At 49.2% G+C, this 72,089-nt stretch overlaps 2 protein-coding genes across 2 annotated transcripts in view; both read left to right on the top strand.

The window, feature by feature from the left end:
- The window catches only part of LOC140116833 (cystatin-A5-like), a 21,348-nt gene extending 11,218 nt beyond the window's left edge, over nucleotides 1–10,130 (top strand). The window contains exons 2-3 of the mRNA XM_072133269.1: nucleotides 9,422–9,514; nucleotides 9,821–10,130. Of these exons, the coding sequence (XP_071989370.1) occupies nucleotides 9,422–9,514; nucleotides 9,821–9,940 (213 nt within the window). The 3' untranslated portion in view covers nucleotides 9,941–10,130. The remainder of the gene's footprint in view (nucleotides 1–9,421; nucleotides 9,515–9,820) is intronic.
- A 33,066-nt stretch (nucleotides 10,131–43,196) lies between these two features.
- LOC140117113 (cystatin-A-like) lies at nucleotides 43,197–56,770 on the top strand. Its single transcript, XM_072133548.1, has 3 exons — nucleotides 43,197–43,508; nucleotides 45,876–45,968; nucleotides 56,642–56,770. Exons 1-3 carry the CDS (start codon nucleotides 43,377–43,379, stop codon nucleotides 56,768–56,770), a joined length of 354 nt encoding a protein of 117 aa, XP_071989649.1. The 5' UTR covers nucleotides 43,197–43,376.
- Nucleotides 56,771–72,089: the final 15,319 nt, after the last annotated feature.

The following is a 72,089-nucleotide window of genomic DNA, read 5'->3' as shown; positions in this document are numbered from 1 at the left end:
AGACTCACATTACACCAGCCCCCGATGTGTGAGAGGTGGGAACTCACATTACACCGGCCCCCAATGTGTGAGAGGCGGGGACACACATTACACCAGCCCCTGATGTGTGAGAGGCGGGGCTCACATTACACCAGCCCCTGATGTGTGAGAGGTGAGGACTCACATTACACCAGCCCCTGATGTGTGAGAGGTTGAGACTCACATTACACCAGCCCCCAATGTGTGAGAGGTGGGAACTCACATTACACCGGCCCCCAATGTGTGAGAGGCGGGGACACACATTACACCAGCCCCTGATGTGTGAGAGGAGGAGACTCACATTACACTAGCCCCTGATGTGTGAGAGGTGGGGACTCACATTACACCAGCCCCTAATGTGTGAAAGGTGGGGATTCACATTACACCAGCCCCCGATGTGTGAGAGGTCAGGACTCACATTACACCAGCCCCTAATGTGTGAGAAGTGGGGACTCACATTACACCAGCCCCCGATGTGTGAGAGGTGGGGACTCACATTACACCAGCCCCCGATGTGTGAGAGGCGGGGACTCACATTACACCAGCCCCCGATGTGGGAGAGGTGGGAACTCACGATACACCAACCCCCTAAGTGTGAGAGGTGGGAACTCACGTTACACCAGCCCCTGATGTGTAAGAGGGGGGGAACCACATTACACCAGCCCCTGATGTGTGAGAGGCGGGGACTCACATTACCCCAGCCCCTGATGTGTGAGAGGCGGGGACTCGCATTACACCGGCCCCTGATGTGTGAGAGGAGGAGACTCACATTACTCTAGCCCCTGATGTGTGAGAGGTCAGGACTCACATTACACCAGCCCCCTGATGTGTGAGAGGCGGGACTAACATTACACCAGCCCCCGATGTGTGAGAGGTCAAGACTCACATTACACCAGCCCCTAATGTGTGAGAGGTGGGGACTCACATTACACCAGCCCCCGATGTGTGAGTGCAGGGACTCACATTACACCAGCCCCCGATGTGTGAGATGCAAGTACTCACATTACACCATTCCCCGATGTGTGAGAGGCGGGGACTCACATTAAACCAGCCCCCGATGTGTGAGAGGCGGGGACTCACATTACACCAGCCCCCGATGTGTGAGAGGAAGGGACTCACATTACACCAGCCCCCGATGTGTGAGAGGCAGGGACTCACATTACACCAGCCCCCGATGTGTTAGAGGTGGGGACTCACATTACACCAGCCCCCGATGTGTGAGAGGTGGGAACTCACATTACACCAGCCCCCGATGTGTGAGAGGGGGAGACTCACATTACACTAGCCCTGATGTGTGAGAGGCGGGGACTCGCATTACACCAGCCCCCGATGTGTGAGAGGTGGGGACTCGCATTACACCAGCCACTGATGTGTGAGAGGCAGGGACTCCCATTACACCAGCCCCCGATGTGTGAGAGGTGGGGACTCACATTACACCAGCCCCCGATGTGTGAGAGGTGGGGACTCACATTAAACCAGCCCCCGATGTGTGGGAGGAGGGGTTTCACATTACACCAGCCCCCGATGTGTGAGAGGTGGGGACTCACATTATACCAGCCCCTGATGTGTGAGAGGTGGAGGCTCACTTTACACCCGCCCACCGATGTGTAAGAGGTGGGGACTCACATTACACCAGCCCCGGATGTGTGAGAGGCAGAGACTCACATTACACCAGCCCCCGATGTGTGAGAGGTGGGAACTCACATTACACCGGCCCCCAATGTGTGAGAGGCGGGGACACACATTACACCAGCCCCTGATGTGTGAGAGGCGGGGCTCACATTACACCAGCCCCTGATGTGTGAGAGGTGAGGACTCACATTACACCAGCCCCTGATGTGTGAGAGGTTGAGACTCACATTACACCAGCCCCCAATGTGTGAGAGGTGGGAACTCACATTACACCGGCCCCCAATGTGTGAGAGGCGGGGACACACATTACACCAGCCCCTGATGTGTGAGAGGAGGAGACTCACATTACACTAGCCCCTGATGTGTGAGAGGTGGGGACTCACATTACACCAGCCCCTAATGTGTGAAAGGTGGGGATTCACATTACACCAGCCCCCGATGTGTGAGAGGTCAGGACTCACATTACACCAGCCCCTAATGTGTGAGAAGTGGGGACTCACATTACACCAGCCCCCGATGTGTGAGAGGTGGGGACTCACATTACACCAGCCCCCGATGTGTGAGAGGCGGGGACTCACATTACACCAGCCCCCGATGTGGGAGAGGTGGGAACTCACGATACACCAACCCCCTAAGTGTGAGAGGTGGGAACTCACGTTACACCAGCCCCTGATGTGTAAGAGGGGGGGAACCACATTACACCAGCCCCTGATGTGTGAGAGGCGGGGACTCACATTACCCCAGCCCCTGATGTGTGAGAGGCGGGGACTCGCATTACACCGGCCCCTGATGTGTGAGAGGAGGAGACTCACATTACTCTAGCCCCTGATGTGTGAGAGGTCAGGACTCACATTACACCAGCCCCCTGATGTGTGAGAGGCGGGACTAACATTACACCAGCCCCCGATGTGTGAGAGGTCAAGACTCACATTACACCAGCCCCTAATGTGTGAGAGGTGGGGACTCACATTACACCAGCCCCCGATGTGTGAGTGCAGGGACTAACATTACACCAGCCCCCGATGTGTGAGATGCAAGTACTCACATTACACCATTCCCCGATGTGTGAGAGGCGGGGACTCACATTAAACCAGCCCCCGATGTGTGAGAGGCGGGGACTCACATTACACCAGCCCCCGATGTGTGAGAGGAAGGGACTCACATTACACCAGCCCCCGATGTGTGAGAGGCAGGGACTCACATTACACCAGCCCCCGATGTGTGAGAGGTGGGGACTCACATTACACCAGCCCCCGATGTGTGAGAGGTGGGAACTCACATTACACCAGCCCCCGATGTGTGAGAGGGGGAGACTCACATTACACTAGCCCTGATGTGTGAGAGGCGGGGACTCGCATTACACCAGCCCCCGATGTGTGAGAGGTGGGGACTCGCATTACACCAGCCACTGATGTGTGAGAGGCAGGGACTCCCATTACACCAGCCCCCGATGTGTGAGAGGTGGGGACTCACATTACACCAGCCCCCGATGTGTGAGAGGTGGGGACTCACATTAAACCAGCCCCCGATGTGTGGGAGGAGGGGTTTCACATTACACCAGCCCCCGATGTGTGAGAGGTGGGGACTCACATTATACCAGCCCCTGATGTGTGAGAGGTGGAGGCTCACTTTACACCCGCCCACCGATGTGTAAGAGGCGGGGACTCGCATTACACCAGCCCCCGATGTGTGAGAGGTGGGAACTCACATTACACCGGCCCCCAATGTGTGAGAGGCGGGGACACACATTACACCAGCCCCTGATGTGTGAGAGGCGGGGCTCACATTACACCAGCCCCTGATGTGTGAGAGGTGAGGACTCACATTACACCAGCCCCTGATTTGTGAGAGGTTGAGACTCACATTACACCAGCCCCCTGATGTGTGAGAGGCGGGACTAACATTACACCAGCCCCCGATGTGTGAGAGGTCAAGACTCACATTACACCAGCCCCTAATGTGTGAGAGGTGGGGACTCACATTACACCAGCCCCCGATGTGTGAGTGCAGGGACTCACATTACACCAGCCCCCGATGTGTGAGATGCAAGTACTCACATTACACCATTCCCCGATGTGTGAGAGGCGGGGACTCACATTAAACCAGCCCCCGATGTGTGAGAGGCGGGGACTCACATTACACCAGCCCCCGATGTGTGAGAGGAAGGGACTCACATTACACCAGCCCCCGATGTGTGAGAGGCAGGGACTCACATTACACCAGCCCCCGATGTGTGAGAGGTGGGGACTCACATTACACCAGCCCCCGATGTGTGAGAGGTGGGAACTCACATTACACCAGCCCCCGATGTGTGAGAGGGGGAGACTCACATTACACTAGCCCTGATGTGTGAGAGGCGGGGACTCGCATTACACCAGCCCCCGATGTGTGAGAGGTGGGGACTCGCATTACACCAGCCACTGATGTGTGAGAGGCAGGGACTCCCATTACACCAGCCCCCGATGTGTGAGAGGCAGGGACTCCCATTACACCAGCCCCCGATGTGTGAGAGGTGGGGACTCACATTACACCAGCCCCCGATGTGTGAGAGGTGGGGACTCACATTAAACCAGCCCCCGATGTGTGGGAGGAGGGGTTTCACATTACACCAGCCCCCGATGTGTGAGAGGTGGGGACTCACATTATACCAGCCCCTGATGTGTGAGAGGTGGAGGCTCACTTTACACCCGCCCACCGATGTGTAAGAGGTGGGGACTCACATTACACCAGCCCCGGATGTGTGAGAGGCAGAGACTCACATTACACCAGCCCCCGATGTGTGAGAGGTGGGAACTCACATTACACCGGCCCCCAATGTGTGAGAGGCGGGGACACACATTACACCAGCCCCTGATGTGTGAGAGGCGGGGCTCACATTACACCAGCCCCTGATGTGTGAGAGGTGAGGACTCACATTACACCAGCCCCTGATGTGTGAGAGGTTGAGGCTCACTTTACACCCGCCCCCCGATGTGTGAGAGGCAGGGACTCACATTACACCTGCCCCGGATGTGTGAGAGGCAGGGACTCACATTACACCAGCCCCCGATGTGTGAGAGGTGGGAACTCACATTACACCAGTCACTGATGTGTGAGAGGTGGAGACTCACATTACACCTGCCCCCGATGTGTGAGAGTTAGGGACTCACATTACAGCAGCCCACGATGTGTGAGAGGCGGGGACTCACATTACACCAGCCCCCAATGTGTGAGAGATGGGGACTCACATTACACCGGCCCCCAATGTGTGAGAGGCGGGGACTCACATTACACCAGCCATTGATGTGTGAGAGGTGGGGACTCACATTACACAAGCCCCCGATGTGTGAGAGGCGGGGCTCACATTACACCAGCCCCCGATTTGTGAGAGGCGGGGACTCACATTACCCCAGACCCCAATGTGTGAGAGGTGGGGACTCAGATTACACCAGCCCCTGATGAGTGAGAGGTGGGGACTCACATTACACCAGCCCTTGATGTGTGAGAGGCGGGGACTCAAATTACACCAGCCCCTGATGTGTAAGAGGCAGGGACTCCCATTACACCAGCCCCGATGTGTGAGAGGCAGGGATTCACATTACACCAGCCCCCGATGTGTGAGAGGTGGGGACTCACATTACACCAGCCCCCGATGTGTGAGAGGCGGGGACTCACATTACACCAGCCCCCGATGTGTGAGAGGCGGGGACTCACATTACACCAGCCCCTAATGTGTGAGAGGCGGGGACTCACATTACACCAGCCCCCAATGTGTGAGAGGCAGGACTCACATTACACCAGCCCCCAATGTGTGAGAGGCAGGACTCACATTACACCAGCCCCCGATTTGTGAGAGGCGGGGACTCACATTACCCCAGACCCCAATGTGTGAGAGGTGAGGACTCAGATTACACCAGCCCCCGATGAGTGAGAGGTGGGGACTCACATTACACCAGCCCCTGATGTGTAAGAGGCAGGGACTCCCATTACACCAGCCCCGATGTGTGAGAGGCAGGGACTCACATTACACGAGCCCCCGATGTGTGAGAGGTGGGGCTCACATTACACCAGCCCCCGATGTGTGAGAGGCAGGGACTCACATTACACCAGCCCCCGATGAGTGAGAGGTGGGGCTCACATTACACCAGCCCCCGATGTGTGAGAGGCAGGGACTCCCATTACACCAGCTCCCGATGTGTGAGAGGCGGGGCTCACATTACACCAGCCCCCGATGTGTGAGAGGAGGGGTTTCTCATTACACCAGCTCCCGATGTGTGAGAGGTGGGGACTCACATTACACTGGCCCCTGATGTGTGAGAGGTGGGGACTCACATTATACCAGCCCCTGATGTGTGAGAGGTGGAGGCTCACATTACACCCTCCCCCGATGTGTGAGAGGTGGGGACTCACATTACACCAGCCCCCGATGTGTGAGAGGCAGGGATTCACATTACACCAGCCCCCGATGTGTGAGAGGTGGGGACTCACATTACACCCGCCCCCGATGTGTGAGAGGCAGGGACTCATATTACACCAGCCCCCGATGTGTGAGAGGCGGAGACTCACATTACACCAGCCCCTGATGTGTGACAGTTGGGGACTCATATTACACCAGCCCCCGATGTGTGAGAGGTGGGGACTCACATTACACTAGCCCCCGATGTGTGAGAGGCAGGGCTCACATTACACCAGCCCCCGATTTGTGAGAGGCAGGGACTCACATTAGACCAGCCCCCGATGTGTGAGAGGTGGGGACTCACATTACACTAGCCCCCGATGTGTGAGAGGTGGGGCTCACATTACACCAGCCCCCGATGTGTGAGAGGTGGGGACTCACATTACACTAGCCCCCGATGTGTGAGATGCGGGGCTCACATTACACCAGCCCCCGATGTGTGAGAGGTGGGGACTCACATTACACTAGCCCCCGATGTGTGAGAGGCGGGGCTCACATTACACCAGCCCCCGATTTGTGAGAGGCGAGGACTCACATTACACCAGCCCCCGATGTGTGAGAGGCGGGGTCTTACATTACACCTGCCCCCAATGAGTGAAAGGTGGGGACTCACATTACCCCTGTCCCCAATGTGTGAGAGGTGGGGCTCACAATACACCAGCCCCCGATGAGTGAGAGGCGGGGACTCACATTACACCAGCCCCCGATGTGTTAAAGGCGGGGCTCACATTACACCAGCCCCCGATGTGTGAGAGGCGGGGCTCACATTACACCAGCCCCAATGTGTGAGAGGCGGGGACTCACTTTACTGCAGCCCCCAATGTGTGAGAGGTGGGGACTCATATTACACCAGCCCCCGATGAGTGAGAGGTGGGAACTCACGTTACACCAGCCCCCCGATGTGTGAGAGGTGGGAACTCACGTTACACCAGCCCCCCGATGTGTGAGAGGCGGGGACTCACATTACACCAGCCCCCGATGTGTGAGAGGTGGGAACTCACGTTACACCAGCCCCCGATGTGTGAGAGGTGGGGACTCACATTACACTAGCCCCCGATGTGTGAGAGGCAGGGCTCACATTACACCAGCCCCCGATGTGTGAAAGGCGGGGACTCACATTACACCAGCCCCCGATGTGTGAGAGGCGGGGACTCACATTACACCAGCCCCCGATGTGTGAGAGGTGGGGACACACATTACACCAGCCCCCGATGTGTGAGAGGTGGGAACTCACGTTACACCAGCCCCCGATGTGTGAGAGGCGGGGCTCACATTACACCAGCCCCCGATGTGTGAGAGGCGGGGACTCACATTACACCAGCCCCTGATGTGTGAGAGGCGGGGCTCACATTACACCAGCCCCCGATGTGTGAGATGCAGGTACTCACATTACACCATTCCCCGATGTGTGAGAGGCGGGGACTCACATTAAACCAGCCCCCGATGTGTGAGAGGTGGGAACTCACATTACACCAGCCCCCGATGTGTGAGAGGTGGGGACTCACGTTACACCAGCCCCCGATGTGTGAGAGGCAGGGACTCACATTACACCAGCCCCCGATGTGTGAGAGGCGGAGACTCACATTACACCAGCCCCCGATGTGTGAGATGCAGGACTTACATTACACCAGCCCCCGATGTGTGAGAGGTGGGAACTCACATTACCCCAGCCCCCGATGTGTGAGAGGTGGGAACTCACATTACACCAGCCCCCGACGTGTGAGAGGTGGGAACTCACATTACACCAGCCCCCGATGTGTGAGAGGCGGGGACTCACGTTACACCAGCCCCCCGATGTGTGAGAGGCGGGGACTCACATTACACCAGCCCCTGATGTGTGAGAGGCGGGGCTCACATTACACCAGCCCCCGATGTGTGAGAGGCGGGGACTCACTTTACTGCAGCCCCCAATATGTGAGAGGTGGGGACTCACATTACACCAGCCCCCGATGTGTGAGAGGTGGGAACTCACGTTACACCAGCCCCCGATGTGTGAGAGGCGGGGACTCACTTTACTGCAGCCCCCGATGAGTGAGAGGTGGGAACTCACGTTACACCAGCCCCCGATGTGTGAGAGGTGGGAACTCACGTTACACCAGCCCCCGATGTGTGAGAGGTGGGAACTCACGTTACACCAGCCCCCAATGTGAGAGACGGGGACTCACATTACACCAACCCCCAATGTGTGAGAGGCGGGGACTCACATTACACCAGCCCCTGATGTGTGAGAGGTGGGGACTCACATTACACCAGCCCCCGATGTGTGAGAGGTGGGAACTCACGTTACACCAGCCCCCGATGTGTGAGAGGCGGGGACTCACATTACATTAGCTCCCGATGTGTGAGAGGTGGGGACTCACATTACACCAGCCCCCGATGTGTGAGAGGCGGAGACTCACCTTACACCAGCCCCCGATGTGTGAGAGGCGGAGACTCACATTACACCCGCCCCCGATGTGTGAGAGGCAGGGACTCACATTACACCAGCCCCCGATGTGTGAGAGGCGGGACTCGCATTACACCAGCCCCCGATGTGTGAGAGGTGGGGACTCACATTACACTAGCCCCCGATGTGTGAGAGGTGGGGACTCACATTACACCAGCCCCCCGATGTGTGAGAGGCGGGGACTCACATTACACCAGCCCCCGATGTGTGAGAGGTGGGGACTCACATTACACCAGCCCCCGATGTGTGAGAGGTGGGGACTCACATTACACCAGCCCCCGATGTGTGAGAGGTGGGGACTCACATTACACCAGCCTCCGATGTGTGAGAGGTGGGAACTCACGTTACACCAGCCCCCGATGTGTGAGAGGCAGGGACTCACTTTCCAGCAGCCCCCTGATGTGTGAGAGGTGGGGACTCACATTACACCAGCCCCCGATGTGTGAGAGGCGGAGACTCACATTACACCAGCCCCTGATGTGTGAGAGGCAGGGACTCACTTTCCAGCAGCCCCCTGATGTGTGAGAGGCGGGGACTCACATTACACCAGCCCCCGATGTGTGAGAGTCGGGGACTCACATTATACCAGCCTCTTGGAGTAATAGACGACCATAATCAGTGTCTGGGCTGGAGAAGAGGGAACTTACAGAAAAATCTAAATGTAGTGTTGGTGCAGGTAAAGACTTCTCTTCCCTGTCCCACCTGGTCCTGCAGAGGTCCTGCCTTACATTAGAGGTCCTGCCCTGCAGCAGATGCCCCTCCAGGGGGTCCTTCACACATGGATGTCGGCCGGTTCTGGGCTTCTATTAGCTCATGGAGAAGCCTCATCCACATTGCAGGGGCTTTTATTTCTGTATCAAACTTTTTCTTATTGTTCTTTGTTTCATCAGGTAAGAGATGAATTTCAGGAAAAATCGAAGATGAAAGTCACCAAGTTTGTGGTCATCAAATACATCATTTCTGAACCAACTTACCTTGCCGCAGTAAGTTACAGACACTATAAACACGTATGAGGTTATTCTGTCCAATCACATGGTGGGGGGAGGGAGGGTCATACAATATTGAGAAGTGTCCACTAGGGGGAGCACTGTAATAACCCAATATGATGTATAGAGCCCCCCCCCCCCCCATCCACCCTGTCACCTGTCCCTCTGTGTCTCCTCCTGTCACCTGTCCCTCTGTGTCTCCTCCTGTCACCTGTCCCTCTGTGTCCCCTCCATCCACCCTGTCACCTGTCCCTCTGTGTCCCCTCCATCCAGCCTGTCACCTGTCCCTCTGTCTCTCCTCAGATCAATATTGGAGGGGATCAGTACTGTCACGTGAAGATATACAGGTCTCCTCCGGAAAAACCGCATGTCATCGATTTCCAGTGTGGGAAGAAAAGAAGTGATTTGCTTATTCCTTTCTGAATGGCGTCTCCAACACATTATACAATGTATCCAACACTAACTATACAGAGAAACTGATTGTATCCAACACATCATACAATGTATCCAACACTAACTACACATAGAAACTGATTGTATCCAACACTAACTACACATAGAAACTGATTGTATCCAACACTAACTACACATAGAAACTGATTGTATCCAACACATTATACAATGTATCCAACACTAACTACACATAGAAACTGATTGTATCCAACACTAACTACACATAGAAACTGATTGTATCCAACACTAACTACACATAGAAACTGATTGTATCCAACACATTATACAATGTATCCAACACTAACTACACATAGAAACTGATTGTATCCAACACATTATACAATGTATCCAACACTAACTACAAATAGAAACTGATTGTATCCAACACATCATACAATGTATCCAACACTAACTACAAATAGAAACTGATTGTATCCAACACATCATACAATGTATCCAACACTAACTATACATAGAAACTGATTGTATCCAACACATTATACAATGTATCCAACACTAACTATACATAGAAAACTGATTGTATCCAACACATTATATAATGTATCCAACACTAACTATACATAGAAAACTGATTGTATCCAACACTAACTACACATAGAAACTGATTGTATCCAACACATCATACAATGTATCCAACACTAACTACAAATAGAAACTGATTGTATCCAACACTAACTATATGTAGAATTATAATAATAATTCTTTATTTATATAGCGCACACAGATTACGCAGCGCTGCACCTGTCAAATTGGTCTAGAAAACTGATTGTACACATTACATAAGTGACGGAGGCTAAAAATACTCATATAAATATTTAAATAAAGTCAAAGAAAAAACACAAAATCATCTTCATATCTACAAAAATCAAGTAGTTTTTTTGGTTTGGATTGTAAACTAATTGGGGGGATTTGGTATGTAAGTGCCGATCTTCTTTTAGGGTCCTTTTGCAGCAAATTGTGCACCAAAGGGTTGGCCGTAAGTTGACATAGATTGACGCCGCGACCATTGCCTTTCTGAATGATCTATCGCTTTGTGCCAGATTTAAGATTAGCGACTTTATGTTTAGACGCACAATTTGTCTCAAAGCGGCTCCGGTGCTGCTGGAGGCAACAAGACAAAGCAGCAAGATGGTGACCAAGATGCATCATGCAAGATAGGACAACGTCGAGCATCTGACACATTCAAAACAGACGCACGACCATTAACAGCGAGCACAAATTTCCAGTTGGGGGACTCCGACTTTTTTACCACCCTCCTTAATGGTCAGAACAGGGAACATCCACCATCGCCTCATCCTCTAAGCTGTGACAAAAGTCCCATAACAACCAATGGAATTCCAGTAGGAGGGGCCAATGTCAGGAGGCTGTAATACGGGGAAGCCAGGGGGAGGGGCTTGCTGGTCCCCAATAACAGGAGGTCAAAGCAATTGGACTCCCCCGGAATTAGAAATGTATCCCCCATATGTAAAATGTCAAATATGACAAAAAAAGAAGCCCAGTGTCAGATGTTGTGCACAACGCCAGATGATTTCCATGATTCTCTGAAATAAGACATATTTTATTATATTATTTTTTGCTCTGATAAATGGCTCGGGGCTTATTTTCAGGGGATCTACATTTATTCTTAAACAAAAAAAGTAACATTTAATAATTCTCCAAACCCTCTCATCTCTGGTAACGGCAGTTTCCCTCTGGTCCATGTAGCTGCTCGTAACCATTGCATCTGTCAGCTCCTCCTTCCTCCTCCATGCAGGTTTCAGTTGAGGGGAGAAGACTTCAAAAAGCCAAATCTTCTGAACCAGAACCTAGAACCACAATTCTGGTATCATTTTCAAGAGAAAGTCTCACCTTTGTTTCTTTGTTGGTGCCACAGACACAGAGATACCCTCAGTTACAGGGAGCTGCATATGCAAATGACACTGATGATTTTACAGAGGGCGTCTTTGTGGCACAAGTCTTGTGTGTCATTAAGTGTGAGTTTCTTCTCCTCAAAATGACAGCAGAACTGTGTTTCTAGGTGCCATGGTTGTGAAGATGGAGGGGTTATTTTTGGAGTAGGTCTTTAATGTCAAAATAACAAAACAACACAACAACGATTAACAGTACTAACAATAACAGAGGTCACTTAAGACCTAATCATAAAGGTAACTGCACTATGCCAGAGTGGTCAGAGGTGGCCCCCACAATTATTGAATAAATACCAAAAACTAGACAAAAAAAGGGAAATCCATGCCAATAATGAACTCGTAAAATAGAGAAACTTTATTGATAACAAATTAATTCTTTAAAATATACAAAAAAATTCCAGGAGAGACAATGCATGAACGTCCCAGGTAAGGCACACAGCTGTATATGGAGTAGTGCAAAGGGAGCGCTGCCCCTAATGGCAGTAATGTGTACTGCACCACATAACAAAAACTCATGCCCAGACACAGAAGATAAGCAAATAATTACTACAAATAAACATGCAGTCATTTGAAAAAATATCAGACCCAAAAAAGGATGAAAGGATCTCCCTTTCACAGATTTTCATCCTTGTTTGGGTGTGATATTTTTTCAAATAACTGCATGTTTATTTGTAGTATTTATTTGCTTATCTTCTGTGTTTGGGCATGAGTTTTTGTTATGTGGTGCAGTACACATTACTGCCATTAGGAGCAGCGCTCCCTTTGCACTACTTTATATACAGCTGTGTATCTTTAATGTCACAGGAAAGCCAATTTTGAAAATATTCCATCTATCCAGAACACCGGAAAAGTCAGTTCTGTTCATGGTTTCTATAGAATTGGCCGTTAACAATAGACTAGTAAGGAGCCGACATTTGGACGAGAGGTCACGTCACCCCCAGCGAGCTGCAATATCTGTAGCATCTGTTCAGGGTAATAAAATGCTCCTCTATTGTTCTATTCAAGAGAAAAGGACAAATTGCTCTGATCATTGATCTGTGACGCTGAACTGGGCTACACAATATACAAGATCAGAGGAGGCTGAGGACGTACAGTACATGTACAGGGATCCAGGATACATCATTATTGCGATTATTATTAGTTGTCATTTTTATTTGTGATGTCCTGTGGTTCCTAAGATCCTGACACCCAAAGGATCATAAAAATGAAGCAGTTTTATGTACATGGAATATCCTGCCATCCCTAGATACAACCCGCCCTGCAAAAAACAAGCCACATACAGTTACATCAGCAGAAAATTGAAACGGAGGATAAGAGGAGAATCAATGAAAGAAATGTGAAAAATGTCTTGTTCCTTAAGACTCAGATGAAAGACTTTGGGGCACATTTACTTACCTGGTCCAGTCGCGTTCCCGCGGAGCGTTCTCCGACGCTGATTCGGGTTCTTCCGGGATTCACTAAGGTCGCGTGCCCGATGTCCACTAGGTGCCGCTATTGAGCCTCATCAGGAGGATGCAGAGGTGTTGTAGGGAGGTCATACAGGCATGTGGAGGCTACACACAATACTGAGCCTCATCAGGAGCATGCCAAGGTGTTGTAGAGAGGTCATACAGGCACCTGGGGGCCACACACAATACTGAGCCTCATCAGGAGCATGCCCAGGTGTTGTAGGGAGGTCATACAGGCACATGGAGGCCACACACAATACTGAGCCTCATCTGGAGCATGCCGAGGTGTTGTAGGGAGGTCATACAGGCACCTGGGGGCCACACACAATACTGAGCCTAATCAGGAGCATGCCGAAGTCTTGTAGGGTGGTCATACAGGCACATGGAGGCCACACACAATACTGAGCCTCATCAGGAGCATGCCGAGGTGTTGTAGGGAGGTCATACAGGTACGTAGTGGCCAGAGGCAATACTGAGCCTCACCAGGAGCATGCCGAGGCATTGTTAGGAGGTCATACAGGCACATGGAGGCCACAAAAAATACTGAACCTCATCAGGAGCATACCAAAGCATTGTTACGAGGTCATACACAGTACTGAGCCTCATTAGGAGCATGCTGAGGTGTTGTAGAGAGATCAAACAGGCACGTGGAGGCCACACACAATACTGAGCCTCATCAGGAGCATGCCGAGGTGTTGTAGAAAGGTCATACAGTCGTATGGAGGTGACACACAATACTGAACCTCATCAGGAGCATGCCAAGGTGTTATAGGGAGGTCATACAGGCACACGGAGCTCACACACAATACTGAGCTTCATCAGGAGCATGCCGAGGTGTTGTAGGGAGGTCATACAAGTACGTGGAGGCCACACACAATACTGTGCCTCACCATGAGCCTGCTGAAACATTGTAGGGAGGTCATACAGGCACATGGAGGCTACACACAATACTGAGTCTCATCGGGAGCATGGCGAGACATTGTAGGGAGGTCATACAAGCACATGGAGGCTACACACAATACTGAGCTTCATCAGGAGCATGCCGAGGTGTTGTAGGGAGGTCATACAAGTACGTGGAGGCCACACACAATACTGTGCCTCACCATGAGCCTGCTGAAACATTGTAGGGAGGTCATACAGGCACATGTAGGGCACACACAATACTGGGCCTCATCAGAAGCATGCCGAGGTGTTGTAGGGAGGTCATACAGGCACGTGGAGGATGAACACACAACTGAGCCTCATCAGGAGCATGCCCAGGCATTGTGGGGAGGCCGTACAGGCATGTGGAGGCCATACACAATACTGAGCCTCACCAGGAGCATGGCGAGACATTGTAGGGAGGTCATACAGGCACATGGAGGCTACACACAATACTGAGCTTCATCAGGAGCATGCCGAGGTGTTGTAGGGAGGTCATACAAGTACGTGGAGGCCACACACAATACTGTGCCTCACCATGAGCCTGCTGAAACATTGTAGGGAGGTCATACAGGCATGTGGAGGTCACACACAATACTGGGCCTCATCAGAAGCATGCCGAGGTGTTGTATGGAGGTCATACAGGCACGTGGAGGATGAACACACAACTGAGCCTCATCAGGAGCATGCCCAGGCATTGTGGGGAGGCCGTACAGGCATGTGGAGGCCATACACAATACTGAGCCTCACCAGGAGCATGGCGAGACATTGTAGGGAGGTCATACAAGCACATGGAGGCTACACACAATACTGAGTCTCATCAGGAGCATGCCCAGGCATTGTGGGGAGGTCATACAGGTACATGGAGGCCACACACAATACTGAGCCTCACCAGGAGCATGGCGAGACATTGTAGGGAGGTCATACAGGTACATGGAGGCTACACACAATACTGCTCCTCATCAGGAGCATGCTGAGGTGTTGTAGGGAGGTCATACAGGCATGTGGAGGCCATACACACAATACTGAATCGCATCAGGAGCATGCCCAGGCATTGTTGGGAAGTCTGCTTGTTTGAGACATTTGCACTGAAGTTGGTTACAGCCTAAAATTTGATTTCCAGTATTATTTCAAATCCAGACCTCCAAAGGATATTTATTCTGATTTTTTATTTATAATTTTTTTTTCATTCAAAAAGTTTATTGAACAATATTGTGATCTACAACCCCTTGATCTTGCCACAGAACCACAAACAATCCCATTTCTATTGGTAAAATCCTGCTAAGGGACCCTAGGCATAGAGTTGGGGATAGAAATGTGGTGCTTCTGGGGCTCTGTCGTGAGACCTCCAGGAGCCCTTTCTGGCAAAGGCCATCCCCTCGTCCTGGTGGAGTCAGAACCTCCATGAGAGGGCTCCATGAGGTCGGTAAGACGTCCATGACCTTCTGGTCTCTGAACTTTGCTACGCCAAATCACCAGGACATTAGGCTCAACTCTAACTGCTACAGTAGGAAAACATTGATCTCATGCAGATAGTAGAGAAATGTGTCATCTTATTACCACTAAATAAAAGAAGTTTACTGTTTTGATCACACTGACCCAAAGCATTCGACCTCAGAGGTAAAGTAATAAACACAAATCTAATAAAATAACTCTGCGTCTGTGTTTCCTTTTGGTAATGTCACCATATTTTTTCCAGCTTCTTATGACATTGTACAGAATGGCGACACTTGGAATTACAGTTTGTCCCAAAGAAAACAAACCCTTAATGTGAAAAATGAAATCATTGTGGCCCATATGAGGAGAGGGGAAAAAAAACAACACCACAAAATAATAGAAAAGGTCTGTGGGTAGAGATGAGTGGATCCAACGTTAGTGGTCATGTGCGTGACCCGGACATATTACCCAGCGATAGCTACACCCATGAATACATTGATGCTTGAGTACCTCGAGAAGTCTATAGAGAGTCCATTTATCTAACTAGAACAATATCTTAGAACGGCTGAGTGTCTCCAGGTGGGGACTTCCGATGATGCAGAAACTGGAAACCACTCGGAGGAGCACCAAAAGAGCAGCCCAAGCCCCACCCGGCACCAGACAGGGACACGAATGAACAACCAGATCCATACAAAGTAGAGGAGGACACTTTAGGAAATTTGGGGAAATCCACTGGAATATATACAAAGCTAATCAGGTTTCATCTTCTCCAATAGATGGCAGCCCGAGACCAAGATAAGGACCAGCCTGGACCATGGATCAGCATGTGACCCGATCATTACCAGCCTGGACCATGGAGCAGCATGTGACCCGATCATTACCAGCCTGGACCATGGAGCAGCATGTGACCTGATCATTACCAGCCTGGACCATGGAGCAGCATGTGACCTGATCATTACCAGCCTGGACCATGGAGCAGCATGTGACCCGATCATTACCAGCCTGGACCATGGAGCAGCATGTGACCCGATCATTACCAGCCTGGACCATGGAGCAGCATGTGACCTGATCATTACCAGCCTGGACCATGGAGCAGCATGTGACCCGATCATTACCAGCCTGGACCATGGAGCAGCATGTGACCCGATCATTACCAGCCTGGACCATGGAGCAGCATGTGACCCGATCATTACCAGCCTGGACCATGGAGCAGCATGTGACCCGATCATTACCAGCCTGGACCATGGAGCAGCATGTGACCTGATCATTACCAGCCTGGACCATGGAGCAGCATGTGACCTGATCATTACCAGCCTGGACCATGGAGCAGCATGTGACCCGATCATTACCAGCCTGGACCATGGAGCAGCATGTGACCCGATCATTACCAGCCTGGACCATGGAGCAGCATGTGACCTGATCATTACCAGCCAGGACCATGGAGCAGCATGTGACCTGATCAGTACCAGCCTGGACCATGGAGCAGCATGTGACCTGATCATTACCAGCCTGGACCATGGAGCAGCATGTGACCTGATCATTACCAGCCTGGACCATGGAGCAGCATGTGACCCGATCATTACCAGCCTGGACCATGGAGCAGCATGTGACCTGATCATTACTATCTGTAATCTGTTGTGGAAGTAGAATTGCTGCCAACAACTGGTTTCCATTTTTATAATCAGAATAACCGTGGGTTATGTGGCAGTGACGTGGTAGCCCTGTGGTTACCCAGACCGTGGTCCTTCCAGCAATGATTACTCACGACTCCTTAAATCTGATGTTACTCCAGAAACTGCCCGGAACTTAGTTTCATGGGGATATTTATCATACATGTATGCAGGCGTCTGATAGCGCAGTCACACACATGGGCTCCGTTTATTTCTACACCAGGTCCAAACATAGAATCAGATGCAAAATCAGAGCCCACAAGAAAAGGGCATAAAAGCTTTTCTTTTTTGTAAGTTTCACCACATTTGGCCATTTTTTTTCCATTTTCCCAGCACATTGCATGGAGTGTTAAATAGTGCCGATAAGAATTACAACGTGTCCCGCACAAAGTAAGACCTCATACAGCTCTGTACATGGAAAAATGAAAAAGGTGAAGAGCAAAGAAGGAAAATCTGTATCGGGAGGAAGGGGTTAAGCTTCAGATGTTAATTGGATCTTGTGTGCAAAATGTGTCCAGACAGAGGATGGGGTGCACTTTTTGGCATTTGGGGTGCACTTTTTTGGCACACAGGGTTATCCGCAGAATGTAAGCGACTAACAAAGAACGCGCCTCTTTGTGTGAACATTATTAAAGACCGGTGCATGATCACGGCTGCGACCGGAGTCTGACGCACCCGATACATAAATAAGGTGCACAAAGCAGTCGCCATAACGTAACATAAAGCAAATCCATCCGCCCCGTAGTGTCTGACATGTACTGTTCCCATCTATATAGATACATACAATGAAATGATACAGTTCTGGCTTATTGAAGGAATGAAAAAAAGAAACAGAAACACAAAGACAGAGAACGGCCGCGCCCTAAAAGGGTTAATAACGCCACAATCAGAACGGACATCGGCGTCAAAGGAGTGGAAAGTTCTGGGTGGAAGTTTCCTCTGATCCTGGGAGCGATGTATCACCTGGAGAACACGAGGCACCTAGTAATAGTCCATTGTGTGAAGCTGGAGGACGAGTCACCCGTTATCAGGGACCGTTCCGCTCTAGAACTTCACATTATAAGGACTGTGTGACTGGCGACTTATTACTAACCTATGAACTGCCGGCACCTGTGTAATCACCACCACCAGGGCGCGGATGGAAGTGCAGCCTGCGGGCCTGGAGATTGTGTCACTGTCGCCCCTATGTTCTAGGTTAGGCCTCATCCCCAGGTACAGGGTAACAGCTCAGTAACAAATCCTTGATGCCTGGTGTGTCCATTGCTGGAGACCAGGGGTCTGTCTCTATCCGTGGTCATGTGATGGATGAGCCACAGAGAGGCACGACAAGAACATCACAATTGCAAATCTGTTCTACGTTGTTTCATTTTTGCGCAAAAATTTGCGCCATTTTTTATCAATTGTGTTTTTTTTGTCTAATTTAATCGCAAAGGTGTTTCATGTCATGTTGCAAATGTTCCCAGGGCAACAAATGTATCATTGTCTGTGGCTGTGAGTTGAGTTTCTGCCTTTTATTAATCACTTTACTTTAGGTGCAGTGTTAGATTCGGGCTCTTACATGTTATCCTCCTACAAGCTCCTCTCTGCTTCTCTCCCGCACCCCAGCATGAGAATGACCCCCACTGCAGCACCCAGGTGTGTGACACCCTGCACCCAGTGACCTCCTCAGCAGGGGCTTCTCCTGGAGGGGATCCCCCAGTGCTGGTCTCCTGCTGCCCCCCTGTAATTCTACACAGTATCCCCCTCAGATACCAGTGGGGTCATCCTGCAACACGGGACACTTCTCTGTCCTGTCTGCAGCTCCCACTCACTTCTCTTCTATACTGCTACACAGGGGATACTTCTCTGTCCTGTCTGCAGCTCCCACTCACTTCTCTTCTATCCCCCTACACGGGGACACTTCTCTGTCCTGTCTGCAGCTCACACTCACTTCTCTTCTATCCTGCTACACGGGACACTTCTCTGTCCTGTCTGCAGCTCCCACTCACTTCTCTTCTATCCTGCTAAACTGGGGACACTTTTCTGTACTGTCTGCAGCTCCCACTCACTTCTCTTCTATCCTCCTACACGGGACAGTTCTCTGTCCTGTCTGCAGCTCCCACTCACTTCTCTTCTATCCTGCTAAACTGGGGACACTTTTCTGTACTGTCTGCAGCTCCCACTCACTTCTCTTCTATCCTGCTACACGGGGAAATGTATCTGTACTGTCTGCAGCTCCCACTCACTTCTCTTCTATCCTCCTACACGGGGACACTTCTCTGTCCTGTCTGCAGCTCCCACTCACTTCTCTTCTATCTTGCTTCACGGGACACTTCTCTGTAATGTTTGTAGCTCACATCTCTTCTACCCTGCTACACGAGGAAACTTCTCTTTCCTGTCTGCAGCTCACATATCTTCTATCCTGCTACACGAGAACACTTCTCTGTCCTGTCTGCAGCTCCCACTCACTTCTCTTCTATCCTGCTACACGGGGACACTTCTTTATAATATCCGCAGCTCCCACTCACTTCTCTTCTATCCTGCTGCACATGGCACTTCTCTGTATAATCTGCAGCTCCCTCACTTCTATTCTATCCTGCTACACGGGACACTTCTCTGTACTATCTGCATAATCCGACTCCCGTCTCTTCTATCCTGCTACACGGGGACACTTCTCTGTCCTGTCTGCAGGTCCCACTCACTTCTCTTATATCCTGCTACAAGGGGGACACTTCTCTGTACTGTCTGCAGCTCCCTCTGACTTCTATTCTATCCTGCTACATGGGGGGCACTTCTCTGTCCTGTCTGCAGCTCCCACTCACTTCTCTTCTATCCTGCTACACAGGACACTTCTATGTACTATCTGCAGCTCCCTCTCACTTCTCTTCTATCCTGCTTCATGGGGGACACTTCTCTGTACAGTCTGCAGCTCACATCTCTTCCTACCCCCTACACGGGACACTTCTCTGTCCTGTCTCTTTCCCACACACTTCTCTTCTATCCAAGTGATAAATCTGGCCCGTTGTCTATACCAATACACCATTTCAAAAACAAAATAAATAATAAATGTCCCCCCATGAGCTTAGAGAAGCCACTTCTTCTTCTAGCAAATCTATTATACTGTAGATTGATTGCCCTTTACATACCTGGAAATGTTACACCATTGAAATGACCCTACCATCAAAGGTTAATTGCCCTGATCCTGCCCTCCACATGTGGTCATCATGAACAGGTTGAAATCAGGGCACATTGTGCTGGTGTTTCCAGGGAAATGGTTGGGTAACAGACTCTGGACACTCAAGTACAGCTACATTGGCTAAATACAGCTACACTGGCTGCTAAGGTCTGTTTCCAAATTGGGAGTAAGGTAATAAACAGATAAGTGGACAAGAGATATCCCTTAAAGGAAATCTACCACCAGGATGAAGGGCTGTTAACCAAGCACTGATATACTGGTGTGCACCCCCTCTGGCAGGATCCGCTCTTCTTTTTGCTTCATGTGCACTTGTATTTATGAAAAAAAGGCTTTCAAAATTATGCAAATGACCCTGAGGGACTCCAGGCTCTACTAACAGCTATGGAGCCTGGAGCCTCACAGGCTAATTTGTGTAACTTTTAAACCTTTTTCTGTTGTAAAAAAGGGACATGAAAAGCTAAAAGAAGAGTGGACCGTGCCAGAGGGGTTACACTCCAGTATGTCAGCGCTAGGGTTACAATCCTTCATCCTGGTGGTAGATTTCCTTTAAAGGAATCTGTAACCACATGTTTACAAATACTGCTGAGGACATTGCTGGTTCCCATAGAGCCCTATTAACTAAATGTCGTCCTTCTTTTAGCTAAAAACTGTTTCCCTTACATCCCTATAAAATCAACATTATGTTTTCTTACCTGGCATCCTGGAAGATCCAGCGGCGAGTCAGAGGGGTGTGTCCTGCTCGGTCAAGTCAAGAGGCTCAGACAGGTGCTGGTAGTGGGAGATTCGATTATTAGGGGAACACACAGGGCAATCTGTCACAAAGACCGTGCATACCGAACAGTGTGTTGTTTGCCGGGTGCTCGGGTTCGGCATGTTGCGGATCGGGTTGACGGATTACTGGGAGGGGCTGGTGAGGAACCAGCGGTCATGGTCCACATTGGCACTAATGACAAAGTAACAGGTAGGTGGAAGGTCCTTAAAAATGATTTCAGAGATTTAGGCCATAAGCTCAGGGCAAGGACCTCAAAGGTAATTTTCTCCGAAATACTGCCTGTACCACGTGCCACACCAGAAAGGCAGCGGGAGATCAGGGAGGTAATCACAAAGGAAATAAAAGACGCTTCTACCAACGGCCCCATTCAAACGCCACTCACACAGATACTGCTTCAAGTGAACCCCCATCATCTGATACCAGCGAATGTGAAATCTCCCAAGATGAGGGTGCCAGACCAATAAACAGGAAAAGGGGAGCCAGACACCGAGACTGGTCACCCTCCTACAAGAGGGATAGACCCGCACGTGCCAAAAAAGATGCCAAAGGTAACTTACAAATCATAAACTTATCTTCTTACCAACTGTCTGAGGTTGAGATCAGGGTCTTGCAAAAAGGGCTGTCTTTCTCCCCTATGAACTTTTTAAACAAGTTTGAATTGATTAAAGACCTATATCTATTTTGTCGACAGGTAACATTTAAATTACTATATCATCAACCGTCCTTACTTGATTCACTACCTGATAACGATAGACGGGTTCTAAGGGACCTACTGGAATTGCTGGACGAGAACGAAGCACCAACAGGTAGGAAACCATTTCCCATGAAAGTTCCTTCCCAAAATACACCTAACTTTAAATTATTCCCAGCCATCCAAATTTTCTTTGACCGAGTGTCATTGGAAATAAAGAAGTTGAAAGTGGATAGGAACCGCATGGAGAACCTGTCAAAACAGGAACGTATGTCTTTGAGGGGTCTACAAAATCATAGGGACTTCCTAATCAAGGAAGCGGACAAGGGGGGTAACATTGTGATTTGGCCGATGGAATTATATGTTAAGGAAGCAAGACGTCAATTAAATAACAAAGAATTTTATACTCTGTTACCCTCTGATCCCACTCAGATTTTCAAGAATAAGGTTGATCGCACCTTGAAGGCAGCACTATGCTGTGGGATTATTACCAAGAAGGAGCACAGATTTCTAACCATGGAGAACCCAAAAATACTGACATTTTATCTCCTACCCAAGATCCATAAGTCCCTTGAAGAGCCACCAGGTAGGCCCTGTAGTGTCTGGGATTGGGGGACTCAATGAAAAACTCTGTGCTTATGTCGACTTCTTCTTACAGCCACTTGTTATTAAACTTCCCGCCTATGTACGCGATACTACGCACCTGATACAGCAGATCGAAGGAATAAATTTGCCGGAGGATGCAATGCTGGTTACAATGGACGTCGAATCGTTGTACACAATTATTGGTCATCAGGTGGGTCTTGAGGCTGTAGAGTTCTTCTTGAATAGGCAGATATCTCTGGATCGTCGACATGATTCGTTTATCTTGGACCTACTATCTCTCATTCTCTATCAAAATTTCTTCACATTTGATAGATCCTACTTCAAACAGGTGTCTGGGACGGCCATGGGTGCACGGTGCGCTCCCTTATATGCCAACCTTTTTCTTGGTTGGTGGGAGGAGTGCTTCGTGTACCAGTTGGCTGACTTTGATGCCAATGTCGTGGGATGGTATAGATACATCGACAATGTATTTATGATTTGGAAGGGAACATATGACCAATGTCTCACATTCATTCAGAACCTCAATAAAAATCCATGGAAAATCTTACTGTCTGCCTCCATTTCTGATACATCTGTGGAATTTCCGGATCTCAAAATCAACAAAGTAGGAACGCACTTGACTACCTCTCTCTATAGGAAACAAACTGCCACCAATAGCTTGCTATCCTTCACCAGTTTCCACCCGAAACATTTGAGACAGAGCATCCCAGTGGGACAATTCCTGCGACTTAGAAGAAATTGTAGTGACATCGCTGACTTTTGTAAACATGCGAAGGAACTTACTGGACGTTTCAGAGCACATGGATACCCGAAAAAGGTAATCTCGAAAGCCTTTATTAGGGCACGAGACAGTGACCGACAGACTCTGTTACAGCCTAAAATACGGGACAACGAGTCCAAGCCTTGTCTAACGACCACGTATAACAACCAATGGTCTGACATTTATCACATTCTCGATAACAACTGGGACATCCTCCTAAGTGACACCAGACTCCATGCACACATCTCCAACAAACCTCGGCTCATTGCCAAACGAGCCCGTAACCTTAAAGATGTACTCACATCTAGTCACTTTCTGAGACCCACAACACCCCTTGGGAGAGGCCTGCGATTAAAGGGGTCCTTCCCCTGTGGTGATTGTTCCATCTGCCCCCGGATGCTGGCCATAAACACCTACATACATCCCAACAATCAATCTGAATTTAAATTACATGATTACGTAAACTGTAAAACCAAGGATGTTATATATGAGTTGAAATGTTCTTGCCCAATGATTTATGTGGGACAGACAGGTCAAGAACTCAGAAGAAGAATACAACAACATCTATCTTCAATTACGATGGCGGCAAGTGACCTCGCTAAGGGGAAGACTCTATCCACGGTGGCGGCACACTTCCTACAGGTACATCGGGGTAACAATCACAGTCTCAAGGTTTGTGGGGTAGAGAGGGCACACTGGAACCCGAGGGGAGGCAGCCGCAAGAGCTTTTAAGACTGGAATCCAAATGGATTTATAAACTCGACTCCCTTGGCTCCGTTGGGTTTAAACGCAGACTTACTTTATACAGGTTTTTACAAGGACTAGGCCTTCGTTCTGATTTAATGCCAGAATTATTTTACTTTGCTTTTCTATTTTTTTTTTTTTTTACTTTTTGTTTTCTTCCACTATTTGTTCCTCCTTATTATTATTATTATTTTGGTTGCATTTGTGGACCCTTTCCTGACTGGTTCCTAACTATGTGACACCTGTGTATTTAACGGGCTGCATGGTTGGACCCTGGTCCTATATCACTGGTTGGTACTTATGCTGTGTGGTGTTTTTTTTTTTTTTTTCTTCACGATGGGATACGATCATATATATATTTTTTGTAAATCTAACACCTTTTTTCTTGCTCTCATTCACATTAGGTATTGCACCGTACTCCTGTATCTGTATTCTGGGTAACACCTTTTTTCTTGCTCTCATTCACATTAGGTATTGCACCGTACTCCTGTATCTGTATTCTGGGTAACACCTTTTTTCTTGCTCTCATTCACATTAGGTATTGCACCGTACTCCTGTATCTGTATTCTGGGTAACACCTTTTGATTCGCCTAATCTTCAGTCACCTCCTCTGGCATTGATCTAAGAAGAGAGAAAAAACCCTCAAAAAAACAAAACAACTTACCAGGATTTCAGTCTCCATGGACATACATTTTCGTGTTCAAGATGAATTTGGACTCCCTGTTTCAAAACTGAATAATACCTGATGATGGATCCAACATACCTCATCGATTCGAGCTCTGTTAGGTCCTTCTCAATCTGTTCTGGTTGATAATACGCCTTTATCGGACTATATTTTATCTCTACGTCTACTTTACATTTGTTCCTAATATTTAATTTCTATATAATGCTTTATATAATGTAATAATTACTCTTCCTGCCTGCCCCTGGCGTCCGACACGGATCCTTTCTCCGCTGCGGTCCATCACAATCACTTCTAATAATTGTTTTTGCACTTTTTATCTTTGCACTTTATACTGTACAGTCCTTAACCCCTATTATGCACTTAGGCGCTTTATACTATAATACTTACCTGTACAAACTCGTTATACACACTTAGAATGCATTTGACATTCTAGTAACTTAGCACTTGCACTTTTTCTTGCACAATCTGATACAACATTGTCCAAATATTTGCCTTATACTATTTTAATACTTGCGATATTCGCAGGCATATACCTGCGCATGCGCGATGATATGGAGTGAATGAGTTATACTATAAGTACGTGACAAGACCTCCGTGTCCGTCATGCCACTTGCGCATGCGCCATAACCTGCATAGACGGCACCTCTGTCAATGTTTTTATCTCTTCCAGTTTTGGTTGTACACGTGACATATACACTTCCGGTACATGGCACGCACGCCGCAACATTGAACCGCATGACGTGGCTGGTCCGTGCCGGACGTCCGGGGGCAACAGGACTATATAATGTCCTTTCCCACACACTCTGGTACCCCTGAGGAAGCCTGGGGATTTCTCCAGTTCCCGGTGCCCAGCTCCTGTACCTCTGATATACAGGTAATTATGATCTGACTTATCATACAGCTTACCTCATATCACACTTGTGGACTTATCACTTATTTTGATTTCATTTGTTCATTGCCGGCGAGGCTTTCTTACTATATTATAGCTAACATTAAATAGGCACGGGATTTACTGGTTTGTTCTTGCACAATCAGTGATTTTTAAATGTTTTTAAATGTATGTACTCTAATCTTCAATAAAATGTTTACAAATTGTTATACATTTTGGGCATCCCTATTCTTTTGTACAATTTAAAAGATCAGGGAGGTAAATAAGTGGCTCAAAAGTTGGTGTAGGAAGGAGGGGTTTGGGTTCATGGAGAACTGGACTGACTTTTCTGTCGGCTACAGGCTTTACAGTAGGGATGGGCTGCACCTCAATGGGGAGGGGGCCGCTGTTTTGGGGGAAAAATGGCCAGAAGGTTGGAGGACCTGGGGGAGGGCAACTACACATGTGCAGGGCAAATAGACAGTCTAGATAGAGAGCTGGGAAGAGTCGTAGTCCATGGGGGAGGAAGGGGGGCTGGAATGAGTTTGGGGAATAAGGACAAAAGGAATACGGACAGGGAAAACCATATAAAGTGCATGTACACAAATGCCAGAAGCCTCACAAACACCATGGAGGAACTGGAACTCTTAATGTTGGAGCACAAATATGATATAGTGGGTATCAGCGAGACATGGCTGGACAGTAGCTATGACTGGGCTGTTACTATAGAGGGTTATAGTCTTTTTAGAAGGGATCGTATAAATAGACAAGGGGGAGGGGTTTGTTTATATGTGAATTCTTGCCTCAAGCCCGTCCTGCGAGATGACATCAGTAACGCAAATGTGGAGTCCCTATGGGTGGAGATAAGAGGAGGGAAAAAGAATAATAAAATATTACTAGGGGTTTGTTATAAGGCTCCAAATATAATGGAGGCAGCCGAGGAAATGCTGATAAGTGAAATGGATGCGGCTTCAAAGCATGGTGAAGTACTTATCATGGGGGACTTCAATTACCCAGATATTGACTGGGGGGCAGAAACCTGCAGGTCCTTCAAAGGTAGCAGGTTCTTGTCAACAACAAAAGACAATTACCTGTCGCAACTAGTCCGGGAGCCAACAAGAGGGGGGGGGGGGCACTTCTGGACCTTATCCTAACCAACACACCTGATAGGGTATCAAAACTACAGGTTGGGGGGAACCTGGGGAATAGTGATCATAATATCATTGATTTTGTATTACGCTTTACTAAGAGCGTTAGTGAAGGGGTAACCAACACTCTAAACTTCAGGAGGGCAGCAACTAAGGGAAGACCTTAAAGGCATAGACTGGGATAATTTTCTCAAAGACAAACCCCCCCCCAAAAAATGGGACTTTTTCTCATATATTCTGAAAAAGTCCTGAGAAACACATACCTTATGGGAAAAAGTATAAAAGGAACAAGAAAAACCCTATGTGGCTAACTAGTCTTATAAGGAAAGCAATAAGCAAGAAAGATAAAGCGTTTAAGGTGCTAAAATGTGAAGGTAGCGATGAGGCATTACAGGATTATAGAGAGAAAAATAAATCCTGTAAAAAACAGATAAAGGCCGCAAAAATAGAGACTGAAAGAAATATTGCCAGGGAGAGCAAAAATAATCCCAAATTATTCATCAAGTATATAAATGATAAGAAACTAAAAACAGAGAGTGTGGGTCCCCTTAGAAATAACATGGGGGTCATGGTGGAAGGAGATGTGGAAAGGGCCAATCTACTGAATGTCGCCTTCTCAACTGTCTTTACCCAGGAAAATCCCCTGGTGGAGACACAATGAGGAATAATGTAAATTCTTTTTGGAATGTCAACAGTTTAACCCAGGAAGAGGTACGGCGCCGCCTCGCAACCACTAAGATAGATAAATCACCTGGGCCAGATGGCATACACCCCCGGGTTCTGCATGAATTATGTACGGTGATAGACAGACCGTTATTTTTAATATTTGAAGATTCCCTGAGGACTGGTTATGTTCCACAGGAATGGCGCATAGCAAATGTGGTACCAATATACAAAAAAGGATCAAATAGCGATCCTGGAAACTACAGACCCGTAAGTCTAACTGCTGTGGTGGGGAAAATATTTGAGGGGTTTGTTAGACATGCTATCCTGGAGTATCTCACTGTGCACAACCTTATAACCCAGCGTCAGCATGGGTTTATGAGAGATCGGTCCTGTCAGACTAATCTGATTGGTTTCTACGAGGAGGTAAGTCCCAGACTGGATCTGGGGGACGCTGTGGATGTTGTATATCTGGACTTTTCAAAGGCATTTGACACCGTGCCACATAAAAGGTTGGTATATAAAATGAGACTGCTGGGAATAGGAGAAAATCTGTGTATCTGGGTAAGTAATTGGCTTAGTGATAGAAAACAGAGGGTCGTCATTAATGGCACATTCTCAGATTGGGTTGATGTTACCAGTGGAGTGCCACAGGGGTCAGTATTGGGGCCACTTCTTTTTAATATTTTTATTAATGACCTTGTAGTGGGTTTACACAGTCAAGTTTCAATATTTGCAGATGATACTAAGCTGTGTAAAGTAATAAATACTGAGGTCGATAGTTTAGCATTACAGAGGGATTTGTGGAAGCTTGAGGGATGGGCAGAGAAATGGTTGATGAGGTTTCATGTAGATAAATGTAAAGTTATGCACTTGGGCCATGGAAACAAAAAGTATAATTATGTTCTAAACGGTCAATTACTTAGTAAAACTGAAGCTGAAAAGGACTTGGGCGTATTGGTGGATGGTAAACTTAATTTTAGTGACCAGAGCCAGGTGGCTGCTGCTAAAGCAAATAACATTATGGGATGTATCAAGAGAGGAATAGATTCTCATGATAAAGACATAGTTCTGCCCTTATACAAATCCCTGGTCAGACCACACATGGAATATTGTGTACAGTTTTGGGCACCAGTGTATAAAAAGGATATAGTAGAGCTGGAATGGGTGCAGAGGAGAGCAGCCAGGATTATTAGGGGAATGGGGGAACTAGAATACACTGACAGATTACAAAATTTGGGATTATTCAGTTTAGAAAAAAGACGACTGAGGGGAGACCTCATTACAATGTACAAATACCTGAACGGACAGTACAAGGATCTCTCCAAAGATCTTTTTATACCAAGGCCTGTGACCAGGACAAGGGGGCATCCTATGCGCCTACAGGAGAGGAGGGTCTACCATCACCATAGACAGGGGGCATCCTCTACACCTAGAGGAGAGGAGGTTCTACCATCACCATAGACAGGGGGCATCCTCTACGCCTAGAGGAGAGGAGGTTCTACCATCACCATAGACAGGAGGCATCCTCTACACCTAGAGGAGAGGAGGTTCTACCATCACCATAGACAGGGGCATCCTCTACACCTAGAGGAGAGGAGGTTCTACCATCACCATAGACAGGGGGCATCCTCTACACCTAGAGGAGAGGAGGTCCTACCATCACCATAGACAGGTGGCATCCTCTGCACCTAGAGGAGAGGCGATTCTACCATCACCATAGACAGGGGGCATCCTCTACGCCTAGAGGAGAGGTGATTCTACCATCACCATAGACAGGGGACATCCTCTACACCTAGAGGAGAGGAAGCTCTACCTTCACCATAGACAGGGGGCATCCTCTACACCTAGAGGAGAGGAGGTTCTACCATCACCATAGACAGGGGGCATCCTCTGCACCTAGAGGAGAGGCGATTCTACCATCACCATAGACAGGGGGCATCCTCTACGCCTAGAGGAGAGGCAATTCTACCATCACCATAGACAGGGGACATCCTCTACACCTAGAGGAGAGGAGGCTCTACCTTCACCATAGACAGGGGGCATCATCTACACCTAGAGTAGAGGAGGTTCTACCATCACCATAGACAGGGGACATCCTCTACACCTAGAGGAGAGGAGGTTCTACCATCACCATAGACAGGCGACATCCTCTACGCCTAGAGGAGAGGAGGTTCCACCATCACCATAGACAGGGGGCATCCTCTACACCTAGAGGAGAGGAGGTTCTACCATCACCATAGACAGGGGGCATCCTCTACACCTAGAGGAGAGGAGGTTCTACCATCACCATAGACAGGGGACAACCTCTACACCTAGAGGAGAGGAGGCTCTACCTTCACCATAGACAGGGGGCATCATCTACACCTAGAGGAGAGGAGGTTCTACCATCACCATAGACAGGGGGCATCCATTAAGCCTAGAGGAGAGAAGGTTCTACCATCACCATAGACAGGGGGCATCCTCTACACGTAGAGGAGAGGAGGATATACCATCACCATAGACAGGGGGCATCCTCCACACCTAGAGGAGAGGAGGTTCTACCATCACCATAGACAGGCGACATCCTCTACACCTAGAGGAGAGGAGGTTCTACCATCACCATAGACAGGGGGCATCCTCCACACCTAGAGGAGAGGAGGTTCTACCATCACCATAGACAGGAGACATCCTCTACACCTAGAGGAGAGGAGGTTCTACCATCACCATAGACAGGGGGCATCCTCCACACCTAGAGGAGAGGAGGTTCTACCATCACCATAGACAGGGGGCATCCTCTACGCCTAGAGGAGAGGAGGTCCTACCATCACCATAGACAGGTGGCATCCTCTGCACCTAGAGGAGAGGCGATTCTACCATCACCATAGACAGGGGGCATCCTCTACGCCTAGAGGAGAGGCGATTCTACCATCACCATAGACAGGGGGCATCCTCTACGCCTAGAGGAGAGGCGATTCTACCATCACCATAGACAGGGGACATCCTCTACACCTAGAGGAGAGGAGGCTCTACCTTCACCATAGACAGGGGGCATCATCTACACCTAGAGTAGAGGAGGTTCTACCATCACCATAGACAGGGGACATCCTCTACACCTAGAGGAGAGGAGGTTCTACCATCACCATAGACAGGCGACATCCTCTACGCCTAGAGGAGAGGAGGTTCCACCATCACCATAGACAGGGGGCATCCTCTACACCTAAAGGAGAGGAGGTTCTACCATCACCATAGACAGGGGGCATCCTCTACACCTAGAGGAGAGGAGGTTCTACCATCACCATAGACAGGGGACAACCTCTACACCTAGAGGAGAGGAGGCTCTACCTTCACCATAGACAGGGGGCATCATCTACACCTAGAGGAGAGGAGGTTCTACCATCACCATAGACAGGGGGCATCCATTAAGCCTAGAGGAGAGAAGGTTCTACCATCACCATAGACAGGGGGCATCCTCTACACGTAGAGGAGAGGAGGATATACCATCACCATAGACAGGGGGCATCCTCCACACCTAGAGGAGAGGAGGTTCTACCATCACCATAGACAGGCGACATCCTCTACACCTAGAGGAGAGGAGGTTCTACCATCACCATAGACAGGGGGCATCCTCCACACCTAGAGGAGAGGAGGTTCTACCATCACCATAGACAGGAGACATCCTCTACACCTAGAGGAGAGGAGGTTCTACCATCACCATAGACAGGGGGCATCCTCCACACCTAGAGGAGAGGAGGTTCTACCATCACCATAGACAGGAGACATCCTCTACACCTAGAGGAGAGGAGGTTCTACCATCACCATAGACAGGGGGCATCCTCTACACTTAGAGGAGAGGAGGTTCTATCATCACCATAGACAGGGGGCATCCTCTACACCTAGAGGAGAGGAGGTTCTACCATCACCATAGACAGGGGGCATCCTCTACACCTAGAGGAGAGGAGGTTCTACCATCACCATAGACAGGGGGCATCCATTACACCTAGAGGAGAGGCGGTTCTATCATCACCATACACAGGGGACATCCTCTACACCTAGAGGAGAGGAGGTTCTACCATCACCATAGACAGGGGGCATCCTCTACACCTAGAGGAGGTTCTACCATCACCATAGACAGGTGCATCCTCTACACCTAGAGGAGAGGAGGTTCTACCATCAACATAGACAGGAGACATCCTCTACACCTAGAGGAGAGGAGGTTCTACCATCACCATAGACAGGGAGCATCCTCTACACCTAGAGGAGAGGAGGTTCTACCATCACCATAGACAGGGAGCATCCTTTACACCTAGAGGAGAGGAGGTTCTACCATCACCATAGACAGGGGGCATCCTCTACACCTAGAGGAGAGGAGGTTCTACCATCACCATAGACAGGGAGCATCCTCTACACCTAGAGGAGAGGAGGTTCTACCATCACCATAGACAAGGGGTATTCTCTACACCTAGAGGAGAGGAGGTTCTACCATCAACATAGACAGGGGGTATCCTCTACCCCTAGAGGAGAGGAGGATCTACCATCACCATAGAGAGGGGATATCCTCTACACCTAGAGGAGAGGAGGTTCCACCATCACCATAGACAGGGGACATCCTCTACACCTAGAGGAGAGGAGGATCTAAGATCACCATGGACAGGGTGCATCCTCTACACCTAAGGGAGGATCTACCATCACCATAGACAGGGGGCATCATCTACACCTAGAGGAGAGGAGGTTCTACCATCACCATAGACAGGGGGCATCCTCTACACCTAGAGGAGAGGAGGTTCTACCATCACCATAGACAGGGGCATCCTCTACACCTAGAGGAGAGGAGGTTCTACCATCACCATAGACAGGGAGCATCCTCTACACCTAGAGGAGAGGAGGTTCTACCATCACCATAGACAGGGGGTATCCTCTACACCTAGAGGAGAGGAGGATCTACCATCACCATAGAGAGGGGATATCCTCTACACCTAGAGGAGAGGAGGTTCCACCATCACCATAGACAGGGGACATCCTCTACACCTAGAGGAGAGGAGGATCTAAGATCACCATGGACAGGGGGCATCCTCTACACCTAAGGGAGGATCTACCATCACCATAGACAGGGGGCATCATCTACACCTAGAGGAGAGGAGGTTCTACCATCACCATAGACAGGGGGCATCCTCTACACCTAGAGGAGAGGAGGTTCTACCATCACCATAGACAGGGGGCATCCTCTACACCTAGAGGAGAGGGGGTTCTACCATCACCATAGACAGGGGATATCCACTACACCTAGAGGAGAGGAGGATCTACCATCACCATAGACAGGGGATATCCACTACACCTAGAGGAGAGGAGGATCTAAGATCACCATGGACAGGGGGCATCCTCTACACCTAAAGGAGGTTCTACCATCACCATAGACAGGGGGCATCATCTACACCTAGAGGAGAGGAGGTTCTACCATCACCATAGACATAGGGCATCCTCTACACCTAGAGGAGAGGAGGTTCTACCATTACCTTAGACAGGGAGCATCCTCTACACCTAGAGGAGAGGAGGTTCTATCATCACCATAGACAGGGGGCATCCTCTACACCTAGAGGAGATGAGGTTCTACCATCAACATAGACAGGGGGCTACCTCTACTCCTGGAGGAGGTTCTACCATCACCATAGACAGGGGGCATCCTCTACACCTAGAGGTGAGGAGGTTCTACCATCACCATAGACAGGGGGCATCCTCTACACCTAGAGGAGAGGAGGTTCTACCATCACCATAGACAGGGGGTATCCTCTACACCTAGAGGTGAGGAGGTTCTACTATCACCATAGACAGGGGGCATCCTCTACACCTATAGGTGAGGAGGTTCTACTATCACCATAGACAGGGGGCATCCTCTACACCTAGAGGTGAGGAGGTTCTACCATCACCATAGACAGGGGGTATCCTCTACACCTAGAGGAGAGGAGGTTCTACCATCACCATAGACAGGGGGTATCCTCTACACCTAGAGGAGAGGAGGTTCTACCATCACCATAGACAGGGGACATCCTCTACACCTAGAGGAGAGGAGGTTCTACCATCACCATAGACAGGAGGCATCCTCTACACCTAGAGGAGAGGAGGTTCTTCCATCACCATAGACAGGGGGCATCCTCTACACCTAGTAGAGAGGAGGTTCTACTATCACCATAGACAGGGGGCATCCTCTACACCTAGTGGAGAGGAGGTTCTACTATCACCATAGACTGTGGACATCCTATACACCCAGAGGAGATGAGGTTATACCATCACCATAGACAGGGGGCATCCTCTACACCTAGAGGAGAGGAGGTTCTATCATCACCACAGAAAGGGGTCATCCTCTACACCTAGAGGAGAGGAGGTTCTACCATCACCATAGACAGGGGGCATCCTCTACACCTAGTGGAGAGGAGGTTCTACTATCACCATAGACAGGGGGCATCCTCTACACCTAGAGGAGAGGAGGTTCTACCATCACCATAGACAGGGGGCATCCTCTACACCTAGTGGAGAGGAGGTTATACCATCACCATAGACAAGGGACATCCTCTACACCTAGAGGAGAGGAGGTTCTACCATCACCATAGACAGGGTGCATCCTCTACATCTAGAGGAGAGGAGGTTCTACCATCACCATAGACAGGGGACATCCTCTACACCTAGAGGAGAGGAGGTTCTACCATCACCATAGACAGGGGGCATCCTCTACATCTAGAAGAGAGGAGGTTCTACCATTACCATAGACAGGGGGTATCCTCTACACCTAGAGGAGAGGAGGTTCTACCATCTCTACCATCACCATAGACTGGGGGAAACCTCTACACCTAGAGGAGAGGAGGTTCTACCATCACCATAGACAGGGGACATCCTCTACACCTAGAGGAGAGGAGGTTCTACCATCACCATAGGCAGGGGGCATCCTCTACATCTAGAAGAGAGGAGGTTCTACCATTACCATAGACAGGGGGCATCCTCTACACCTAGAGGAGAGGAGGTTCTACCATCTCTACCATCACCATAGACTGGGGGAAACCTCTACACCTAGAGGAGAGGAGGTTCTACCATCACCATAGACAGGGGGCATCCTCTACACCTAGTGGAGATGAGGTTATACCATCACTATAGACAGGGAGCATCCTCTACACCTAGAGGAGAGGAGGTTCTACCATCACCATAGACAGGGGCATCCTCTACACCTAGAGAAGTGGAGGCTCTACCATCACCATAGACAGGGGCATCCTCTACACCTAGAGGAGAGGAGGTTCTACCATCACCATAGACAGGGGACATCCTCTACACCTAGAGGAGAGGAGGTTCTACCATCACCATAGACAGGGAACATCCTCTACACCTGGAGGAGAGGGGGTTCTACCATCACCATAGACAGGGGGCATCCTCTACACCTAGAGGAGAGGAGGTTCTACCAACACCATAGACAGGGGTATCCTCTACACCTAGAGGAGAGGAGGATCTACCATCACCATACACAGGGGGCATCCTCTACACCAAGAGGAGAGGAGGTTCTACCATCACCATAGACAGGGGTCATCCTCTACACCTAGAGGAGAGGAGGTTCTACCATCACCATAGACAGGAGGCATCCTCTACACCTAGAGGAGAGGAGGTTCTACCATCACCATAGACAGGGGACATCCTCTACACCTAGAGGAGAGGAGGCTCTACCTTCACCATAGACAGGGGGCATCATCTACACCTAGAGGAGAGGAGGTTCTACCATCACCATAGACAGGGGGCATCCATTAAGCCTAGAGGAGAGAAGGTTCTACCATCACCATAGACAGGGGGCATCCTCTACACGTAGAGGAGAGGAGGATATACCATCACCATAGACAGGGGGCATCCTCCACACCTAGAGGAGAGGAGGTTCTACCATCACCATAGACAGGCGACATCATCTACACCTAGAGGAGAGGAGGTTCTACCATCACCATAGACAGGCGACATCCTCTACACCTAGAGGAGAGGAGGTTCTACCATCACCATAGACAGGGGGCATCCTCCACACCTAGAGGAGAGGAGGTTCTACCATCACCATAGACAGGAGACATCCTCTACACCTAGAGGAGAGGAGGTTCTGCCATCACCATAGACAGGGGGCATCCTCTACACCTAGAGGAGAGGAGGTTCTACCATCACCATAGACAGGGGGCATCCTCTACACTTAGAGGAGAGGAGGTTCTATCATCACCATAGACAGGGGGCATCCTCTACACCTAGAGGAGAGGAGGTTCTACCATCACCATAGACAGGGGGCATCCTCTACACCTAGAGGAGAGGAGGTTCAACCATCACCATAGACAGGGGGCATCCATTACACCTAGCGGAGAGGCGGTTCTATCATCACCATACACAGGGGACATCCTCTACACCTAGAGGAGAGGAGGTTCTACCATCACCATAGACAGGGGGCATCCTCTACACCTAGAGGAGGTTCTACCATCACCATAGACAGGTGCATCCTCTACACCTAGAGGAGAGGAGGTTCTACCATCACCATAGACAGGGGGCATCCTCTACACCTAGAGGAGAGGAGGTTCTACCATCACCATAGACAGGGAGCATCCTCTACACCTAGAGGAGAGGAGGTTCTACCATCACCATAGACAGGGGCATCCTCTACACCTAGAGGAGAGGAGGTTCTACCATCACCATAGACAGGGAGCATCCTCTACACCTAGAGGAGAGGAGGTTCTACCATCACCATAGACAAGGGGTATTCTCTACACCTAGAGGAGAGGAGGTTCTACCATCACCATAGAAAGGGGGTATCCTCTACACCTAGAGGAGAGGAGGATCTACCATCACCATAGAGAGGGGATATCCTCTACACCTAGAGGAGAGGAGGTTCCACCATCACCATAGACAGGGGACATCCTCTACACCTAGAGGAGAGGAGGATCTAAGATCACCATGGACAGGGGGCATCCTCTACACCTAAGGGAGGATCTACCATCACCATAGACAGGGGGCATCATCTACACCTAGAGGAGAGGAGGTTCTACCATCACCATAGACAGGGGGCATCCTCTACACCTAGAGGAGAGGAGGTTCTACCATCACCATAGACAGGGGGCATCCTCTACACCTAGAGGAGAGGAGGTTCTACCATCACCATAGACAGGGGATATCCTCTACACCTAGAGGAGAGGAGGATCTACCATCACCATAGACAGGGGATATCCTCTACACCTAGAGGAGAGGAGGATCTAAGATCACCATGGACAGGGGGCATCCTCTACACCTAAAGGAGGTTCTACCATCACCATAGACAGGGGGCATCATCTACACCTAGAGGAGAGGAGGTTCTACCATCACCATAGACATAGGGCATCCTCTACACCTAGAGGAGAGGAGGTTCTACCATTACCTTAGACAGGGAGCATCCTCTACACCTAGAGGAGAGGAGGTTCTATCATCACCATAGACAGGGGGCATCCTCTACACCTAGAGGAGATGAGGTTCTACCATCAACATAGACAGGGGGCTACCTCTACTCCTGGAGGAGAGGTGGTTCTACTATCACCATAGGCAGGGGGTATCCTCTACACCTAGAGGAGAGGAGGTTCTACCATCACCATAGACAGGGGGTATCCTCTACACCTAGAGGAGAGGAGGTTCTACCATCACCATAGACAGGGGACATCCTCTACACCTAGAGGAGAGGAGGTTCTACCATCACCATAGACAGGAGGCATCCTCTACACCTAGAGGAGAGGAGGTTCTTCCATCACCATAGACAGGGGGCATCCTCTACACCTAGAGGAGAGGAGGTTCTACCATCACCATAGACAGGGGGCATCCTCCACACCTAGAGGAGAGGAGGTTCTACCATCACCATAGACAGGTGCATCCTCTACACCTAGAGGAGAGGAGGTTCTACCATCACCATAGACAGGGGGCATCCTCTACACCTAGAGGAGAGGAGGTTCTACCATCACCATAGACAGGGAGCATCCTCTACACCTAGAGGAGAGGAGGTTCTACCATCACCATAGACAGGGGCATCCTCTACACCTAGAGGAGAGGAGGTTCTACCATCACCATAGACAGGGAGCATCCTCTACACCTAGAGGAGAGGAGGTTCTACCATCACCATAGACAAGGGGTATTCTCTACACCTAGAGGAGAGGAGGTTCTACCATCACCATAGACAGGGGGTATCCTCTACACCTAGAGGAGAGGAGGATCTACCATCACCATAGAGAGGGGATATCCTCTACACCTAGAGGAGAGGAGGTTCCACCATCACCATAGACAGGGGACATCCTCTACACCTAGAGGAGAGGAGGATCTAAGATCACCATGGACAGGGGGCATCCTCTACACCTAAGGGAGGATCTACCATCACCATAGACAGGGGGCATCATCTACACCTAGAGGAGAGGAGGTTCTACCATCACCATAGACAGGGGGCATCCTCTACACCTAGAGAAGAGGAGGTTCTACCATCACCATAGACAGGGGGCATCCTCTACACCTAGAGGAGAGGAGGTTCTACCATCACCATAGACAGGGGATATCCTCTACACCTAGAGGAGAGGAGGATCTACCATCACCATAGACAGGGGATATCCTCTACACCTAGAGGAGAGGAGGATCTAAGATCACCATGGACAGGGGGCATCCTCTACACCTAAAGGAGGTTCTACCATCACCATAGACAGGGGGCATCATCTACACCTAGAGGAGAGGAGGTTCTACCATCACCATAGACATAGGGCATCCTCTACACCTAGAGGAGAGGAGGTTCTACCATTACCTTAGACAGGGAGCATCCTCTACACCTAGAGGAGAGGAGGTTCTATCATCACCATAGACAGGGGGCATCCTCTACACCTAGAGGAGATGAGGTTCTACCATCAACATAGACAGGGGGCTACCTCTACTCCTGGAGGAGAGGTGGTTCTACTATCACCATAGGCAGGGGGTATCCTCTACACCTAGAGGAGAGGAGGTTCTACCATCACCATAGACAGGGGGTATCCTCTACACCTAGAGGAGAGGAGGTTCTACCATCACCATAGACAGGGGACATCCTCTACACCTAGAGGAGAGGAGGTTCTACCATCACCATAGACAGGAGGCATCCTCTACACCTAGAGGAGAGGAGGTTCTTCCATCACCATAGACAGGGGGCATCCTCTACACCTAGAGGAGAGGAGGTTCTACTATCACCATAGACAGGGGGCATCCTCTACACCTAGTGGAGAGTAGGTTCTACTATCACCATAGACTGTGGACATCCTATACACCCAGAGGAGATGAGGTTATACCATCACCGTAGACAGGGGGCATCCTCTACACCTAGAGGAGAGGAGGTTCTATCATCACCACAGACAGGGGTCATCCTCTACACCTAGAGGAGAGGAGGTTCTACCATCACCATAGACAGGGGGCATCCTCTACACCTAGTGGAGAGGAGGTTCTACTATCACCATAGACAGGGGGCATCCTCTACACCTAGAGGAGAGGAGGTTCTACCATCACCATAGACAGGGGACATCCTCTACACCTAGTGGAGAGGAGGTTATACCATCACCATAGACAAGGGACATCCTCTACACCTAGAGGAGAGGAGGTTCTACCATCACCATAGACAGGGTGCATCCTCTACATCTAGAGGAGAGGAGGTTCTACCATCACCATAGACAGGGGACATCCTCTACACCTAGAGGAGAGGAGGTTCTACCATCACCATAGACAGGGGGCATCCTCTACATCTAGAAGAGAGGAGGTTCTACCATTACCATAGACAGGGGGCATCCTCTACACCTAGAGGAGAGGAGGTTCTACCATCTCTACCATCACCATAGACTGGGGGAAACCTCTACACCTAGAGGAGAGGAGGTTCTACCATCACCATAGACAGGGGAAATCCTCTACACCTAGAGGAGAGGAGGTTCTACCATCACCATAGACAGGGGGCATCCTCTACATCTAGAAGAGAGGAGGTTCTACCATTACCATAGACAGGGGGCATCCTCTACACCTAGAGGAGAGGAGGTTCTACCATCTCTACCATCACCATAGACTGGGGGAAACCTCTACACCTAGAGGAGAGGAGGTTCTACCATCACCATAGACAGGGGGCATCCTCTACACCTAGTGGAGATGAGGTTATACCATCACTATAGACAGGGAGCATCCTCTACACCTAGAGGAGAGGAGGTTCTACCATCACCATAGACAGGGGCATCCTCTACACCTAGAGGAGAGGAGGTTCTACCATCACCATAGACAGGGGACATCCTCTACACCTAGAGGAGAGGAGGTTCTACCATCACCATAGACAGGGAACATCCTCTACACCTGGAGGAGAGGGGGTTCTACCATCACCATAGACAGGGGGCATCCTCTACACCTAGAGGAGAGGAGGTTCTACCATCACCATAGACAGGGGTATCCTCTACACCTAGAGGAGAGGAGGATCTACCATCACCATACACAGGGGGCATCCTCTACACCTAGAGGAGAGGAGGTTCTACCATCACCATAGACAGGGGTCATCCTCTACACCTAGAGGAGAGGAGGTTCTACCATCACCATAGACAGGAGGCATCCTCTACACCTAGAGAAGAGGAGGATCTACCATCACCATAGACAGGGGGCATCCTCTACATCTAGAAGAGAGGAGGTTCTACCATTACCATAGACAGGGGGCATCCTCTACACCTAGAGGAGAGGAGGTTCTACCATCTCTACCATCACCATAGACTGGGGGAAACCTCTACACCTAGAGGAGAGGAGGTACTACCATCACCATAGACAGGGGGCATCCTCTACACCTAGTGGAGATGAGGTTATACCATCACTATAGACAGGGAGCATCTTCTACACCTAGAGGAGAGGAGGTTCTACCATCACCATAGACAGGGGCATCCTCTACACCTAGAGAAGTGGAGGCTCTACCATCACCATAGACAGGGGACCTCCTCTACGCCTAGAGGAGAGGAGGTTCTACCATCACCATAGACAGGGAACATCCTCTACACCTGGAGGAGAGGGGGTTCTACCATCACCATAGACAGGGGGCATCCTCTACACCTAGAGGAGAGGAGGTTCTACCATCACCATAGACAGGGGTATCCTCTACACCTAGAGGAGAGGAGGCTCTACCATCATCATAGACAGGGGGCATCCTCTACACCTAGAGGAGAGGAGGTTCTACCATCACCATAGACAGGGGTATCCTCTACACCTAGAGGAGAGGAGGATCTACCATCACCATACACAGGGGGCATCCTCTACACCTAGAGGAGAGGAGGTTCTACCATCACCATAGACAGGGGTCATCCTCTACACCTAGAGGAGAGGAGGTTCTACCATCACCATAGACAGGAGGCATCCTCTACACCTAGAGAAGAGGAGGATCTACCATCACCATAGACAGGGGGCATCCTCTACACCTAGAGGAGAGGAGGTTCTACCATCACCATAGACAGGGGGCATCCTCTACACCTAGAGGAGAGGAGGTTCTACCATCTCTACCATCACCATAGACTGGGAGAAACCTCTACACCTAGAGGAGAGGAGGTTCTACCATCACCATAGACAGGGGGCATCCTCTACACCTAGTGGAGATGAGGTTATACCATCACTATAGACAGGGAGCATCCTCTACACCTAGAGGAGAGGAGGTTCTACCATCACCATAGACAGGGGCATCCTCTACACCTAGAGAAGTGGAGGCTCTACCATCACCATAGACAGGGGACATCCTCTACGCCTAGAGGAGAGGAGGTTCTACCATCACCATAGACAGGGAACATCCTCTACACCTGGAGGAGAGGGGGTTCTACCATCACCATAGACAGGGGGCATCCTCTACACCTGGAGGAGAGGGGGTTCTACCATCACCATAGACAGGGGGCATCCTCTACACCTAGAGGAGAGGAGGTTCTACCATCACCATAGACAGGGGGCATCCTCTACACCTAGAGGAGAGGAGGTTCTACCATCACCATAGACAGGGGACATCCTCTACACCTAGAGGAGAGGAGGTTCTACCATCACCATAGACAGGGGTCATCCTCTACACCTAGAGGAGAGGAGGTTCTACCATCACCATAGACAGGGGGAATCCTCTACACCTAGAGGAGAGGAGGTTCTACCATCACCATAGACAGGGGCCATCCTCTACACCTAGAGGAAAGGAGGTTCTACCATCACCATAGGCAGGGGGCATCCTCTACACCTTGAGGAGAGGAGGTTCTACCATCACCATAGACAGGGGGAATCCTCTACATCTAGAGGAGAGGAGGTTCTACCATCACCATAGACAGGGGACATTCTCTACACCTAGAGGGGAGGAGTTTCTACCATCACCATAGACAAAGGTTCTTTACTGTAAGAGCAGTGAGACTGTGGAACTCTCTGCCGCAGGAGGTTGTTATGGCCGACTCTATGTACAGTTATGGAGAGGCCTTGATGACTTTCTGCAGACCAGTAATATCACGTGTTATGGGGATAAAACATTTATTTAACTCTTAAAGGTTGGACTTGATGGACTTGCGTCTTTTTCCAGCCTTATATTCTAGGATACTATGATACTGTGGCTCCTTCCCATGTCCCCTGCCTTTGTCTCCCTTTTCAGCACTTCACGTCTTGTGATCAGGGTGATGTAAGATAACATTTGCACAGTCTACCCCAAGCGTATATATGATCACATGAAATCACTGCGGCCTCCATGCACTTCTGCTCCTCCCCATCCTCCATGGAGGCTGCTGTTATTTCATGTGATGAGATACATACATGGGTTAGACTGTGCAAATATTAGTGGATAAAGGACATTAGATGACATCACCATGGTCACATTCGATGAAGTGCTCAATGATGTAACAGAACTGTATGATAATGTTAATGTTTTCAACTTGTGGGGAAAGCCTCCAGGGAGACATGTTGGGTTTAGTGATTGTTGTGTCTGGTTAGGTTACTCTGGGTTATAGAACGGGGGTGATTATTCCACATCAGGGTCTGTCACAACATTAAGATATTAACCCCTTAAAATAGCTGTGGCAGAACAATGCACCCGAGATGTGGAGCCCCAGTGACTGCGTAACCTTCCTGTCTACTGGGGAGGATACGTTGTAGGTACCAGCGTGGGGAAGGTAAGTTATGGGGGGCATTGGGATATACTCTATTATTGGGGTCTCCTCATTATGAACATCTAATACAGAGAAGGGATCCAGTCCCTCTGTATAATCACAATGATGTCTCCTGGACAAAACACTGCGCCAGATGGATGTGCATCGGTAAGAAACCCCGCCCACTTGTACACTATAACCGACCGGGCAGGGGCAATAGATCTGCAGAATTCCTCAAACCGCTTCCGTCTGTGATTTTATATATTATGTGAAAAGTTTTCAGGAGAAGACTTGGGATTATTCATGTAATAAGTACACAGGACGACTTCACACGTAGTAACACGTGGCAGGGGGACCAGGTCATCCGTGGCATCAGCTGCACAACACGTGGCACCTACAAGCCATAAGATTTACTGCCCATTGTGTGACTGCGCCCAAACATTGCAGGGAGAAGGTTCTTGTTAACCCATTCACCATCTTCACCTGCTCAGTACACGACCCGGAGATCAGAACCCGGAGAAGTCCTGTTACACAGCGCCACATCCGTCTGCAGAACCCGGCAGGAGGATTTATCTGCAACCAGCACCAAGAGTCTGAGCCCTTCTGTACCTGAGAACTGCCAAAGGACGGAACCACATGGACCCGGACCCAGGACAGAGCCACATGTTACCCTGCAGAAGGCAATGGGTGACCAGAGATCAGATCCCCCTCCCCCCATTGTTGGTGCACGTGGATATATAATCAGGTGAGGATGATCGCAGGGTGAAGCCCTCAGAGCTTGCACTCACAATGGCCGCCCTGCACTTAGCATCATTATTTATGGCTGCGGTTATCTCCCATCACTGTACCTATGGATTCAAGTATGAACACATTGAACACGGGCTGCAGGCGAGCCTCCCCATACAGACGCACGCAAACGAGGTGAGTGACGCCAAACACTATCCGCTTGTTACTGGGTCTACACGTGGGACCACCAGGGCCACCCGAGGACCTTACTAAGGAGAATGACCACTGCTAATTGTAGTGTAATACATGTGTATATCTGTAACCCCCGATGGGGGTGGGGGTTTATAAAGTTACACTGCACCAGATCTGCGCAGCACCAGGAATCTGCCAGCGTCCGGGAGCGTCACATTCACGTGTCACTTACTGTTGGTAGATGGAGTTTTCACGACCTTTCTACAGGTTGATAAATCTGCCACAATGATTGAGTTTTTTTCTTTCAATTAAAATAATCTTTATTTTCTTTTGACAAACAATATAATACAAAAAAAAGACAAAAAATGCAGAAAATAAAAAAAAACATCATAAGCCGTAATTACCCCAAGTTTTTTATTCCTCCTACACACCTGATTACCCCTCCCAAGCCCACCCACATTCACCGGCAAGAGGGGAACAAAGACAACGAAAAAAAAGCAAAGTAAAGATATAAGAAGCAAACAAAAACAAAGTAGAGTAAAATAAAATAAAATAATTAAATACAAAGAAAAAAGTCCGGATTTCCCATGTATTGAATTAACCACAATTAACACTGGAATTTATTTTCATATTTCTTAATTTTCTGGGGGGTTTCAGTCTCCCCCTCTCGGGTAATTTGCACCTTAGTCTGAGGATTGCGCTATGAGGATCTTACTGATCACTTTGAAGTCTTCTGTGTAACAATTTGGCTACAATGTTTGCGCCTTTGTGCAGATCTGTGAGATCTCCTGTCTCTTTCTTTCTTTAGTATCTGTATAATAATATATAATATAATATTTGTCTTATCTGTGAATACGAAACCCTAAACATCTTCTCCAAAAGTTGGAGAGTAATCGGTGCTTGGAGCGTTTCTTTTTCTGCAGGTGACATCTGTGAAAAGTCGGTGTCACTCAGATAATCGCCTCGTTCCCTATCAGTTATATAGTTGCTGAACACGACTGAGAACTTCTGACTCTGATCCTAAAATATTTGTCTATGTTTTACTTATTAATGAACTAATTGAGAATTCCAGGTCATGGAAAAGTGTCTGGACCTCAATAGATGCCCCCCCGCCCCACATACTGCAGTTATAGCAAATATATTAGTTATTTAGTATCTTCTGGCATCTGGGTAGATTCAACACTTCTTTCAGCGTAAGTGATGACCACCCAAGCCATGGGGGGGGGGGGGTGTCACCATCTCACTGGTCTGATATCTATAGTAGTTGTTTCTTAAGGACAACCTGTCACCACATGTGTTCCCACAGAGCCCGATAATCTAAAGAACATTTTCCTTTTAGCTAAAATCAATTTCTTTTACATCTCCATAAAATCCACTTCCTTATCTTCCTGGCTGTTAGTCGGAGCGGCCGTGTCCTGCTCTGCCAAGTCCTGAAACTCCTCTCCATGTCCCATGGCTCCTTCTCACCATTCAGAACTTCATGTTATGTGACCAGGGTGATGTAATCTAAGGTCCTTTACCCACTAACATTTGCAGAATCTACCCCACGTATATGTCTGATCTCATGAAATCACAGCAGCCTCCATAGAGGATGGAGAGTAGTAGAAGTCCACGGAGGCTGCTGTGATTTCATGAGATCAGACATATACGTGGGGTAGATTCTGCAATTGTTAGTGGGTAAAGGACCTTAGATGAAATCACATGAAATGAAGTTCTGAATTAGGAATTTGATTTGGCTGGATGCCTGGTTAGATAACAAAGTTGATTTTATGGGGATGTGGGGGAAACTATTTGTAGCTTAACCCTACCAGGGGTTGTATGGGGAGAGCACACGGGCTGAGCACTCTCCATACACAGCGGGTGTCAGCTGTATAATACAGCTGACACCTGCCTGTTACCGCCACGGTCAGTGCAGGCAATGCTTGCACTGAAGTGCCATGGTCCGGTTCACCTAACTTACCATTCAATGGGTGCCGCCATCTTGGATGGCTGATCGCCGCCCCCCTGGATACAAAAAAACAAAAAAGGGCTGAGTCCTGAAGAGGTTAAATAAGGGCATTCAATTAGTAGGACTCTATGGGGTCCTGTCACTGGCTGTAACATTACAGAGGCTCGTACAATGGATAATATTTCAGAACCTAAAACCTGAGAGACCTGTGTGGGTCACACTGGTGCCGCCCCTTTCATTAGCCCCTCCCGGAGACCCGTGGGGGAGGGGGATTTTTACGTGTAACATTACAGCATGAAGGTGCAGGAAGTGTTTTCTTACTTTTCTTCTTCGTTGTAATTCTGGTTCTGTGTCATTGGTCCAATGTGCCGACCTTCATCCAGAAAACTTTCTGTTTTTTCCTTTGTTCTTTGTATCATCAGGTAAAAAAGGAGTTTTTGGAAAAATCGAAGATTGTGGCGACAAAATACGAAGCCAAAAGATACAAAATGACCAAAAAATTCTTAGAAATCTCAGTAAGTGACGTCCATTATGTATCCGGGTCCCAGTAGTCGCAGAGATAATGTGGGGGGTCCGGGAGGGGGGGATGAAGAAACAGTAATTAGGGCCCCCACCCCTTCAGTGACCAGGGACCAATTCCACAGGAACAATTATCTCCAGGCACCGGTAAAGGAGGGGGTGGGGTGGGGGGGGGGATAAATTAAAGTTTGAGTCCCAACCTAACCCCAGCCCCCTGTGTAGGAATCTTTCCTGCAACCTGCCCCTATTCCTGCAGTATACCCCCACTTATATTGCCCCCATTCCTGCAGTATACCCCCACTTATATTGCCCCCATTCCTGCAGTATACCCCCACTTATATTGCCCCCTTTCCAGTAGCATGCCCCCCACACTTATATTGCCCCCTTTCCAGTAGCATGCCCCCCCACTTATATTGCCCCCTTTCCAGTAGCATGCCCCCACTTATATTGCCCCCTTTCCAGTAGCATGCCCCCCCACTTATATTGCCCCCTTTCCATTAGCATACTCCCACTTATATTGCCCCTTTTCCAGTAGCATACTCCCACTTATATTGCCCCCTTTCCAGTAGCATGCCCCCCACTTATATTGCCCCCTTTCCAGTAGCATGCCCCCCACTTATATTGCCCCCTTTCCAGTAGCATGCCCCCCACTTATATTGCCCCCTTTCCAGTAGCATGCCCCCCACTTATATTGCCCCCTTTCCAGTAGCATACTCCCACTTATATTGCCCCCTTTCCAGTAGCATGCCCCCACTTATATTGCCCCCTTTCCTGTAGTATGCCCCCCACTTATATTGCCCCCTTTCCAGTAGCATGCCCCCCACTTATATTGCCCCCTTTCCAGTAGCATGCCCCCCACTTATATTGCCCCCTTTCCAGTAGCATGCCCCCCACTTATATTGCCCCCTTTCCAGTAGCATACTCCCACTTATATTGCCCCCTTTCCAGTAGCATGCCCCCCACTTATATTGCCCCCTTTCCAGTAGCATGCCCCCCACTTATATTGCCCCCTTTCCAGTAGCATGCCCCCCACTTATATTGCCCCCTTTCCAGTAGCATACTCCCACTTATATTGCCCCCTTTCCAGTAGCATGCCCCCACTTATATTGCCCCCTTTCCTGTAGTATGCCCCCCACTTATATTGCCCCCTTTCCAGTAGCATGCCCCCCACTTATATTGCCCCCTTTCCAGTAGCATACTCCCACTTATATTGCCCCCTTTCCAGTAGCATGCCCCCACTTATATTGCCCCCTTTCCAGTAGCATACTCCCACTTATATTGCCCCCTTTCCAGTAGCATGCCCCCACTTATATTGCCCCCTTTCCTGTAGTATGCCCCCCACTTATATTGCCCCCTTTCCAGTAGCATGCCCCCCACTTATATTGCCCCCTTTCCAGTAGCATGCCCCCACTTATATTGCCCCCTTTCCAGTAGCATGCCCCCCACTTATATTGCCCCCTTTCCAGTAGCATGCCCCCACTTATATTGCCCCCTTTCCAGTAGCATGCCCCCCACTTATTTTGCCCCCTTTCCAGTAGCATGCCCATAATCCCATAATCCCTGTTGCTCCCCCCCCCCCCCAGCAGTCGCTCCTCTCTCGTGGCTGTGCCGGCGGATTTGCTGTCAGGCCGGATGTGGTGACATCATCACCGGAGGAAAGGAGGGAAGAGAGATCTGCTGCAGGGGAATGGGCAATGAATGAGCCACACCTCTGGGCCAGGAGTCACGTAGCCTGGTGTGTGGGGCCCTGCTACACTAGGGGGCGCTCTGTAATAACCCAATGTGACATATAGAGGGCCCCCCCCATGCAGTCTGTCACCTGTCCCTCTGTGTCCCCTCCTGTCACCTGTCCCTCTGTGTCTCCTCCTTTCACCTCTCCCTCTGTGTCCCCTCCTGTCACCTGTCCCTCTGTGTCCCCTCCTGTCACCTGTCCCTCTGTGTCCCCTCCTGTCACCTGTCCCTCTGTGTCCCCTCCTGTCACCTGTCCCTCTGTGTCTCCTCCTGTCACCTGTCCCTCTGTGTCCCCTCCTGTCACCTGTCCCTCTGTGTCCCCTCCTGTCACCTGTCCCTCTGTGTCCCCTCCTGTCACCTGTCTCTCTGTGTCTCCTCCTGTCACCTGTCCCTCTGTGTCTCCTCCTGTCACCTGTCCCTCTGTGTCCCCTCCTGTCACCTGTCCCTCTGTGTCCCCTCCTGTCACCTGTCCCTCTGTGTCTCCCCCTGTCACCTGTCCCTCTGTGTCTCCTCCTGTCACCTGTCCCTCTGTGTCTCCTCCTGTCACCTGTCCCTCTGTGTCCCCTCCTGTCACCTGTCCCTCTGTGTCCCCTCCTGTCACCTGTCCCTCTGTGTCTCCTCCTGTCCTGTCACCTGTCCCTCTGTGCCCCCTCCTGTCACCTGTCCCTCTGTGTCTCCTCCTGTCACCTGTCCCTCTGTGTCCCCTCCTGTCACCTGTCCCTCTGTGTCTCCTCCTGTCCTGTCACCTGTCCCTCTGTGTCCCCTCCTGTCACCTGTCCCTCTGTGTCTCCTCCTGTCACCTGCCCTCTGTGTCCCCTCCTGTCACCTGTCCCTCTGTGTCTCCTCCTGTCACCTGTCCCTCTGTTTCCCCTCCTGTCACCTGTCCCTCTGTGTCCCCTCCTGTCACCTGTCCCTCTGTGTCCCCTCCTGTCACCTGTCCCTCTGTGTCTCCTCCTGTCACCTGTCCCTCTGTGTCTCCTCCTGTCACCTGTCCCTCTGTGTCCCCTCCTGTCACCTGTCCCTCTGTGTCCCCTCCTGTCACCTGTCCCTCTGTGTCCCCTCCTGTCACCTGTCCCTCTGTGTCTCCTCCTGTCCTGTCACCTGTCCCTCTGTGTCTCCTCCTGTCACCTGTCCCTCTGTGTCCCCCCATGTAGCCTGTCACCTGTCCCTCTGTGTCCCCTCCTGTCACCTGTCCCTCTGTGTCTCCTCCTGTCACCTGTCCCTCTGTGTCTCCTCCTGTCACCTGTCCCCCTGTGTCTCCTCCTGTCACCTGTCCCTCTGTGTCTCCTCCTGTCACCTGTCCCTCTGTGTCTCCTCCTGTCACCTGTCCCTCTGTGTCTCCTCCTGTCACCTGTCCCTCTGTGTCCCCTCCTGTCACCTGTCCCTCTGTGTCTCCTCCTGTCACCTGTCCCTCTGTGCCCCCTCCTGTCACCTGTCCCTCTGTGTCTCCTCCTGTCACCTGTCCCTCTGTGTCCCCCCATGTAGCCTGTCACCTGTCCCTCTGTGTCCCCTCCTGTCACCTGTCCCTCTGTGTCTCCTCCTGTCACCTGTCCCTCTGTGTCTCCTCCTGTCACCTGTCCCTCTGTGTCCCCTCCTGTCACCTGTCCCTCTGTGTCTCCTCCTGTCACCTGTCCCTCTGTGCCCCCTCCTGTCACCTGTCCCTCTGTGTCTCCTCCTGTCACCTGTCCCTCTGTGTCTCCTCCTGTCACCTGTCCCTCTGTGTCCCCTCCTGTCACCTGTCCCTCTGTGTCTCCTCCTGTCCTGTCACCTGTCCCTCTGTGTCTCCTCCTGTCACCTGTCCCTCTGTGTCTCCTCCTGTCCTGTCACCTGTCCCTCTGTCTCCCCTCCTGTCACCTGTCCCTCTGTGTGCCCTCCTGTCACCTGTCCCTCTGTGTCTCCTCCTGTCACCCGTCCCTCTGTGTCCCCCCATGCAGCCTGTCACCTGTCCCTCTGTGTCCCCTCCTGTCACCTGTCCCTCTGTGTCTCCTCCTGTCACCTGTCCCTCTGTGTCCCCTCCTGTCACCTGTCCCTCTGTGTCCCCTCCTGTCACCTGTCCCTCTGTGTCCACTCCTGTCACCTGTCCCTCTGTGTCCCCTCCCCTCCTGTCCCTCTGTCTCCCCTCCTGTCACCTGTCCCTCTGTGTCCCCTCCTGTCACCTGTCCCTCTGTGTCTCCTCCTGTCACCCGTCCCTCTGTGTCCCCCCATGCAGCCTGTCACCTGTCCCTCTGTGTCCCCTCCTGTCACCTGTCCCTCTGTGTCTCCTCCTGTCACCTGTCCCTCTGTGTCCCCTCCAGTCACCTGTCCCTCTGTGTCCCCTCCTGTCACCTGTCCCTCTGTGTCCCCTCCTGTCACCTGCCCCTCTGTGTCTCCTCCTGTCACCCGTCCCTCTGTGTCCCCCCATGCAGCCTGTCACCTGTCCCTCTGTGTCTCCTCCTGTCACCTGTCCCTCTGTGTCTCCTCCTGTCACCTGTCCCTCTGTGTCCCCTCCTGTCACCTGTCCCTCTGTCTCCCCTCCTGTCACCTGTCCCTCTGTGCCCCCTCCTGTCACCTGTCCCTCTGTGTCTCCTCCTGTCACCTGTCCCTCTGTGTCTCCTCCTGTCACCTGTCCCTCTGTGTCCCCTCCTGTCACCTGTCCCTCTGTGTCCCCTCCTGTCACCTGTCCCTCTGTCTCCCCTCCTGTCACCTGTCCCTCTGTCTCCCCTCCTGTCACCTGTCCCTCTATGTCCCCTCCTGACACCTGTCCCTCTGTGTCCCCTCCTGTCACCTGTCCCTCTGTGTCTCCTCCTGTCACCTGTCCCTCTGTCTCCCCTCCTGTCACCTGTCCCTCTGTGTCTCCTCCTGTCACCTGTCCCTCTGTGTCTCCTCCTGTCACCTGTCCCTCTGTCTCCCCTCCTGTCACCTGTCCCTCTGTGTCCCCTCCTGTCACCTGTCCCCCTGTGTCCCCTCCTGTCACCTGTCCCTCTGTCTCCCCTCCTGTCACCTGTCCCTCTGTGTCTCCTCCTGTCACCTGCCCCTCTGTGTCTCCTCCTGTCACCTGTCCCTCTGTCTCCTCTCCTGTCACCTGTCCCTCTGTGTCTCCTCCTGTCACCTGTCCCTCTGTGTCTCCTCCTGTCACCTGTCCCTCTGTGTCCCCTCCTGTCACCTGTCCCTCTGTGTCCCCTCCTGTCACCTGTCCCTCTGTGTCTCCTCCTGTCACCTGTCCCTCTGTGTCCCCTCCTGTCACCTGTCCCTCTGTGTCTCCTCCTGTCACCTGTCCCTCTGTTTCCCCTCCTGTCACCTGTCCCTCTGTGTCCCCTCCTGTCACCTGTCCCTCTGTGTCCCCTCCTGTCACCTGTCCCTCTGTGTCTCCTCCTGTCACCTGTCCCTCTGTGTCTCCTCCTGTCACCTGTCCCTCTGTGTCCCCTCCTGTCACCTGTCCCTCTGTGTCCCCTCCTGTCACCTGTCCCTCTGTGTCCCCTCCTGTCACCTGTCCCTCTGTGTCTCCTCCTGTCCTGTCACCTGTCCCTCTGTGTCTCCTCCTGTCACCTGTCCCTCTGTGTCTCCTCCTGTCCTGTCACCTGTCCCTCTGTGTCCCCTCCTGTCACCTGTCCCTCTGTGTCTCCTCCTGTCCTGTCACCTGTCCCTCTGTGTCCCCTCCTGTCACCTGTCCCTCTGTGTCTCCTCCTGTCACCTGTCCCTCTGTGTCTCCTCCTGTCACCTGTCCCTCTGTGTCCCCTCCTGTCACCTGTCCCTCTGTGTCTCCTCCTGTCACCTGTCCCTCTGTGCCCCCTCCTGTCACCTGTCCCTCTGTGTCTCCTCCTGTCACCTGTCCCTCTGTGTCTCCTCCTGTCACCTGTCCCTCTGTGTCCCCTCCTGTCACCTGTCCCTCTGTGTCTCCTCCTGTCCTGTCACCTGTCCCTCTGTGTCTCCTCCTGTCACCTGTCCCTCTGTGTCTCCTCCTGTCCTGTCACCTGTCCCTCTGTCTCCCCTCCTGTCACCTGTCCCTCTGTGTCCCCTCCTGTCACCTGTCCCTCTGTGTCTCCTCCTGTCACCCGTCCCTCTGTGTCCCCCCATGCAGCCTGTCACCTGTCCCTCTGTGTCCCCTCCTGTCACCTGTCCCTCTGTGTCTCCTCCTGTCACCTGTCCCTCTGTGTCCCCTCCTGTCACCTGTCCCTCTGTGTCCCCTCCTGTCACCTGTCCCTCTGTGTCTCCTCCTTTCACCTGTCCCTCTGTGTCCCCTCCCCTCCTGTCCCTCTGTGTCCCCTCCTGTCCTGTCACCTGTCCCTCTGTGTCCCCTCCTGTCACCTGTCCCTCTGTGTCCCCTCCTGTCACCTGCCCCTCTGTGTCTCCTCCTGTCACCCGTCCCTCTGTGTCCCCCCATGCAGCCTGTCACCTGTCCCTCTGTGTCTCCTCCTGTCACCTGTCCCTCTGTGTCTCCTCCTGTCACCTGTCCCTCTGTGTCCCCTCCTGTCACCTGTCCCTCTGTCTCCCCTCCTGTCACCTGTCCCTCTGTGTCTCCTCCTGTCACCTGTCCCTCTGTGTCTCCTCCTGTCACCTGTCCCTCTGTGTCCCCTACTGTCACCTGTCCCTCTGTGTCCCCTCCTGTCACCTGTCCCTCTGTCTCCCCTCCTGTCACCTGTCCCTCTGTCTCCCCTCCTGTCACCTGTCCCTCTATGTCCCCTCCTGACACCTGTCCCTCTGTGTCCCCTCCTGTCACCTGTCCCTCTGTGTCCCCTCCTGTCACCTGTCCCTCTGTCTCCCCTCCTGTCACCTGTCCCTCTGTGTCCCCTCCTGTCACCTGTCCCTCTGTGTCTCCTCCTGTCACCTGTCCCTCTGTCTCCCCTCCTGTCACCTGTCCCTCTGTGTCTCCTCCTGTCACCTGTCCCTCTGTGTCTCCTCCTGTCACCTGTCCCTCTGTCTCCCCTCCTGTCACCTGTCCCTCTGTGTCCCCTCCTGTCACCTGTCCCTCTGTGTCTCCTCCTGTCACCTGTCCCTCTGTGTCCCCTCCTGTCACCTGTCCCTCTGTGTCCCCTCCTGTCACCTGTCCCTCTGTGTCTCCTCCTGTCACCTGTCCCTCTGTGTCCCCTCCTGTCCTGTCACCTGTCCCTCTGTGTCCCCTCCTGTCACCTGTCCCTCTGTCTCCCCTCCTGTCACCTGTCCCTCTGTGTCCCCTCCTGTCACCTGTCCCTCTGTGTCTCCTCCTGTCACCTGTCCCTCTGTGTCCCCTCCTGTCACCTGTCCCCCTGTGTCCCCTCCTGTCACCTGTCCCTCTGTCTCCCCTCCTGTCACCTGTCCCTCTGTGTCTCCTCCTGTCACCTGCCCCTCTGTGTCTCCTCCTGTCACCTGTCCCTCTGTGTCTCCTCCTGTCACCTGTCCCTCTGTGTCCCCTCCTGTCACCTGTCCCTCTGTGTCCCCTCCTGTCACCTGTCCCTCTGTGTCTCCTCCTGTCACCTGTCCCTCTGTGTCTCCTCCTGTCACCTGTCCCTCTGTGTCCCCTCCTGTCACCTGTCCCTCTGTGTCCCCTCCTGTCACCTGTCCCTCTGTGTCTCCTCCTGTCACCTGTCCCTCTGTGTCTCCTCCTGTCACCTGTCCCTCTGTGTCCCTTCCTGTCACCTGTCCCTCTGTGTCTCCTCCTGTCACCTGTCCCTCTGTGTCCCCTCCTGTCACCTGTCCCTCTGTGCCCCCTCCTATCACCTGTCCCTCTGTGTCCCCTCCTGTCACCTGTCCCTCTGTGTCTCCTCCTGTCACCTGTCCCTCTGTGTCCCCTCCTGTCACCTGTCCCTCTGTGTCCCTTCCTGTCACCTGTCCCTCTGTGTTTCCTCCTGTCACCTGTCCCTCTGTGTCTCCTCCTGTCACCTGTCCCTCTGTGTCCCCTCCTGACCTGTCACCTGTCCCTCTGTGTCTCCTCCTGTCACCTGTCCCTCTGTGTCCCCTCCTGTCACCTGTCCCTCTGTGTCTCCTCCTGTCACCTGTCCCTCTGTGTCCCCTCCTGTCACCTGTCCCTCTGTGTCCCCTCCTGTCACCTGTCCCTCTGTGTCTCCTCCTGTCACCTGTCCCTCTGTGTCCCCTCCTGTCACCTGTCCCTCTGTGTCTCCTCCTGTCCTGTCCCTCTGTGTCTCCTCCTGTCACCTGTCCCTCTGTGTCTCCTCCTGTCACCCGTCCCTCTGTGTCCCCTCCTGTCCTGTCACCTGTCCCTCTGTGTCTCCTCCTGTCACCTGTCCCTCTGTGTCCCCTCCTGTCACCTGTCCCTCTGTGTCCCCTCCTGTCACCTGTCCCTCTGTGTCCCCTCCTATCACCTGTCCCTCTGTGCCCCCTCCTGTCACCTGTCCCTCTGTGCCTCCTCCTGTCACCTGTCCCTCTGTGTCTCCTCCTGTCACCTGTCCCTCTGTGTCTCCTCCTGTCACCTGTCCCTCTGTGTCCCCTCCTATCACCTGTCCCTCTTCTGTCCCCTCCTGTCACCTGTCCCTCTGTGTCTCCTCCTGTCACCTGTCCCTCTGTGTCCCCTCCTGTCACCTGTCCCTCTGTGTCCCCTCCTGTCACCTGTCCCTCTGTGTCTCCTCCTGTCACCTGTCCCTCTGTGTCCCCTCCTGTCACCTGTCCCTCTGTGTCTCCTCCTGTCACCTGTCCCTCTGTGTCTCCTCCTGTCACCTGTCCCCCTGTGTCCCCTCCTGTCACCTGTCCCTCTGTGTCCCCTCCTGTCACCTGTCCCTCTGTGTCTCCTCCTGTCACCTGTCCCTCTATCTCCCCTCCTGTCACCTGTCCCTCTGTGTCTCCTCCTGTCACCTGTCCCTCTGTGTCCCCTCCTGTCACCTGTCCCTCTGTGTCCCCTCCTGTCACCTGTCCCTCTGTGTCCCCTCCTGTCACCTGTCCCTCTATCTCCCCTCCTGTCACCTGTCCCTCTATCTCCCCTCCTGTCACCTGTCCCTCTGTGTCTCCTCCTGTCACCTGTCCCTCTGTCTCTCCTCCTGTCACCTGTCCCTCTGTGTCCCCTCCTGTCACCTGTCCCTCTGTGTCTCCTCCTGTCACCTGTCCCTCTGTGTCTCCTCCTGGCACCTGTCCCTCTGTGTCCCCTCCTGTCACCTGTCCCTCTGTGTCTCCTCCTGTCACCTGTCCCTCTGTGTCTCCTCCTGTCACCTGTCCCTCTGTGTCTCCTCCTGGCACCTGTCCCTCTGTGTCCCCTCCTGGCACCTGTCCCTCTGTGTCCCCTCCTGTCACCTGTCCCTCTGTGTCCCCTCCTGTCCTGTCACCTGTCCCTCTGTGTCCCCTCCTGTCACCTGTCCCTCTGTGTCCCCTCCTGGCACCTGTCCCTCTGTGTCCCCTCCTGTCACCTGTCCCTCTGTGTCCCCTCCTGTCACCTGTCCCTCTGTGTCTCCTCCTGTCACCTGTCCCTCTGTGTCCCCTCCTGTCACCTGTCCCTCTGTGTCTCCTCCTGTCACCTGTCCCTCTGTGTCTCCTCCTGTCACCTGTCCCTCTGTCTCTCCTCCTGTCACCTGTCCCTCTGTGTCCTCCTGTCACCTGTCCCTCTGTGTCCCCTACTGTCCTGTCACATGTCCCTCTGTGTCCCCTCCTGTCCTGTCACCTGTCCCTCTGTGTCTCCTCCTGTCACCTGTCCCTCTGTGTCTCCTCCTGTCACCTGTCCCTCTGTGTCCCCTTCTGACACCTGTCCCTCTGTGTCTCCTCCTGTCACCTGTCCCTCTGTCTCTCCTCCTGTCACCTGTCCCTCTGTGTCCTCCTGTCACCTGTCCCTCTGTGTCCCCTCCTGTCCTGTCACATGTCCCTCTGTGTCCCCTCCTGTCCTGTCACCTGTCCCTCTGTGTCTCCTCCTGTCACCTGTCCCTCTGTGTCTCCTCCTGTCACCTGTCCCTCTGTGTCCCCTTCTGACACCTGTCCCTCTGTGTCTCCTCCTGTCACCTGTCCCTCTGTGTCCCCTCCTGTCACCTGTCCCTCTGTGTCCCCTCCTGTCACCTGTCCCTCTGTGTCCCCTCCTGTCACCTGTCCCTCTGTGTCCCCTCCTGTCACCTGTCCCTCTGTGTCTCCTCCTGTCACCTGTCCCTCTGTGTCTCCTCCTGTCACCTGTCCCTCTGTGTCCCCTCCTGTCACCTGTCCCTCTGTGTCTCCTCCTGTCACCTGTCCCTCTGTGTCTCCTCCTGTCACCTGTCCCTCTGTGTCTCCTCCTGTCACCTGTCCCCCTGTGTCCCCTCCTGTCACCTGTCCCTCTGTGTCCCCTCCTGTCACCTGTCCCCCTGTGTCCCCTCCTGTCACCTGTCCCTCTGTGTCTCCTCCTGTCACCTGTCCCTCTGTGTCTCCTCCTGTCACCTGTCCCTCTGTGTCCCCTCCTGTCACCTGTCCCTCTGTGTCCCCTCCTGTCACCTGTCCCTCTGTGTCCTCTCCTGTCACCTGTCCCTCTGTGTCTCCTCCTGTCACCTGTCCCTCTGTGTCCCCTCCTGTCACCCGTCCCTCTGTGTCCTCTCCTGTCACCTGTCCCTCTGTGTCTCCTCCTGTCACCTGTCCCTCTGTGTCTCCTCCTGTCACCTGTCCCTCTGTGTCTCCTCCTGTCACCTGTCCCCCTGTGTCTCCTCCTGTCACCTGTACCTCTGTGTCCCCTCCTGACACCTGTCCCTCTGTGTCTCCTCCTGTCACCTGTCCCTCTGTGTCTCCTCCTGTCACCTGTCCCTCTGTGTCTCCTCCTGTCACCTGTCCCCCTGTGTCTCCTCCTGTCACCTGTACCTCTGTGTCCCCTCCTGACACCTGTCCCTCTGTGTCTCCTCCTGACACCTGTCCCTCTGTGTCTCCTCCTGTCACCTGTCCCTCTGTGTCTCCTCCTGTCACCTGTACCTCTGTGTCTCCTCCTGTCACCTGTCCCTCTGTGTCTCCTCCTGTCACCCGTCCCTCTGTGTCCCCTCCTGTCACCTGTCCCTCTGTGTCTCCTCCTGTCACCTGTCCCTCTGTCTCTCCCCAGGTGGATGTCGGAGGGGGGCGCTTCTGTCATTTGAAGATAAAAAAAGCTCCATTTTTTTTTGGCAAACAAATGAAGCTGGAGGACTACAAGTGCGGGAAGGGAAGGAACGATCCGCTCCATGTGTATTAGCCGGATCATCCAATAATGGACACGGATGGGAGCGGCCAATGATCCGGACCCGCCCACAGATCACAGAACGGACGAGAATCTTCTTATATAACAGAGGACAAAACATTCCTGTTAACCCTTTACCTGTAATTAAATGTTTCAATGTGAAGTAAAAATGAACGTTATAACGTCTCCGTGTCTGCGATATGTGAAGCTGCCGGGACAATATGGGGAGGTATTACATGAGGACTGGACTAAGGACCAGGTGATGCTGCACATAATACCACCCCAGACATTATAAATACCACAGTGCAGCACATATTACCACCCCAGACATTATAAATACCACAGTGCAGCACATAATACCACCCCAGACATTATAAATACCACAGTGCAGCACATAATACCACCCCAGACATTATAAATACCACAGTGCAGCACATATTACCACCCCAGGCATTATAAATACCATAGTGCAGCACATAACACCACCCCAGACATTATAAATACCATAGTGCAGCACATATTACCACCCCAGACATTATAAATACCATAGTGCAGCACATAATACCAACCAGACATTATAAATACCACAGTGCAGCACATAATACCACCCCAGGCATTATAAATACCACAGTGCAGCACATAATACCCCCCCAGACATTATAAACACCACAGTGCAGCACATAATACCCCCCCATACATTATAAACACCATAGTGCAGCACATAATACCCCCCCATACATTATAAACACCACAGTGCAGCACATAATACCACCCCAGACATTATAAACACCATAGTGCAGCACATAATACCACCCCAGACATTATAAATACCACAGTGCAGCACATAATACCACCCCAGACATTATAAATACCACAGTGCAGCACATAATACCACCCCAGACATTATAAATACCACAGTGCAGCACATAATACCACCCCAGACATTATAAATACCACAGTGCAGCACATAATACCACCCCAGACATTATAAATACCATAGTGCAGCACATAATACCACCCCAGACATTATAAATACCACAGTGCAGCACATAATACCCCCCCAGACATTATAAATACCGCAGTGCAGCACATAATACCACCCCAGACATTATAAACACCACAGTGCAGCACATAATACCCCCCAGACATTATAAATACCACAGTGCAGCACATAATACCCCCCCAGACATTATAAATACCACAGTGCAGCACATAATACCACCCCAGGCATTATAAATACCACAGTGCAGCACATAATACCACCCCAGGCATTATAAATACCACAGTGCAGCACATAATACCACCCCAGACATTATAAATACCATAGTGCAGCACATAATACCCCCCCAGACATTATAAATACCACAGTGCAGCACATAATACCACCCCAGACATTATAAACACCACAGTGCAGCACATAATACCCCCCCAGACATTATAAATACCACAGTGCTGCACATAATACCACCCCAGGCATAATAAATACCACAGTGCAGCACATAATACCACCCGAGGCATTATAAATACCACAGTGCAGCACATAATACCACCCCAGACATTATAAATACCATAGTGCAGCACATAATACCACCCCAGACATTATAAACACCACAGTGCAGCACATAATACCCCCCAGACATTATAAATACCACAGTGCAGCACATAATACCACCCCAGACATTATAAACACCACAGTGCTGCACATAATACCACCCCAGGCATAATAAATACCACAGTGCAGCACATAATACCACCCGAGGCATTATAAATACCACAGTGCAGCACATAATACCCCCCCAGACATTATAAACACCATAGTGCAGCACATAATACCACCCCAGACATTATAAATACCATAGTGCAGCACATAATACCACCCCAGACATTATAAACACCATAGTGCAGCACAAAATACCACCCCAGACATTATAAACACCATAGTGCAGCACATAATACCACCCCAGGCATTATAAATACCATAGTGCAGCATATAATACCACCCCAGGCATTATAAATACCACAGTGCAGCACATAATACCCCCCCATACATTATAAACACCATAGTGCAGCACATAATACCCCCCCATACATTATAAACACCATAGTGCAGCACATAATACCACCCCAGACATTATAAACACCACAGTGCAGCACATAATACCACCCCAGACATTATAAATACCACAGAGCAGCACATAATACCACCCCAGACATTATAAATACCACAGTGCAGCACATAATACCACCCCAGACATTATAAATACCACAGTGCAGCACATAATACCACCCCAGACATTATAAACACCACAGTGCAGCACATAATACCCCCCCAGACATTATAAATACCACAGTGCAGCACATAATACCACCCCAGACATTATAAATACCACAGTGCAGCACATAATACCCCCCCAGACATTATAAATACCACAGTGCAGCACATAATACCCCCCCAGACATTATAAATACCACAGTGCAGCACATAATACCCCCCCAGACATTATAAATACCACAGTGCAGCACATAATACCACCCCAGACATTATAAACACCACAGTGCAGCACATAATACCACCCGAGGCATTATAAATACCACAGTGCAGCACATAATACCACCCCAGACATTATAAACACCATAGTGCAGCACATAATACCACCCCAGACATTATAAATACCATAGTGCAGCACATAATACCACCCCAGGCATTATAAATACCACAGTGCAGCACATAATACCACCCCAGGCATTATAAATACCACAGTGCAGCACATAATACCACCCCAGGCATTATAAATACCACAGTGCAGCACATAATACCACCCCAGGCATTATAAATACCACAGTGCAGCACATAATACCCCCCCAGACATTATAAATACCACAGTGCAGCACATAATACCACCCCAGACATTATAAACACCACAGTGCAGCACATAATACCCCCCCAGACATTATAAATACCACAGTGCTGCACATAATACCACCCCAGGCATAATAAATACCACAGTGCAGCACATAATACCACCCGAGGCATTATAAATACCACAGTGCAGCACATAATACCACCCCAGACATTATAAATACCACAGTGCTGCACATAATACCACCCCAGGCATAATAAATACCACAGTGCAGCACATAATACCACCCAGACATTATAAATACCACAGTGCAGCACATAATACCCCCCCAGACATTATAAATACCACAGTGCAGCACATAATACCACCCCAGACATTATAAACACCACAGTGCAGCACATAATACCCCCCCAGACATTATAAATACCACAGTGCAGCACATAATACCACCCCAGACATTATAAATACCACAGTGCAGCACATAATACCACCCCAGACATTATAAATACCACAGTGCAGCACATAATACCAACCAGACATTATAAATACCACAGTGCAGCACATAATACCCCCCCAGACATTATAAACACCACAGTGCAGCACATAATACCCTCCCAGACATTATAAACACCATAGTGCAGCACATAATACCCCCCCAGACATTATAAATACCACAGTGCAGCACATAATACCACCCCAAACATTATAAATACCACAGTGCAGCACATAATACCAACCAGACATTATAAACACCATAGTGCAGCACATAATACCACCCCAGACATTATAAATACCACAGTGCAGCACATAATACCACCCCAGACATTATAAATACCATAGTGCAGCACATAATACCAACCAGACATTATAAATACCACAGTGCAGTACATAATACCACCCCAGACATTATAAATACCACAGTGCAGCACATAATACCACCCCAGACATTATAAACACCATAGTGCAGCACATAATACCAACCAGACATTATAAATACCACAGTGCAGTACATAATACCACCCCAGACATTATAAATACCACAGTGCAGCACATAATACCACCCCAGACATTATAAATTCCACAGTGCAGCACATAATACCACCCCAGACATTATAAATACCACAGTGCAGCACATAATACCACCCCAGACATTATAAACACCACAGTGCAGCACATAATACCACCCAGACATTATAAATACCACAGTGCAGCACATAATACCACCCCAGACATTATAAATACCATAGTGCAGCACATAATACCACCCCAGACATTATAAATACCACAGTGCAGCACATAATACCACCCCAGACATTATAAATACCATAAAGCAGCACATAATACCACCCCAGACATTATAAATACCACAGTGCAGCACATAATACCCCCCCAGACATTATAAACACCACAGTGCAGCACATAATACCACCCCAGACATTATAAATACCATAGTGCAGCACATAATACCACCCCAGACATTATAAATACCACAGTGCAGCACATAATACCACCCCAGACATTATAAACACCTTAGTGCAGCACATAATACCACCCCAGACATTATAAATACCACAGTGCAGCACATAATACCACCCCAGACATTATAAACACCACAGTGCAGCACATAATACCCTCCCAGACATTATAAACACCATAGAGCAGCACATAATACCCCCCAGACATTATAAATACCACAGTGCAGCACATAATACCACCCCAGACATTATAAATACCACAGTGAAGCACATAATACCACCCCAGACATTATAAATACCACAGTGCAGCACATAATACCACCCCAGACATTATAAATACCACAGTGCAGCACATAATACCACCCCAGACATTATAAATACCACAGTGCAGCACATAATACCACCCCAGACATTATAAACACCACAGTGCAGCACATAATACCACCCAGACATTATAAATACCACAGTGCAGCACATAATACCACCCCAGACATTATAAATACCATAGTGCAGCACATAATACCACCCCAGACATTATAAATACCACAGTGCAGCACATAATACCACCCCAGACATTATAAATACCATAAAGCAGCACATAATACCACCCCAGACATTATAAATACCACAGTGCAGCACATAATACCCCCCTAGACATTATAAACACCACAGTGCAGCACATAATACCACCCCAGACATTATAAACACCACAGTGCAGCACATAATACCACCCAGACATTATAAATACCACAGTGCAGCACATAATAACACCCCAGACATTATAAATACCATAGTGCAGCACATAATACCACCCCAGACATTATAAATACCACAGTGCAGCACATAATACCACCCCAGACATTATAAACACCTTAGTGCAGCACATAATACCACCCCAGACATTATAAATACCACAGTGCAGCACATAATACCACCCCAGACATTATAAATACCACAGTGCAGCACATAATACCACCCCAGACATTATAAACACCACAGTGCAGCACATAATACCACCCCAGACATTATAAATACCATAGTGCAGCACATAATACCACCCCAGACATTATAAATACCATAGTGCAGCACATAATACCACCCCAGACATTATAAACACCACAGTGCAGCACATAATACCACCCCAGACATTATAAATACCACAGTGCAGCACATAATACCACCCCAGACATTATAAATACCATAGTGCAGCACATAATACCACCCCAGACATTATAAATACCATAGTGCAGCACATAATACCACCCCAGACATTATAAACACCACAGTGCAGCACATAATACCACCCCAGACATTATAAACACCACAGTGCAGCACATAATACCACCCCAGACATTATAAACACCACAGTGCAGCACATAATACCACCCCAGACATTATAAACACCACAGTGCAGCACATAATACCACCCCAGACATTATAAATACCATAGTGCAGCACATAATACCACCCCAGACATTATAAACACCATAGTGCAGCACATAATACCACCCCAGACATTATAAATACCATAGTGCAGCACATAATACCACCCCAGACATTATAAACACCATAGTGCAGCACATAATACCACCCCAGACATTATAAATATCACAGTGCAGCACATAATACCACCCCAGACATTATAAATATCACAGTGCAGCACATAATACCACCCCAGACATTATAAACACCACAGTGCAGCACATAATACCACCCCAGACATTATAAATACCATAGTGCAGCACATAATACCACCCCAGACATTATAAATACCACAGTGCAGCACATAATACCACCCCAGACATTATAAACACCACAGTGCAGCACATAATACCACCCCAGACCTTATAAATACCACAGTGCAGCACATAATACCCCCCAGACATTATAAATACCATAGTGCAGCACATAATACCACCCCAGACATTATAAACACCACAGTGCAGCACATAATACCACCCCAGACCTTATAAATACCACAGTGCAGCACATAATACCCCCCCAGACCTTATAAATACCACAGTGCAGCACATAATACCAACCAGACATTATAAACACCACAGTGCAGCACATAATACCCCCCCAGACATTTTAAACACCATAGTGCAGCACATAATACCACCCCAGACATTATAAATACCACAGTGCAGCACATAATACCACCCCAGACATTATAAATACCACAGTGCAGCACATAATACCACCCCAGACATTATAAACACCATAGTGCAGCACATAATACCACCCCAGACATTATAAACACCACAGTGCAGCACATAATACCACCCCAGACATTATAAACACCACAGTGCAGCACATAATACCACCCCAGACATTATAAACACCACAGTGCAGCACATAATACCCCCCAGACATTATAAATACCACAGTGCAGCACATAATACCACCCCAGACATTATAAATACCACAGTGCAGCACATAATACCACCCCAGACATTATAAACACCATAGTGCAGCACATAATACCACCCCAGACATTATAAATACCACAGTGCTGCACATAATACCACCCCAGACATTATAAACACCATAGTGCAGCACATAATACCACCCCAGACATTATAAATACCACAGTGCAGCACATAACACCACCCCAGACATTATAAACACCATAGTGCAGCACATAATACCACCCAGACATTATAAATACCATAGTGCAGCACATAATACCACCCCAGACATTATAAACACCATAGTGCAGCACATAATACCACCCCAGACATTATAAATACCACAGTGCAGCACATAATAACACCCCAGACATTATAAATACCACAGTGCAGCACATAATAACACCCCAGACATTATAAACACCACAGTGCAGCACATAATAACACCCCAGACATTATAAACACCACAGTGCAGCACATAATACCACCCCAGACACTATAAATACCACAGTGCAGCACATAATACCCCCCCAGACATTATAAATACCACAGTGCAGCACATAATAACACCCCAGACATTATAAACACCACAGTGCAGCACATAATACCACCCCAGACATTATAAATACCACAGTGCAGCACATAATACCACCCCAGACATTATAAATACCACAGTGCAGCACATAATACCACCCCAGACATTATAAATACCACAGTGCAGCACATAATACCACCCCAGACATTATAAATACCATAGTGCAGCACATAATACCACCCCAGACATTATAAATACCACAGTGCAGCACATAATAACACCCCAGACATTATAAACACCACAGTGCAGCACATAATACCACCCCAGACACTATAAATACCACAGTGCAGCACATAATACCCCCCCAGACATTATAAATACCACAGTGCAGCACATAATAACACCCCAGACATTATAAACACCACAGTGCAGCACATAATACCACCCCAGACACTATAAATACCACAGTGCAGCACATAATACCCCCCCAGACATTATAAATACCACAGTGCAGCACATAATACCACCCCAGACATTATAAATACCACAGTGCAGCACATAATACCACCCCAGACATTATAAATACCATAGTGCAGCACATAATACCACCCCAGACATTATAAACACCACAGTGCAGCACATAATACCCCCCCAGACATTATAAATACCATAGTGCAGCACATAATACCACCCCAGACATTATAAATACCATAGTGCAGCACATAATACCACCCCAGACATTATAAATACCACAGTGCAGCACATAATACCACCCCAGACATTATAAATACCATAGTGCAGCACATAATACCACCCCAGACATTATAAATACCATAGTGCAGCACATAATACCACCCCAGACATTATAAACACCATAGTGCAGCACATAATACCACCCCAGACATTATAAACACCATAGTGCAGCACATTATACCACCCCAGACATTATAAATACCACAGTGCAGCACATAATACCACCCCAGACATTATAAACACCATAGTGCAGCACATTATACCACCCCAGACATTATAAATACCACAGTGCAGCACATAATACCACCCCAGACATTATAAATACCATAGTGCAGCACATAATACCACCCCAGACATTATAAATACCACAGTGCAGCACATAATACCACCCCAGACATTATAAACACCACAGTGCAGCACATAATACCACCCCAGACATTATAAATACCACAGTACAGCATATAATACCACCCCAGAAACTAAAAATACCACAGTGCAGCACATAATACCACCCCAGACATTATAAATACCACAGTGCAGCACATAATACCACCGCAGACATTATAAATACCACAGTGCAGCACATAATACCACCCCAGACATTATAAATACCATAGTGCAGCACATAATACCACCCCAGACATTATAAATACCATAGTGCAGCACATAATACCACCCCAGACATTATAAATACCACAGTGCAGCACATAATACCACCCCAGACATTATAAATACCACAATGCAGCACATAATACCACCCCAGACAATATAAATACCATAGTGCAGCACATAATACCCCCCCAGACATTATAAATACCACAGTGCAGCACATAATACCAACCAGACATTATAAATACCACAGTGCAGCACATAATACCACCCCAGACATTATAAATACCACAGTGCAGCACATAATACCACCCCAGACATTATAAACACCACAGTGCAGCACATAATACCACCCCAGACATTATAAATACCATAGTGCAGCACATAATACCAACCAGACATTATAAATTCCACAGTGCAGCACATAATACCCCCCCAGACATTATAAATACCATAGTGCAGCACATAATACCACCCCAGACATTATAAATACCACAGTGCAGCACATAATACCACCCCAGACATTATAAATACCATAAAGCAGCACATAATACCACCCCAGACATTATAAATACCACAGTGCAGCACATAATACCAACCAGACATTATAAATACCACAGTGCAGCACATAATACCAACCAGACATTATAAATACCACAGTGCAGCACATAATACCACCCCAGACATTATAAATACCACAGTGCAGCACATAATACCACCCCAGACATTATAAATACCACAGTGCAGCACATAATACCCCCCCAGACATTATAAATACCACAGTGCAGCACATAATACCACCCCAGACATTATAAACACCACAGTGCAGCACATAATACCACCCCAGACATTATAACTACCACAGTGCAGCACATAATACCACCCCAGACATTATAAATACCATAGTGCAGCACATAATACCCCCCCAGACATTATAACTACCACAGTGCAGCACATAATACCACCCCAGACATTATAAATACCATAGTGCAGCACATAATACCCCCCCAGACATTATAAATACCATAGTGCAGCACATAATACCCCCCCAGACATTATAACTACCACAGTGCAGCACATAATACCACCCCAGACATTATAAATACCACAGTGCAGCACATAATACCACCCCAGACATTATAAATACCATAGTGCTGCACATAATACCCCCCCAGACATTATAAATACCACAGTGCAGCACATAATACCCCCCCAGACATTATAAACACCACAGTGCAGCACATAATACCACCCCAGACATTATAAATACCACAGTGCAGCACATAATACCACCCCAGACATTATAAACACCACAGTGCAGCACATAATACCACCCCAGACATTATAAATATCACAGTGCAGCACATAATACCACCCCAGACATTATAAATACCATAGTGCAGCACATAATACCCCCCCAGACATTATAAATACCACAGTGCAGCACATAATACCACCCCAGACATTATAAATACCACAGTGCAGCACATAATACCACCCCAGACATTATAAATACCACAGTGCAGCACATAATACCACCCCAGACATTATAAATACCACAGTGCAGCACATAATACCACCCCAGACATTATAAACACCACAGTGCAGCACATAATACCACCCCAGACATTATAAATACCATAGTGCAGCACATAATACCACCCCAGACATTATAAATACCACAGTGCAGCACATAATACCACCCCAGACATTATAAATACCACAGTGCAGCACATAATACCACCCCAGACATTATAAATACCATAGTGCAGCACATAATACCACCCCAGACATTATAAATACCATAGTGCAGCACATAATACCACCCCAGACATTATAAACACCATAGTGCAGCACATAATACCACCCCAGACATTATAAATACCATAGTGCAGCACATAATACCACCCCAGACATTATAAATACCACAGAGCAGCACATAATACCACCCCAGACATTATAAATACCACAGTGCAGCACATAATACCACCCCAGACATTATAAATACCATAGTGCAGCACATAATACCACCCCAGACATTATAAATACCACAGTGCAGCACAAAATACCACCCCAGACATTATAAATACCACAGTGCAGCACATAATACCACCCCAGACATTATAAATACCATAGTGCAGCACATAATACCCCCCCAGACATTATAAATACCATAGTGCAGCACATAATACCACCCCAGACATTATAAATACCATAGTGCAGCACATAATACCACCCCAGACATTATAAATACCACAGTGCAGCACATAATACCCCCCAGACATTATAAATACCACAGTGCAGCACATAATACCACCCCAGACATTATAAATACCATAGTGCAGCACATAATACCCCCCCAGACATTATAAATACCATAGTGCAGCACATAATACCACCCCAGACATTATAAATACCATAGTGCAGCACATAATACCACCCCAGACATTATAAACACCATAGTGCAGCACATAATACCACCCCAGACATTATAAACACCATAGTGCAGCACATAATACCACCCCAGACATTATAAATACCATAGTGCAGCACATAATACCACCCCAGACATTATAAACACCATAGTGCAGCACATAATACCACCCCAGACATTATAAATACCACAGTGCAGCACATAATACCACCCCAGACATTATAAACACCATAGTGCAGCACATAATACCACCCCAGACATTATAAATACCACAGTGCAGCACATAATACCACCCCAGACATTATAAATACCACAGTGCAGCACATAATACCACCCCAGACATTATAAATACCATAGTGCAGCACATAATACCACCCCGGACATTATAAATACCACAGTGCAGCACATAATACCCTCCCAGACATTATAAACACCACAGTGCAGCGTATAATACCACCCCAGACATTATAAATACCACAGTGCAGCACATAATACCACCCCAGACATTATAAATACCACAGTGCAGCACATAATACCCCCCCAGGCATTATAAATACCATAGTGCAGCACATAATACCACCCCAGACATTATAAACACCACAGTGCAGCACATAATACCACCCCAGACATTATAAACACCACAGTGCAGCACATAATACCCCCCCAGGCATTATAAACACCACAGTGCAGCACATAATACCACCCCAGACATTATAAATACCACAGTGCAGCACATAATACCACCCCAGACATTATAAACACCACAGTGCAGCACATAATACCACCCCAGACATTATAAATACCATAGTGCAGCACATAATACCACCCCGGACATTATAAATACCACAGTGCAGCACATAATACCCTCCCAGACATTATAAACACCACAGTGCAGCGTATAATACCACCCCAGACATTATAAATACCACAGTGCAGCACATAATACCCCCCCAGACATTATAAATACCATAGTGCAGCACATAATACCACCCCAGACATTATAAACACCACAGTGCAGCACATAATACCACCCCAGACATTATAAATACCATAGTGCAGCACATAATACCAACCAGACATTATAAATACCACAGTGCAGCACATAATACCAACCAGACATTATAAATACCACAGTGCAGCACATAATACCACCCCAGACATTATAAATACCACAGTGCAGCACATAATACCACCCCAGACATTATAAATACCATAGTGCAGCACATAATACCAACCAGACATTATAAATACCACAGTGCAGCACATAATACCACCCCAGACATTATAAACACCACAGTGCAGCACATAATACCACCCCAGGCATTATAAATACCATAGTGCAGCACATAATACCACCCCAGACATTATAAATACCATAGTGCAGCACATAATACCACCCCAGACATTATAAATACCACAGTGCAGCACATAATACCACCCCAGACATTATAAATACCATAGTGCAGCACATAATACCACCCCAGACATTATAAATACCACAGTGCAGCACATAATACCACCCCAGACATTATAAATACCATAGTGCAGCACATAATACCACCCCAGACATTATAAATACCACAGTGCAGCACATAATACCAACCAGACATTATAAATACCACAGTGCAGCACATAATACCAACCAGACATTATAAATACCACAGTGCAGCACATAATACCACCCCAGACATTATAAATACCACAGTGCAGCACATAATACCACCCCAGACATTATAAATACCATAGTGCAGCACATAATACCAACCAGACATTATAAATACCACAGTGCAGCACATAATACCAACCAGACATTATAAATACCACAGTGCAGCACATAATACCACCCCAGACATTATAAATACCACAGTGCAGCACATAATACCACCCCAGACATTATAAACACCACAGTGCAGCACATAATACCACCCGAGGCATTATAAATACCACAGTGCAGCACATAATACCACCCCAGACATTATAAATACCATAGTGCAGCACATAATACCAACCAGACATTATAAATACCACAGTGCAGCACATAATACCACCCCAGACATTATAAATACCATAGTGCAGCACATAATACCAACCAGACATTATAAATACCACAGTGCAGCACATAATACCCCCCCAGACATTATAAATACCATAGTGCAGCACATAATACCACCCCAGACATTATAAATACCACAGTGCAGCACATAATACCACCCCAGACATTATAAATACCACAGTGCAGCACATAATACCACCCGAGGCATTATAAATACCACAGTGCAGCACATAATACCACCCCAGACATTATAAATACCACAGTGCAGCACATAATACCCCCCCAGACATTATAAATACCATAGTGCAGCACATAATACCCCCCCAGACATTATAAATACCACAGTGCAGCACATAATACCACCCCAGACATTATAAATACCACAGTGCAGCACATAATACCACCCCAGACATTATAAATACCACAGTGCAGCACATAATACCACCCCAGACATTATAAATACCACAGTGCAGCACATAATACCACCCCAGACATTATAAATACCACAGTGCAGCAGATAATACCACCCCAGACATTATAAACACCATAGTGCAGCACATAATACCACCCCAGACATTATAAATACCACAGTGCAGCACATAATACCACCCCAGACATTATAAATACCACAGTGCAGCACATAATACCACCCCAGACATTATAAACACCACAGTGCAGCACATAATACCACCCCAGACATTATAAATACCACAGTGCAGCACATAATACCACCCCAGACATTATAAACACCACAGTGCAGCACATAATACCCCCCCAGACATTATAAATACCATAGTGCAGCACATAATACCACCCCAGACATTATAAATACCACAGTGCAGCACATAATACCACCCCAGACATTATAAATACCACAGTGCAGCACATAATACCACCCAGACATTATAAACACCACAGTGCAGCACATAATACCACCCCAGACATTATAAACACCATAATGCAGCACTAAATACCACCCCAGACATTATAAATACCACAGTGCAGCACATAATACCCCCCCAGACATTATAAATACCATAGTGCAGCACATAATACCACCCCAGACATTATAAATACCATAGTGCAGCACATAATACCACCCCAGACATTATAAACACCATAGTGCAGCACATAATACCACCCCAGACATTATAAACACCATAGTGCAGCACATAATACCACCCCAGACATTATAAATACCATAGTGCAGCACATAATACCACCCCAGACATTATAAACACCATAGTGCAGCACATAATACCACCCCAGACATTATAAATACCACAGTGCAGCACATAATACCACCCCAGACATTATAAACACCATAGTGCAGCACATAATACCACCCCAGACATTATAAATACCACAGTGCAGCACATAATACCACCCCAGACATTATAAATACCACAGTGCAGCACATAATACCACCCCAGACATTATAAATACCATAGTGCAGCACATAATACCACCCCGGACATTATAAATACCACAGTGCAGCACATAATACCCTCCCAGACATTATAAACACCACAGTGCAGCGTATAATACCACCCCAGACATTATAAATACCACAGTGCAGCACATAATACCACCCCAGACATTATAAATACCACAGTGCAGCACATAATACCCCCCCAGGCATTATAAATACCATAGTGCAGCACATAATACCACCCCAGACATTATAAACACCACAGTGCAGCACATAATACCACCCCAGACATTATAAACACCACAGTGCAGCACATAATACCCCCCCAGGCATTATAAACACCACAGTGCAGCACATAATACCACCCCAGACATTATAAATACCACAGTGCAGCACATAATACCACCCCAGACATTATAAACACCACAGTGCAGCACATAATACCACCCCAGACATTATAAATACCATAGTGCAGCACATAATACCACCCCGGACATTATAAATACCACAGTGCAGCACATAATACCCTCCCAGACATTATAAACACCACAGTGCAGCGTATAATACCACCCCAGACATTATAAATACCACAGTGCAGCACATAATACCCCCCCAGACATTATAAATACCATAGTGCAGCACATAATACCACCCCAGACATTATAAACACCACAGTGCAGCACATAATACCACCCCAGACATTATAAATACCATAGTGCAGCACATAATACCAACCAGACATTATAAATACCACAGTGCAGCACATAATAC

This window comes from Engystomops pustulosus, chromosome 2, assembly GCF_040894005.1.
Source record: "Engystomops pustulosus chromosome 2, aEngPut4.maternal, whole genome shotgun sequence".
In the NCBI taxonomy this organism is placed as follows: Eukaryota; Metazoa; Chordata; class Amphibia; order Anura; family Leptodactylidae; genus Engystomops; species Engystomops pustulosus.
The sequence above is the reverse complement of the archived record's forward strand: the minus strand, read 5'-3'. Positions and strand labels throughout refer to the sequence as shown.

Excerpts from the sequence above, each read along its gene's own strand:
- LOC140117113 (XM_072133548.1), top strand. The coding sequence starts at position 43,377 with ATGGCCGCCCTGCACTTAGCATCATTATTTATGGCTGCGGTTATCTCC. Across the intron at positions 43,509-45,875 it reads TACAGACGCACGCAAACGAG|GTAAAAAAGGAGTTTTTGGA; the intron begins GTGAGTGACGCC and ends TTGTATCATCAG. Across the intron at positions 45,969-56,641 it reads AAAAATTCTTAGAAATCTCA|GTGGATGTCGGAGGGGGGCG; the intron begins GTAAGTGACGTC and ends GTCTCTCCCCAG.